Raw genomic sequence first — 72089 nt, forward strand, 5'->3', positions numbered from 1 at the left:
TTCGGTTGGATCATCTTTCTTGGGAATAGGCATAAATATGGATTTCTTCCAGTCAGTTGGCCAGGAAGCTGTCTTCCATATTTCTTGGCATAGACGAGTGAGCACCTCCAGCACTGCACAGATGCGGCAGTATATATACACATATATAAATGCAGTGATTATATATATATATACTTTTCATTGGGCAAATCTACTGCAAAAGACCTCTTTAAAGTGTTAAAAAAGCAAATGTGTCAGTTTGAAGACTAAGGTCTGCCTGACCCAAGCCATGGTATTTTCAATTGCCTCATGCACATGCAAAAACTGGACAATAAATAAGGTAGACAGAAGAAGAATCAATGCCTTTGGATTATGGTGTTGGCAAAGAATATTGAATATATATGGACTGCCAATAGAATGGACAAATCTGTCTTGGTGGAATTACAGCCAGAATGCTCCTTAGAAGTAAGGATGGGGAGACTTCACCTCATGTGTGTTGGACATGTTAGGAGAGACCAGTCCCTGGAGAAGCTTACCATGCTTGGTAAAGTAGAGGCTCAGCAAAAAAGAGGAAGATCTTCAAGGAGATGGATTGACACTGTGGGTGCAAGAATGGGCTTAAACAGCAATGACTGCAAGGATGGCATAGGACTGGGCAGCATTTCATTTTGTTGTGCACAGGGTCTGTATGTGTTGGAACCTACTCAACAGCACCTAACATATATATCTATATATACACACACACTCACATATATATGTATATATTTATGGAGCCCCAGTGATGCAGTGGTTAAGCACTTTGCTGCTAATAGAAAGGTCAGTGATTTGAACTCACCAGCTGTTCTGAGGGAGAAAGATGCGGCAGCCTGCTTCCATAAAGATTTACACCCTTGGAAACCCTCTGCGGCCATTCTACTATATCCTATAGGGTCTCTATGAGTCAGAATTGACTTGATGGCAATGGGTGTATGCATATATATATATATATATATATGCATGTCTGTTTCCTTGCCTGGACTGGTCCATGCTTTGGGGCTTTCACAAGCATGCATTCTTGTAAACTTCTATAACTATAAAAAGTTAGGTGTGGAGGATGGGCAGCCCCTTGTACACAGCAGGAGACCCCAAGAAGCCCCCTACTTGACCCAACATGGCACAAAGAAAGACACCCTCAGGACAGAGTTTATTTCCACACAGAATGGAGTTACAGATGTATTCCAGAGGCTTATGGGCTTGTGACCAAGGGAACCCTCTCACAACTCCCTTCTTAACATAAAAAGTCAATTTTCCCTTCTTTTTACAACATACGCAGGCCTGGACCTCTCAGAAAGGTGCCGAACATTCCACTCCATGTGCTTGAAAATAAATCCTCCAGCCTAATAATGAGGATAATCCCATTTTACAGGTGAAGACATTGAGATTCAGAGGAGAAGTCTGACTTGGTCACGAAAACATAGTAAGAGAGGGCAGGTCCCCGAGATGCCTCCCTCGCCTCCCCTGTGTCAGGGTCAGCTGAACATCACGGGCAGCTGAGCTCCCAGAACCCTGTGGCAAGCTACATGCCCCTGTGGAAAAGGGCCCTGAGGGGGTTCTGCTTAGGGTGCCTGTGATGAGTCAGAGAGGGGCTGGAGGAAGCCGAACAACTTGAGTGGTGAAACCAGTCCATCCCCTTCAATCTGGGGAGGAGGCCAGGCTGGAATAATATAAAGCATGCCGTGGCCCCTGCTTGGCTCAGCATTCCACTAGAAGCTTCTCACTCGGTCCTTGCCGTGAGCCTGGTAAGTATCAGTGGGCAGAACCAGGGTTGGGACTGGTGGCCTCTAGCTGGCCAGAATGTGGCTGGGGGTGAACCAGCCCAGGTGGGTATGGGAATCACTCTCTGGCTGGATTTACCTGGACTGCCTTTCCTTCCAGGAGGCCTCAGGTCCCTGTGCTGAGGGAAATATGCCCTCACGTGGAAAATGCAGAACAGAGAAAAAATCTCTCTCCTCCCATCTTTTCTTGGGATCATATTTTGGGATTTGTACGTATGAGGAGGGAGTTAAGTGCCTGGGTATTAATCAAAAGATTGGAGGATCAAGTCCACACGGGGGTACCTCAAAAGAAAGGCTTGGTGATCAGCACCTGAAATCCCTGTGTAGCAGTTCTACTCTGACCAACATGTAGCCACCAGGAGTTAGAAGTGACTTGAGCAATTTTTTTTTTTTTTTTTTTTAATGTGTGAGAGAAGTAACATGGGGAGAGTGGAATAGGAGCCACTTTCCTTTCTAAAACTGTGACTTGCAGTGAATGCGATTTTTGCCTTCTTTATGGGGGTGGGGGGCTTCAGAGAAACACTTGGATGTGCTGCAGAAAAAGGGAGTCTTTCTCTCTGGAGAAACCCAGGCACGACAGAGGAGGAAAACCCAACTTAGAAGCACAGGACTTGAAAGAGCCAGCTCCCAGCCCTCAGCAACCTTCCAGCCCCCACCCCACCCCACCCAGGCACTGGGACAGCAGCTAAAGCTCAGGAGGTCAGGAGAGAAAGAACCTCTGGAGCTGAACTAGACCAGCCTGCTAATGTTACAGGAAGGCTAAGTGACTTGCCCAGAAACGCACAGCAATTTAGTGGAAGAAGTAAGACTAGACTATGTCATGTGACTCTAGTCCAGGACTCTTACCACCAGCTCTCTGATCCTCTCCACCACAAGCTACAGATTTTCCAGGATTAGAGTCCCCCAGGAGGCTTTTCTTTTCCTAAGACCTTACCTTGTGTTGTGGAGGTTAAAGATAAGGGCAGAGGTGAGAGTCAGAAACAAAAGCAGAAGGTGAAATGGTACCGAGCGCATCCCTGTGGAACTGTTTGCAGGCAGACCTTTTGTTGGCTCTTGCTTGGGACAAGGAGGTTTCCATGAGGGCTCTTCCCTGCCTCTCCCTACTCCCACCCTGAGCTCTCTGCTGCTTCCGGGGAATAAGAGCCTGGGTAGGGTCCCCAAGAGAAGCACAAGGATGCTCAGAAATCAGACGCTGATGCAGATTTCCAGGGGTCTTTGTCTACTTCCTTTGCTTTCAGTCTACCCCTCTGACCCCTCCTGTTTTCCAGGTTGACCTAAAGCAGCCTCCAAGATGTCCCAGCAGCACACACTGCCAGTGACCCTCCCCGCTGTGCTCAGTCAGCAGCCCCTCAAGACCGTTTCTCCTCCACTTGATACCCAGCAAGAACAAGTGAAGCAGCCAACCCCACTGCCTGCCCCATGCCAGAAGGTGCCCTCTGAGCTCCCAGTGGAGGTCCCCTGGGAGCAGGGGGAGAAATATACAGCTCCTGTGAAGGAAGTGCCTGAGCAAGAGCAGGGGCAACAGCAGCACCAGGAACACCAGCAACAAGAGCCACAGGAGCAGATACAGCACCAGGTCCAGCAGCTGCAACAGCTGCAGGAGCAGGTACAGGATCAGGAACAGCAGCAGCAAGAGCCACAGCAACAGGAACAGCACCAGGAACAGCAGCAGCAGGAGCCACAGGAACAGATACAGCACCAGGTCCAGCAGCTGCAACAGCTACAGGAGCAGGTACAGGATCAAGAACAGCAGCAGCAAGAGACACAGCAACAGGAACAGCACCAGGAACAGCAGCAGCAAGAGCCACAGCAACAGGAACAGCACCAGGAACAGCAGCAGCAAGAGCCACAGGAACAGATACAGCACCAGGTACAGCAGCTGCAACAGGAACAGCACCAGGAACAGCAGCAGCAGGAGCCACAGGAACAGATACAGCACCAGGAACAGCAGCAGCAAGAGCCACAGGAGCAGATACAGCACCAGGAACACCAGCAACAAGAGCCACAGGAGCAGATACAGCACCAGGAACACCAGCAACAAGAGCCACAGGAGCAGATACAGCACCAGGTCCAGCAGCTGCAACAGCTGCAGGAGCAGGCACAAGATCAGGAACAGCAGCAGCAAGAGACACAGCAACAGGAACAGCACCAGGAACAGCAGCAGCAGGAGCCACAGGAACAGATACAGCACCAGGAACAGCAGCAGCAACAGCCACAGCACCAGGAACAGCAGCAGCAAGAGCCACAGGAGCAGATACAGCACCAGGAACACCAGCAACAAGAGCCACAGGAGCAGATACAGCACCAGGTACAGCAGCTGCAACAGCTGCAGGAGCAGGCACAAGATCAGGAACAGCAGCAGCAAGAGACACAGCAACAGGAGCAGCACCAGGAACAGCAGCAGCAGGAGCCACAGGAGCAGATACAGCACCAGGTACAGCAGCAGCAACAGCCACAGGAGCAGGTACAGGATCAGGAACAGCAGCAGCAGCAAGAGCCACAGGAGCAGGAACAGCATCAAGAACAGCAGCAGCAGCAGCCACAGGAGCCACAGGTGCAGGTACCGTATCAGGAACAGAAACAGGAACAGCAGGACCAGGAACAGCATCAGGAACATCAGGAATCAGAAAACCTAGAGCAGCAGCTTGAACTGGAGAATGCACAAAGGGAGCAGCAGCTGGAGGAGCAACTGGAACAGGAGAAGAAGCTCTTGGGCCACCAAATGGATCGAGAGCTAGAAAAGAGAGATGAGCAATTGGGAAAGAAAGAAGAGCAGCTGCTGGAGCACCTGGAGCATCAAGAGATGCAACCAGAGCTGTCAGTTCAGCAGGAGGAGCAGCCTGTGCTCATCCCAGCTCCTGACCAGGTCCAAGAGACCCAGCCAGTCCAGCTGCCTAAGGGAGAAGTCTTGTTCCCTACGGAGCACCATCAGCAGAAGCAGGAGGTTCAGTGCCCCTCCAAACACAAGTAGCTACCCCCATTGTCTCAAAGGCCCTCAGGCCATCCCACACAAGTGAAGAGAGAGCCCCCACTCCACTTACCTCAGCTTCCCAGCATGGGCAGCCTGCCTCATCTGTGAACTTGTCTGACCCTGTCACTCTGCATGCCTCCTTGTCTCTTTGATGGGGGTGAGGGGAAGGGGGAGTTATTGTCCAGCTCCCACCCCCAGTGAGCCCAATCCCAACCTCAGGTGAACAGAGCCTCTGCCTGAGGAACCGTTACTACTGTAACTCTGACTTCAGCCTAGTATTATGGCTGAATCTGTGAGTGTGTACAATGATACATAATAAATCCTGCAATTCCTGAGATCGTGTGTTCTCTTTGCTTCTTCTCCTCTGTATAAAAAGCTATGTGTGGGTTCCTGGTTGCAACTGACTCTTTTGGTCAGTTCTCAAAGGAAGAAAGATGTTCCAGCCCCTCTTTGGTTCTGCTTTCAAAACTACTCCAAACATTCAACAGCATCTGACAAAAAACAAGCCCAAAACCAAACCAAAACAAACAACTTCACTCATGCAATGCCTGCAAGCAATACCTGCCAGTCATGGAGAGAAGATACATTATTCTGGTTGGAGGCAGAGGGTTTATCCACCTCAGTTGAACACTGCCTCACACTGCACACAAATAGCCCAATCTTAGCCCACAGCCAAGCTCAGCCCTACACTCTCTATCCCCTGTCTCAATTCCTCACATGAGAAGGGCTACAGACTTGGAAGGCACCAGAGAGGTTTGAGGATTCTCATCTAAGTCCTAGGGACTTCTCCAGACCCTTCTGTCTGGATTTTCTCTGCGTAGGATGTTCTCATGGTCACCAAGAGTCTTAAGGACTATCTACTTGGCTGAGGAAGACCTTAGAAAAGCTACAGAATCAAAATGGGAAGAAAGGGGGGGGGGGAGACACTCCCTAGAACTGGCCTCTGACTGGAAAAGTGACAGAATCACTAAAGGAAGTAACGGTGTGCCAGCTGGAATTGTGGAGCCCAAGAACAGTGAATAGGCCAGAGAAATACAGATCTAAGGCCATGCAGCCATTATCCTCCTCCTTCACCTTAGCTCCCTGGGATTTCCATACCCTTTTGCCATCAATAACATCAGGACTTGGGGGCTCTCACCTTCCTGGGACAAGCCCTTCCTTTAACTCTTCAAGCTTTACCTTGAACTATTTAACCACATCATCTCAAGTAGTCTGTCTGGAGAATGCCTGAAGCAGAGGATATGTTAGGGACGTCACTACTGAGTGTCCATAGGCATGCAATCTCAGTAGATCTGAATGGCGCCCAGCATCCCTCACACCCCACCCAACCCCCTGTGACACTCACCATGTGTTTCCTCCTTAGGCATTCTCTTGGGTAATGACACCACCAAGTGTGCATTCAACTAAGCGAGAGACACCATCATCATTCCTCATTTCTCCTTCTCTTTTCCCCACCCCTCACCAATGACCAAGTCCTCCCTGTCCCTACCAACACCTCCCAAGCTCAGACTGAGATAATTTCTCACCTGAACTATTGCAATAGCTCCCAAGCTGGTCTCCCTTCCTATCTCTCTACACCCTGCAATCCACCTGCCACACAAATGACAGGATGTTCTGCTAAAAAATTCCAGTCTAACCACATCACTCCTTGGCTGAACATGTGTCAGAGGTTCTCATTACTTAGATCATGAGAAAGCAGACTCAAGTTCTCTTCGCAGTAGAGGAGTTACGCCGAGGTCTGTGTAGGACTGTGCAGGGAGATGAGAGACAAGAGGAGAAGGAATGAGAAACACCCAGAGTGTGGGCAAATGGGTCTTTAGAAAAGCTATAGAATCAACATGGGGCAAAGTGGGGGGAGGAGACACTCCTTGGGGCTGGCCTCTGACTGGAAAAGTGACAGAGTCACTAAAGGAAGTAAAGATGTCTGTTTACTATTAGTTTTTCTTAAATAACCCAGTCCAGTGCCATCGAGATAGATCTTATTTTTTAGAACAGTTTCAGATTTACAGAAAAATGGAGAAAATAGTACAGAGTTCCTATATCCTCTGAACCCAGTTTCCCTTGTTACAAACATCTTCCATTAGTACAATCATTCCTTACAATTAACAAACCAATATTTATGCGCTATTATTAACTAAAGTTCATTATTTATTCAGATTTCCTTAGTTTTTACCTAATGTCCTTTTCCACTCTCAGGATCCCATCCAGGATCCCACATTACATGCAGTCACGTCTCCTTCGGCTCCTCCTAGCTGTGACAGTTTCTCAGACTTTCCTTATTTTTGACCACCTTGACAGCTCTGAGGAATACTGGTCTATTATTTTGTAAGATGTTCTTCAGCTTGGGTTTGTCTGATGTTTCTTCTCATGATTAGATGGCAGTTGTGGTTTTTTGGGAGGAGGATCCCAGAGGTAAAGTGCCATTTCATCACATAATGTCAAGGGTACGTGCTATCAACATGATTTATCACCGTTGATGTTAACCTTGATCACCTGGCTAAGGTACTGTGTTTCAGGTTTCTCCACTCTAAAGTTACCCGCCTCATCTTCTATATGTATTTTTTGGAAGGAAGTCACTAAGCACAACAGCCCATAATTAAGGAGTGAGGAATTAATCTCCCCAGCATTGATGGTAGTGTACCTACGTTAATTATTTGGGATTCTTCCGTGCAAATTTGTCTCTTCTCCCCATTTATTTATTTGTTCAACCATTTATTTATGTCAGTGTGGGCTCATGAATATTTATGTTAATCCAATAGTAATTTATTTATTTTGTTGCTCAAATTGTTCTAGCTGTGGCCATCAGGAGCTCTTTCGGTTGTTTCCTGTGTCCTTTGACACATCCCAACAACATGGGTTTTTTTGTTTTGTGTCATTTTGTGTTCTGTTTTTATTTGTTTGCTTTGTTGCTGTTTAGTTTGGTTTGTTTTTGAACACGTTCTTATTTCTGGCTTTACGAGATACTCGAGGCTCATCTTGTGTATTTCCCGCTCCAGCTCTGTTGTCGGTAGGTAACCTGGAGTCGGTTCTAACTCTTAATGACCCTATGTACAACAAAACGAAAGCTGCCCGGCCCAGAGCCATCTTCACAATCATTGCCATGTTTAAGCCTACTGTTGCAGTCGCTATGTCAGTCCATCTCCTGGAATGTCTTCTTTTTTGCTGACCCTCTACCTTATTTTTATGGAAATAATGCTTCCCTTCTACATTGTTACCTCCCCAGTGTGGTATTTTTGTAAAAGCCTCTTGCCAATTTTTTTTTTTTTTTTTTTACATGTTTACCAAGCATGATGTCTTTCTCCAGGGACTGATCCCTCCTGATAACACGTCCAAAGCACCTAAGACATAATTTCACCATTCTCGCTTCTAAGAAGTATTTTGGCTGTACTTCTTCCAAGACAGGTTTGTTCATTCTTCTGGCAGTCCATGGTATAGTCAATACTCTTCACCAACACCACAATTCAAAGGCATCAATTCCTCTTTGGTCTTCTTATTCATTGTCCAGCTTTCACATGCACATGAGGGCATTGAAAATACTGTGGCTTGGGTCAGGCACATCTTAGTCCTTAAAATGACGTTTTTGCTTTTTTAACACTTTAAAGAGGTCATTTGTAGCAGATTTGCCTAATGCAATATGTCATCTGATTTTTTTGACTGCTGCTTTCATGGGTGTTGATTGTGGATCCCAGTAAAATGAAATCCTTGGCAACTTCAGTCTTTTCTCTGTTTATCATGATAAATGGACCCAGTCCTAGGATCAGCAATTTTTCAAGGAGCACTGGTTCCTTTTATTGGAGAATGGCATTAGAAACCAAGATCTGGGAATTAAGTATGGTGGTTGCTACTGAAATATCATTTCTTTTAGAGGTATCTCCTCAGCTGACAGAGGAAGGAAATATAAGTGTGTAACTTACATATATAGACATATCTAGAAATATTTCTATATCTAATGATCTGTAGCTATATTAAGCCAAACATGAATTCATACTCGTATCTCCAATTCTGATCTATTATCACATGGATCCTTATAGCCTCCCCTCACTTTCTTATCTGCAAATTTGTCTGTAAATTTCCACAATGTGAAACCTGACTCTCACCGTTCACCATCCATTTTCTTAATTGTTCATTCTCAGAATATATGTATAGCCATATCAGAATTGTTGAATATCCCCCATACCTTTGGGGGCCTTATCAACTAAAATACAATGCTTATGAGCAGTTCATTTGCCTTTAGTCTTATACACTCTACTCACTTCTAAAGTTACCTAGGTCAGCACCATTCCTCCTCCTCCTCCTTCAATGAGGTAGCTTCATGCGTTTGTAATACAGTTACATTCTCCTGCCACAGTCTGCATTCCTTCTGGAATCCCCCAACTTCATAATTTTTTTTAATTTGCATACAATAAGGTTCACTCTTTGTTCTTTCTGTATGGTTCCACTGGTTTTCACAAATGCATAACGTTACATATCCACCATTACGGTATCATGAAGAATCATACAATGTTACATGGTATATACAGGATCATTATAGTTATGTTGCCTTAAAAATTTCCTCTGCTTTACCTATTTAACCTTCCCCTGCTTCCCTGAACCTCCAATACCCACTGATCTTTTTACTATCTCCATAGTTTTGCCTTTCCAGAATGTTATATATTTCCAATCATACAGTATGTAGCCTTTTCAGACTGGCTTCTTTCACTTAGCAATATGCATTTAAGGTTCACTCATGTCTTTTCGAGGCTTGATAGCTGATTTCCTTTTATTGATGAATTATGTTCCACTGTATAGATGTACCACAGTTTGTTCATTCGTCTATTGAAAAACATCTTGATTGAGTCCGCATTTTTGGTGATTATGAATAAATTTGCTATAAACCTTGATCTAGGTTTTTGTGTAGATATGTTTTCAAGTGATTTGGGTAAATCCCTAGGAGTGCAATTACATTTAGCTTGTATAGAAATGAGCAAACTTTCCTCCAAAATAGCTGTAACATTTTGCATTCCCATCATAAATTGGATGGACTTGATCATTAGCATTTGACATTGTAAGCTTTTTGAACCTTAGTCATTTTGATAGGTGTGTAGTGGTATCTTGTTTTAATTTACAATTGCGTAATGACCAATAATGTCCCTGGGTGGCACAAATGGTTTGCTCTTAGCTCTAACCTAAATGCTGGTAGTTCACACCCACCCAGCAGCACTGCAGAAGAAAGGTCTGGTGATACGGTTCTGTGAAGATTGTTGTCAGCTTCTGTTGTGTCAGTTTCAACTCTTGGCAACCCCAAGTGTTACAGAATAGAACTGCTCCATAGGGTTTTCTTGGCTGTAATCTTAACAGAAGGGTTTTCTTGGCTGTAATCTTAACAGAAGCAGATTACCAGTCCTTTTCTTCTATGATACCACTGGGTGGGTTTGACTTTATCCATATTGCACATTGCTGACTTTATCCATTAGTGCCCTTAAAATATTAATTATAATTATTTTAAATTCCTTGTCTGAGTATTACAAAATTTGTGGCATATCTGAGTCTGGTTCTGATGCTTTCTTTATCTCTTCAGTCTTTGCTTTTTTTTTTTTTCCTTGCCTTTTAGCACGTCTCATAAGTTTTTGTCCAAAGACGGGCATAGTGCTTTTGGTAATAGTGGCTGAGGTAAATAGGATAAACCTTTAGTGTTAGGTTTTCTGTTAACCTGGATAGAAGGTGAGATATGTTTAATGTTTGCTGTATCTGTAGGGATCAAAGGCTTCATATTTCTCTAGTGTCCTAGTTTTTGTCTTGAGTGTCCCTAAGAACTCTTTCTTAAATAAAGTCTGTACCTTGTAGCTTTTTCAGCTGTAATTCATAGTTATTATACTGGAGTCTTATTGCATGATAGTAAGGAAGCATTCTATAATCTTATGATTTTATCTCAGTCTTTTGGTGAGCCTGTGTCCCTAGTCTGTGGTCTTCACAATGTTTCTCAGGTGTTTCCTCTCCTTAGGTGAGACAGAAGGGCCGGAGAGTGTTGGAGTTTGCTAAATGCTGTTCCCTCTCGTTGAGATTAGGCTCTGAAAAGCCTTTCCCCTGGAGAGTTGGTCTTTGTCAGGGAGAATGCTCTGGGAAAAATCCAAAATGGTAACTTTCCCCCTCCCCCTGCCAGACATATAAGTGAATTTTTCTCCTGTCTTCTCCTTGACAACCCTATTGGGACCCCATATTTAAAACTGGCAAAAGTGTGTTCCCTCCCTCACTATGACAAAGGCCCCTGCTATAACAGATTTTCTACTACAGAGAGAAATCATACTAGTCCACACCCAACCTCCATCAGGTCGTCAAGATAACCACTACAGTGTCCCTCCCAGTTTATGACTAGAGGGGCTTCTTCTCCAGGTAAGTTAATCTTGGCTGTGATTCTCTGTATTCACCTGTCACTCCAGATTTTGGGGTGGTGGTTTGCCCTGTGATCTCAACTCTCTGATGGATCTAAAAAACGTCATTGATTTTTTTATTTGTTCATATTTTTTTCTTGTTGCATGGATAGGAGTGACTACGTCCAAGCTCTTTATGTATCAGGGCTGAATTCAGAAGTCTGAAGTCTTACTTTTTATCTTTAAAAGTCTATGAAAATTTTATTCATTCAGCAAATATCTTTGAACACATGTAAATTCTCAGGGGCTGCATTCTCATGATTATTTTTATATCAAAATGATATTGTAAATTACTTACCATGAAATAAATTGACTCCCCAGGAAGATATGCCAAGCTTATCATTCTGACACATTGTCTTGGTTTATCTACTACCAGGTGGGGTGAGTTGCACATAAAAAATTCTTCCGTATTGGCCAGTAAATATATCTACCGTCTCATTCACTACATTGTACATTGTATAATAAGCATCTGTCTATTTGTCTGTCTTTACAGAGAGCCTCTGGAGGGCAGGCCATGTAGCTAACCGATTTTTCTCTCTTTTGTGCCTAACTCAAAGTCTAATAAACTATCTGTGGTCAATAAATATCTGCTGAATAAATGAATGAAGGATGACAAATTCCATTCCTCCCTCCACTGGAACTGCTTTGACAAAGTCACTGATTGTCACATCCACAAACACTAGAGATATTATTAATTCTTCTCTGCGGAATGAGAAATTGGAAGCCACTCCCTCCTTCTTGAAACCCTTTCATTAACCTCCAGGACTTCAACATGTTTTGCTTCTCATCCTACCTCTCAGAAAGATTCCCTTCAGCCTCTCCTGTCCACACCCTAAATGACAGGGTTCTCTCTAGAGTTCTGTACGAGGACATTTTATCTTCTTATATCTTATCTCCCAGGGTGATGGTTCCCAGTCCAAAATTAAATGATTGTCTGTACTCTGATGCTTTCATATGCTTCTCTTACTTGACCTCTATGAACTCCAGACCCAAGCATCTAAACTTTCGATTTACACATTTACCTGGATGTCTCACAAGTATCTTCCATCTAACAAATCCCAAACCAAATTCATCTTACCTCCTTCAGTGGATATGTGTCATGTTTTCTGTCTGTTGTATAGTATGCAAACATCATTTCTAAGTTTAGAATAGCTTTCTGTCATATGGTAGAAATCAGAAATTTGCATTTCAACCCCCCTTTATCTACAGCATAACCAAAAACCAAACCAAACCCACTGCCATTGAGTCGATGCTGACTCATAGTGACCCTATAGGACAGAGTAGCATTGCCCCATAGCATTTCCAAGGCTGTAAATCTTTATGGAAGCAGACTGCCACATCTTTTTCCCATGGAGTGCCTGGTGGGTTTGAATCACCAACCTTTTGGTTAGCAACTGATTGCTTTAATCATTGTGCCACAGGGGCCCCTATCTACAGCATAAGATCCACAAATCACTCACAATCACGGTAGGCTTTCTTTCTAACAAGTGTTATAGGATGAAGAAGTGCCACACACACACACACTCACACACACACAAATTGATCAGGATGAAGGTAAAGGAGAAAAGGAGAGATATTTACCTTTCAGAGGAAGCAACGTTAGAAGTGATAGACTTGGGTCCTGACACTTGGAGTCTGGGGTGCAAGCCTTCATGTCATTGGAATATCATTGTAGCCTTTATAATAAACCTTGATATCTGGTGAGTTAAATCCTCATAATTTGTTCTTATTTAGATGGCTCTTGGCAACATTTGACCTTTTTATTTTCCATGTAAATTTTAGAATCAACTTGTCATCTCCACTAAAAAATCCCTGTTGGAATTTTATTAGAACTTCATTAAATCTTTAGATTTCTTTGGGGGAAACTAACATCTCTAGGATATTTTGTCAAGTTCGCCTTTCCATAAACGAGGCATCTCTTCATTTATTTAGATTTATGTTTTCAATTTATAACTTTCAACATTAAGTTATTGCATATGTATTTTTACCTATCTTTATACATCGATCTTTAAATATTATGCATTAATGTGTTTACATGCCTGGATGTATTTACATATATTTATGAAGTTATCATAAATAAACAATTAAATTTAACCATTTTTTTGTGATCTTGATATAAATACATATGTTTTCTCTTTTAATCTGAATTGTAGTAAGAGTAGTGAATTGTATTAATAGATTTTCTAGTGGGGAGCTAGCCCTACATTAAAGGAATAGAACAAACTTGTTCACTGTGGCAAAGACTGCTTTCCCAATATCCACTCTCCCCTTCTTCGACAGTAAGATAAGGCTTTTTTTTTTTTTTTTTTAACTGACCACGTAGTGGTCCTGATTAAATGCTAAATTTCATAGCTTCCTCACAGCTTGGTGTGGTAATGCAAATATGTTCTGACCAAAGAACTAGTAGCAGCAGTGTTCAGCAACAGCTTTCAGAAATGTTTCTAGTAAAGAATTTAGCCCTCGGAAGACTTCCACTTCTGGCTAAGATAAAGCAACAGGTACCAGTTTTATCCCTCGGCTTGAAACAGCCTCCCAACCCCCACATAAAAAAGGAAAGCGAAGTTACAAAATATATAAAACGGTGGTTTCAACCAAGCAGTGATCCAGGAGACATGGGAAGCAAGAGAGGTGATCCCTATGATTACCCCAGCTTATTGTCTTGAGAGAGCTTCAGAGTATAGAGCAGGGAGAAGGGGTCAGAACTCTATCACCTGATCCTTGTATATCCTCATTCTAAGAGAGAGGCCATGGTGGTGCCCGGGGTTCCCTGATATTAGTGGTAGATTATGTATACAACATCCCTGTAGAGATCTGGGTATTTCCCTTTCTTCAAAGTACAGTTACTTGAGAAATAACTGGGGGAATCACTACTGTATATACTTGATGTAGTGCTATAGGTTCCTTCCTCAAGAAGACTTGGGTCTCTTTCAGTCAGTGGGTTCTGTGTCTGAGAACTGGCTCAGGACTGGATGTTGGGTAAGGAATCATGATGTAGCTTTGAGGCAGCTGACAGCAGCTATATATATGGGACAAATACAAATCTTTAAAGGCTGTCCATCCGCGTTGTCACTAAGGACATCATCTTCTACTATCCATTGTTCTAGATTCCTGTGAGTCAGGGCACCCTGGCTCCCATTCTGATGGTGCCGTTCCAATCTTGCTGCCTATCGTGGTAATCACATCTACCTTGCCTCTGATGGTTCCCTACTGCCACCTGTCCAATGCTATTCCCAAATGCTATCATCCCCATTAACACTATGGTGTCTGGTTCTACCAACATCATCTACCTCAACCCCAAGCTACAGAGGAAAGCCACGACTGGGCTTCTCAATGGTGATTGTGTCCTCCTCACCAGCACATTCCTTATAACTTAGTGAGTGGGGTGCACTCCTTTCATCCTCCTGATGTACATACTCTGCTGATGGGTTTGGGGTTTTCTAATAGATTCATTGTAGACACCCATCTCTCAGCCTTTTTATCCTTTTTTAACACTCTGCCAAGGTGGTCCTGGCATCTTCACCTCATTTAATGTGGGCCTTAACTTTTTCCAAGGTCCAAAAGGCATCCCAGCAACATATGAGGGACTGACTGTCTCTAGGCACCTGAGTCATAGGAAGTACCCCTGTATCAACAAATATCCCCCTAATCAGCCTCATATTCCATGCCCCATGACCTAACACTCTCAACATCCTCTCCCAGTAAGCTCTGATAGACATTATAGAGGTCCTGTGAATGATTCTTCCCTCCTCCAGCAGGGTTGGCACTAACTCAGTTGTCTCTGCTGAGACTTGAACCAATGGATCTTCTTAATTCAAATCGATTTTTACAAAATTAATGGCATTTATGAGGTAATTATTATGAAATAATTGGAAATGTGAACACTGAGTGTATATTTCATAAGATAAAGATATTTTGATATTTTAAGGTGTGATAATATTTAGCATAACCACTAAAGTAAAAAAAAAGAAAGAATCCTTAATTTAGAGATATCTACAGTTGAAATTACACAAGTCTGGGATTTGCTTTAAAATAACACTGAAAGGGGAAGGTCAGTAGGGATATAAATAAGATTGGCTGTATTTGATAATTATTGAACCTGGATGAGGTAGATGGGATTCATTCTACTCTTCTGTCCACTTTAGGATATGTTTAAAATGTCCCATACAAAGTAAATATATATATGCGTATATATATAATTGAAAAATACTGCTATACATACAATATGTTAGAAATTGCATTCTTTGTAACTAGTAAAAAAAATTCGATTTCAATTTAAAAGTGTGAAGAGCAAAGCACTTTTCAAAAATTTTGTGAAGGTGATTTAGCTTGGGTCCCCAAAGAAGCAGAGCCTGAGACAAGAGCATACAAAAAGTATTTTATTTTGAGAAGTGATGCCAAGTAGCAGGAGTTGGAGTCACAAGAAGAATAAAACAGGGAAAAAAAGAAAGTCAATCCAAGGCTGTGTTATTGAGCTAGGTATTACATTGGGGGAAAAAAAAAAAACCAGACCTATTACTCTGGAGTTGATTTCAACACATACTGACCCTCCAAGAATGGGCTGATGGATTCCAACTGCTGACCCTTTGGTTAGCAGCCAAGCTCTTAACCACTGTGCCACCAGGACAATTGGAGCTAAATCCCACTTGGGAGCTTCTAAGGACCACGTAGAATGTGAATCAGAATTATTCACCTGGGACATAAAAAAGGGTGTTATCTATGTATGGATAGATATCTATGTTATCTATCCTGTCTTCTAATAATCAATTGCCTTAAGAGCTCCTCCCCGCCCCCCCCTAAAAAAAAACATTGCATTCAAGTCAATTACAACTCATGGCGAACCCATGTGTGCAGAACAGAACTACTCCATTGGGTTTTCAAGGCTGTGAACTTTCAGAAGCAGACCACCAGGGCTTTCTTCTAAGATGCCTCTGGGTGGGTTTGGCCCGCCAAATTTTCCGTTTAGTAGCCGCTCGCCTAACCATTTGCACCACTCTGGGTTGTAAATTCCCTCACTCTTCTACAATTGTATTTGCACCAACACGATTGACTAGAGCTGGAGTATCCCACACCATGGCAGCCAAGGAGTCCTGGGACAGAGTGGGACAACTGGAAGAGATAGCTGGTGCAGCTGAAGTGAGGTGCTGCCGAGTTATACCTGAGCATATGTGGTTGCCATAGCTGCAGACAGAAAAAAAACAAACCTGGTGCCACTGAGTTGATTCCAATTCCAACTCATAGAGATCCTATAAGACAGAGTAGAACTGTCCCACAGGGTTTCCAAGGAGCAGCTGGTAGTTTTGAACCACTGACATTTGGGTTAGCAGCTAAGCTCTTAACCATTGTGCACCGGGGTTCCACCATAACTACAGCACAGGCAAAACTGGTGGATGGAGAATACGGGAGACAGGGCAGAAAGGAAGTCAGATTGTGAGCATCTAAAAGGTTTGACTGCAACTGATTTATTTTCCTGGTAAAATTTCTTTCTAATTTAAGTTTCAAATTTATTATAATTTTTTCCCCTTTTTGATTTCTGCTCTTAACTATAGTTATGATCCCCCCCCCCTTTTTTACTCCCAGTATTATTATTTTCTTTTTATCTTGGAAATATTATCAGTCTTGACTATTTTTTCCATCTTTTTAATGAATCATTTTAGCTTTGTTACCCCCTCTGTCATTATCTTTGTCTTCTACTCCATTAATTTCTGATTTTATATCTATTATTTTCTTACATCTACTTTCTTTGGCATTGTCTAATCTTCTTACGCTAACTTGTTAGGGTAAACTTTTACATCACTAATGTTCAGCCTTTCACATTTCTATATAAACTTTAAAGTTTTAACCCTCTTTCGTTTTGTTTTTGCCTTATACTCCTTCAGTCCCAATGTGTAGTATTTACATAACTAGTTCTTAGTATAACCACCACTGTCAAGTCCAGTAGTAAAAGTGACCGCAATGCCGCAATAGGTCCCTGGGTGGCACAAACAGTTCGTGCACGACTACTAACCTAAAGGTTGGCAGCTTGAACCCACAGAGGGGCACTGCAGAAGAAAGACCTGGTGACCTGGCTAACAAACATTACAGCCAATAAAACCCTATGGGGGCAGCTCTACTCTTTAACACATGAAGTTTTTTCTTTTTTTTTAATCATGTTTGTTAGAGTAGAGAATCAGTGAAAACGAGAGAAACCCCCAATGAAATGGATTAACACAATAGCCACAATAATGGACTCAAATACACTAAAGATCATGAAGATGGCACAGAATCTGGCGATGCTTCATTCTGTCACACATAAACGTTGCCATAAGTTGGAAAGGCTTCAATGGCAAATAACAACAAACAGCTAAAGCAAACTATGTCTGTTAGGGAGTGGAGATGCCTTCCCAAAAGGAGCACAGTGACTGTCTTTTGACTTATCTGCTTTTGGGATTATTCTAGCATAAAGGAATGAGAGTACAATTAGAGCAAGAAGCTACAATGGGTGACCCACCACTAGTAAAGCCTAGCCAGAAGGAAAGAGCATCCAAGATGGCCTGTGTGTGTCTTCCAAAATGCCTGTGGTCTCTTTCTGCCCTCTAGTGCTAAGATGCAGAACTGTGAGCCTAGAAGACAGGCTCCACCCCTAAAAGTTCCAAAACACAAAGAGGAAAAGGTGATGAATAGGGCAGCCCCTGCCCTGAAGGATTCAGAGTGAGCAGGAGTGTGAGACAAATGCACAAATGACTGTACTTAGGATAAGTGCTACCATTTATTGAGCGTTGACCCTACACCAGTCACAGTGTTAATGGCTTTACACTCATGAGCTCATCTTCCAGGCACAACAACACTGTGAGGGAGGTGTGATTATTCTCCTCACCTTAGAGACAAGGAGACTGAGGTTCAGTCATTGCCAAAGGTCACCCAGCCAGTCACTGAGATTCAAACCCAGTTATGTCTGAATCCAGAGCCCATGCGCTTAGCCTATCAGAGGAGAGGAATTACAAAATGCTTTGGGGACTCACAGATGGAAAATCTCAGAGGTTCAGTGGGCTTTCAGAGTGCTTTCCTGGAGGAGATGACATAGGAGCTGGGCTTTGAAAAATGGGTGTCAAAGGATGGATAACAAAAAGGAAGAGAGCAGAGTCCCAGAGGGAACTTCTAGAGCAAAAGCATGTATGTGAGGAGGTGTGTCTGAATAGAGTGGTTCTGTTTGGCTGGAGTATTATGGGAAGCAGAAAGAATCAAAATGGCAATTCCAGCTGCCCCTTAATACTATTATGGACTCACAGCATTCTTCTCTAAAATCCCTGAGCCCTGAGGTAGGCATGGAGGAGGGTCTGAAGAGGAAATGAGAAGTGCAAGGAAGATGGAACCCATCAGCCCTACAAGAATTAAGAAGTCTTACCTAACAGCAGGGAAACCCAAGAGAAACCAGGAGTTTTGAGGAGCTGTTGTGGGAGGAGGGGATGAAGGTCAGGATTGAAAAGTGAGGTCAGGCCAGTCTGAGGCAGGCGTTCTGCCTGGAAGAAGGGCAGGAGGGAGAGATTACTTCAAGAAGAGGCCACTTGGCTGCAGCAACCTTCTCTTCTGAATTGCATATGGGACTATGTGGCCTGACAGGGCTGCACTGCTCAGATGGACATATGACATAATTTTAAAATTGAGGCACTTTTCTAGAGAAGATGTGATGCACAATATATAGCAAGTAGACCTGCACTTGGCGTCAGTAAATGTGCCACTGCCACCTTACAAAAATGTGTTTTTTTTCGTGGTAAATTTAGAATAGAAACACGCACCTGCTCCCCTCTCTGGGTTGTGATAGGAGTCCAAGATAAGGAAGGGGACAGGACTCTCCCCCTGGTTCGGCCTGCCTTCAAACAATAGTCAGTGGCTTTTCTTGAGCAAAGTTCAGATCAAGTCACTACTTGCTCAGACCCCTTCAAGGCCCCCATACCCATGGGACTCAGTCCCTCACTGGCTTTCTGAACTCAACTTCTCATCTACTAGACTCCAGTCATACAATGTTCATCTAACATATTAAGACCAGTACTGTCCTAACGCCTTTGTATTTGCCCTTCCTCTGCCTTTATCTGTACACCTTTGTATGATTGTCTTCCCAATATTCAGGCCCCGCTTCACTATTGGCCTCAGAGAGGTCTTCCCAGCCCATGCTAGTTAAGCATCACTGGATTGTAGTTTCTTCATAGGCCTCATTACCTACCTGGAATTATGTTATATACTTGTTTCTTGGCTGTACATGTGTTTATCAGCCATCTCTCCTCACCGGGAGGTAAGCTCCAGGAGAGGAGAGACCACATGGGCCTCTCTATGCCGTGTGTCCCTGTGCCTAGAACAGTGGCCAGTGCATGGTAGACTCTCAGTAAGTATTTGTTGCTACTAGACAGATAGATTCTTTGTAAACGGAATTTTTTGTGTGTGCATGGTAGCCCCCCCCTTTCCCCACCTGATTAGGCCTCACAAGGACCCTTGGAGTTTACCCAGGTGGGGCCCCTCATCTTGCAACTCATGAGCCTAGAAATCAGTCAGTGCTTCAGGACGATTTCTGGGCACTTCCTGTTGTTGTTATTGTTAGGTGCCATGGGGTCGGTTCTGACTCAGCGACTCCGTGTACAAAAGAACAAAACACTGCCTGGTCCTATGCCCTCCTCACAGTTGTTGCTGAGCTTGAGCCCATCTTTGCAGTCACTGTGTCTATCCATCTTGTTGAGAGTCTTCCTCTTTTTCGCTGACCCTCTGCTTTTTTTTTTTAATTGCACTTTAAGAGAAAGTTTACAAATCAAGCCAGTCTCTCATACAAAAACTTATACACACCTTGCTATGTGACCCTAGCTGCTCACTCCTTAATGTGACAGCACACTCCTCCTCTCCACCCTGTATTTCCCATGTCCATTCAACCAGCTCCTGTCTCCGTCTGCCTTCTCATCTCACCTCCAGGCAGGAGCTGCCCACATAGTTTCGTGTGTCTACTTGAGCCAAGAAGCTCACTCCTCACCAGTATCATTTTATGTCTTATAGTCCAGTCCAATCCCTGCCTGAAGAGTTGGCTTTGGGAATGGTTCCTGTCTTGGGCTAACAGAGGCTCCAGGGGCCATGATGTCTGGGTTCCCTCCGCTCTCAGACCATTAAGCCTGGTCTTTTTATGAGAATTTGAAGACTGACTCTCTACTTTAATGAGCATGATGTCCTTCTCCAGACACTGGTCCCTCCTGATAACATGTCCAGAGTATGTGAGATGTAGCCTCACCCTGGCTTCTAATCAGCATTCTGGCTGTACTTCTTCTTAGACAAATCTGTTCATTCTTCTGGCATCCATGTTATATTCATTATTCTTCACCAACACCGTAATTCAAAGGTGTCAAGTCTTATTTGGCCTTCCTATTCATTATCCAGCTTTCACATACATATGAAATGACTGAAAATGCCATGGCTTGGGTCAGGTACATCTTAGTCCTTAAAGTGACATTTTTGCTTTTTAACACTTTAAAGACACCTGTGACAATGTGTTAAAAAGCAAAGATGTCACTTCACGGACATTAAAGAGGTATTTTGCAGCAGATTTGCCCAATGCAATGTGTTGTTTGATTTCTTGACTGTTGCTTCCGTGAGCGTTGTCACAGGCTAATTTTTTTTCAGAAGTAGACAGTCAGGTCCTTCTTCCTAGTCTGTCTTAGTTTAGAGGCTCCGCTGAAACCTATCTACTATGGGTGACCCTGCTGGTATTTGAAATACCAGTGGCATAGCTTCCAGCATCACAGCAACATGTAAGCCACCACAGTATGACAAACTGAGAGATGTGTGAGGCACTTCCTACAGATACCCAATTCTCAGGCTCTGCTGGGCCTTTGTTATAATGGTGGCGATTTGCCCAAGAGCCAGGTAGGGATGAAGAGAAAAGGGTGGGAAGGGAAGACTTCTCTGAGTCCGAGGAATGGGAAAAGTTATTTCCATATGTCTCATCTATTCCCAAGTCATGAAACGTCTAGGAGAAAAGGGGGTATGTCCTTGACCTCACTTCACCATCAGTGCATTGAGGAGATGACTTTGCCACCTCTAGGAAGCCTTTCTCAATATCTCCTCACTGTTTTATGTCCTCCTCTACATGCCAGCACAACCTATAGATCTACAGATTCTGAAGACTTAAGGGCAGAGACTATGTCTTATTCATCTCTGAATCCCTAGAGCATAGTCCAGTGTCTGGAACAGAGTAGGTACTCACTAAATATGGATTGAATATATTTTCTGATGTATACCTGAGAGAGTTCACTGCTTCCTTCCTCATAGTCCTGATGAGGACTTACGGGTAAACGGTGATGGATGTTGTTGGCAATCTGAGACCACACCAATGCACAGAGCCATGGGCTGTGAGAACAAGTTCTGAGGAGCCTCGCGACAAAAGGAGGAGCCCACAGAGGCAAATCCAGGACTTGAGTCATGAGGATGCCGTTCTATTTATACCTTTACTTGAAGAGAAACAGATGTATCTATAAACGCAGAAAGATCTTTACACACCTAAGCCTGTAAGTATGTGTGTGGGGGATCGGTGTGTGTATGTGTGTGTGTGTGTGTACCTCTTTGGGGATAGAGGATGAAGAAGCTATTGCCTACATGACTATCTCCCTCAGCTCAACCTTTCATGGCCTGCTTTTTGGACCATTCATTCAACAACTGTATATTATGTTTAACCCCATATTACTTTGAGCTTGCTGATAGGTAGCCTTGGAAACGTAAAGTTTGCCTGCTTTTCTCCCTATGAGTGCTATTTCATCTACCCCAAAGGAAAAGTTCCCGCATCCACTGGTCTCATTCACTGCACAGCATGACTTCAATTCTGGAACATTTGCTAAGTTTTTTCTATGTGCCTAGCTCTGTGTTAGTCTCTGGGAAGGACATTTGCGGTTCTGTTCTCCAGGGTTGAACACTATTGAGGATAACAGTCATGTACCCAAAAGTCTCAACAATCAAGTTCTACATGTCCTGGTAGAGCTGAGAAATATTATGAAAGTCCCTCAGATAGCAAGGACATATTTCTTAAGGATGAGAGAGGACTCATGAAGAATACGCCATTTGAATTTTGTATTTTAGAGCTTTTATTCCCCACCCCCTATTTTGCAGGGAACTCAAAATATCAGAAGCTACTCATTTAAACTACCATCTGTCTGGCAGTTTTTCATACTGTGGTGGCTTGTGCATTGCTATGATGCTGGAAGCAATGCTACCAGTATTTCAAATACCAACAAGGTCACCCATGGTAGACAGGTTTCAGTTGCACTTCCTGACTAAGGCAGACTAGGAAGAAAGGCCTGGTGATCTACTTAAGAAAATTAGCTAATGAAAATCTTATGGATCACAACAAAACATTGTCTGACTCTTGCTTTGAGCACATCATCAAGAAGTATCAATCCCTAGACAAGGGCATCATGTTTGGTGAAGCAGGCGACCACCCAGGGCAAGGGAGATGCTCAGTGAGATGGATTGGCACAACAGCCTCACTGACGGACTTGAACATGAGGTGATTGTGAAGATGACACAGGGCTGGGCAATGTTCCATTCTGTTGTACATAAAGTCACCACAAGTCAGAGTCGAGCTATCTATCTACTCATTTAAAATGAGGAGGAAAAAAACCATTGCCGTCGAGTCGATTCCAACTCATAGCAATCCTATAGGACAGAGTAGAACTGCCTCATAGGGCTTCCAAGGAGCAGCTGGTGGATTCGAACTGCCAACCTTCTGTTTAGCAGCTGAATGTTAATGTAGAGAGCTGACCCATTATTATTTCTCCACTCCCTTCAGCTTGGGATGTCTAAGCTTCATTTCCAAGAGCACTAACTTGTTTCTTAATTTATCTTTGCCCTCCTTACTAGACAGTACTTCCACGCTCACTTTGCCACAGCCCTTTTCCAGCCTCTAAGTTTCCTTCCATTTGTCTCCTTCCCCATCCTGGACAACAGTCTGAACTACCTCCCCCATTTCATCACTATGGCCCTATCACCCCCCAGGAGGTCCTCAGCCCCAGGTTAGTCCTACCATGTAACCCCTCTCCTCTTCTTTCTGGACTCACAATGGTGATGGGAAAAGACAGAAGAATGCTTAGGTGCACTCCTGGCCATCCCTAGTCCGTTCACCCAGACTCCCTGCAATGTTATCCTTCCCTGTTGAGCAGGTCCTTGAAGCCTTCCCCTCTACTTCCAAAACCAAAATTGTTGCCACAGAGTTGATTCTGAATCATAGCGACTGTTATGGATTGAACTGTGTCCCCCAAAAATGTGTGTCAACTTGGCTAGACCATGATTTCCAGTATTGTGTGGCTGTCCTCCATTTTGTGATTGATGTGATTATCCTATGTGCTGTAAATCCTAACTTCTATGATGTTAATGAAGCAGAATTAGAGGCAGTTATGTTAATGAGGCAGGAAACAATCTACAGGATTAGGTTGTGTATTGAATCAGTCTCTTTTCAGACATAAAAGAGAAAAGCAAGCAGAGAAGAAAGGGACCTCATTACCACCAAGCAAAAAGAGCCAGGAGTGGAAGATGTCCTTTGGACCCAGGTTCCCTGTGCTGAGAAACTCCTAGCCTAGGGGAAGATTGATGACAAAGACCTTTCCTGAGAGTGCACAGAGAGAGAAAGACTTCTCCTGGAGCTGGTGCCCTGAATTCAGACTTGTAGCCTTTTAAAATATAAGAGAATAAATTTCTATTTGTTAATGCCACTCACCTGCGGTATTTCTGTTATAACAACACTAGATTACTAAGACAATGACCCTACAGGGCAGAGTAGAACTGCCCCATAGGGTTTCCAAGGCTGTAATCTTTACATTTGAAAGTGGTTGCGGAGTACAGCAACAGGGAATGTCAGAAGTTCAAACTGGATTCAGAAGAGCACGTGAATGAGGGATATCATTGCTAATGTCAGGTAGGTTTTGACTGAGAGCAGATAATACCAGAAAGGTATTTACCTGTGTTTTAATAGCTATGCAAAAACAACAATCTGTATGGAAGCAGACTGCTACATCTTTCTCCTGCAGAGAGGCTGGTTGGTTAGAATTGCTGACCTTTCCATTAGCAGCTGAACACTTAATCACTGAACCACCAGGGTTCCTTTGTCCTCTCCTTTGATGTTGTTCTTGTTAGATGCTGCCGAGTCAGTTCCAACTCATAACAACCCTACATACAACAGAACAAAACACTGCCCAGTTCTACACCATTCTCACAATCATTGCTATGTTTGAGCCCATTGTTGCAGCCACTGTGTCAATCCATCTTTTTGAGGGTCTTCCTCTTTTTCGCTGCCCCTCTACTTTATCAAGCATGATGTCATTCTCCATGGACTGGTCCCTCCTGATAACACTTCCAAAATATGTGAGAGTCTCGCCATCCTTGCTTCTGAGGAACATTCTGGTTGTAATTTTTCTAAGACAGATTTGTTTGTTCTTCTGACAGTCCAGAGTATATTCAGTATTCTTCACCAGCACTGTAATTCAGAGGTATCAATTCTTCTTAGGTCTTCCTTACTCATTGCACAGTTTTCCCATGCATATGAAGCAACTAAAAATACCATGGCTTGTGTTAGGCACACTTTAGCCCTCAAAGTGACATCTTTGCTTTTGAACACTTTAAAGAGGTCTTTTCCAGAAGATTTGCACAATGCAATGTGGCATTTGATTTCTTGACTGCTCCTTCCATGGGCATTGATTGCAGATCCAAATAAAATGAAATCCTTGACTTCAGTCTTTTCTCCATTTACAATGATGCTGCTTGTTGGTCCAGTAGTGAAAATTTTTGTATTCTTTATGTTGACGAGTAATCCATACTGAAGGCTGTAGTCTTTTATCTTCATCAGCAAGTGCTTCCAAGTCCTCTTCACTTTCAGCAAGCAAGGTTGTTTCATCTGCAAGTTGTTAATGAGCCTCCCTCCAACCCTGTGCCCCATCCTTCTTCATACAGCCCATTTTCTCCGATTATTTGCTCAGCACACAGATTGAATAAATATGGTGAAAGGATACAACCCTTTCCTGATTTTAAAACATGCAGTATCCTCTTGTTCAGTTTGAACGACTGCCTCTTGGTCTAAGTACAGGTTCCTTACGAGCACAAATAAGTGTTTTGAAATTCCCATTCTTCACAATGTTACCCATAATTTGTTATGATTGACACAATTGAACGCCTTTGCATAGTTAATAAAACACAGATAAACATCTTTCTGGTATTCTCTGCTTTCAGTCAAGATCCATCTTACATCAGCAATGATATCCCTTGCTCCACATCCTCTTCTAAATTCTGCCTGAATTTCTGGGAGTTTCCTGTCTATGTCCTGCTGCAACAGATTTTGAATTATCTTCAGAAAAATTCTACTCATGTGTGATATTAATGATATTGTTCAATAATTTCCCCATTCTGTTGGATCGCCTTTCTTTGGAACGGGCACAAATATGGATCTCTTCCAGTCGGTTGGCCAGGTTGCTGTCTTCCAAATTTCTTGGCATGGATGAGTGCACACATCCTTTTGTTGAAACATCTCAGTTGGTATTCTCTCAATTCCTGGAGGCTTATTTTTCACCAATGCCTTTCGTGCACTTGATCATATGCTACTCTGTCAGTTTGTCATACTGTAGTGGCTTGCATGTTGCTGTGATGCTGGAAACTATGCCACCAGTATTTCAAATACCAGCAGGGTCACATATGGTGGACAGGCTTCAGTGGAGCTTCCAGACTAAGATAGACTATGAAGAAGAACCTGGAGATCTACTTCAAAAAAAAAAAAAAAAAAAATTAGCCAGTATAAACCTCATGGATCACAGCCCTCTCCTTAGAGAGCCTTACTTCTCTGACCACGACCTGATTTTCAGTAGAAACCTAGGATTCTATAATTACATAAAAAAATGAGCCCCCTCTTTATTCACATTGATTTTCTCCAGCTAGACTCTAAGCATCTTGAGGACAGGATCTTTTTGACACTTATTCCATTCTCAATGGTTCCTAAACCCTGTACTTTGATACATGGTAGGTGCTTAGCATCTGCATTTTATTTTTTTATTTCTTTCAGTGACTAGCTAGCAAAGGATAGTGCACAAAGACAGGGCTCCCCTCATAGTGGGGACAGACTGAGGGTATGGAGGCATATGTGTGTCTAACACAGAAAAGAGATATCCACCTCAAAGAACATTGATATGATTCCAAATTCCAGACAGAGGCTGATCTCTATAACCAGAAGCAAACAGTGATAACTGTTTGCTTGGGTTTCACACATCCACTTGGTAGTTGTCCCAGCTGAAGGGTGTGCATGGAAAAAGACAGAGAGGCTGAGAAAGTAACCCCTACTGACACCTTCTACTCAGCCCCAGCCTCACTGCTGAGAACAAAAGGAAGTTAGCCAGAGGTCTGGAGCCAGGAATAGTGGGGCCCGAGGCTCCTGGGACCTACATTTGGGCTTCTCTTGCTATGTTTTGTGGCATTGCCTTGTCCCATGCCCATAAGTGGTGGTAGTTCAGACTCTGGCCCTGTCATTTTGTCTGATTCTTTGTGGCCTAAAATGTAAATATATAGCAAACCGCTCATTTAATGCATTTCCCTTTAAGTTTCTTAAGAACCAAGTAGTGAGCCCATATTTTGACATTGTAAGATGCATTTTACCCAGAAAAACAGTCATGTATTTATAATTTCCGTATACCCGTAGCTGAAATATATTAGCCGAACTTTGGAACACTGCGTTGTGTTTGTAAGGTAGTATTTTTGAAACGTGCACATAATTCACAGTTTTGCAGCCTGGTTTAGGAGTGGTGTCACGTTCAGAGAAGTAGCTGAAAAAGCAATTAAATGTTTTACTTAAGATCTCTAGAAGGATATCAAGGGAAGTTTCCATTAACATTTCTAGCAAAATTTCTTAAAATCACATTCCTTACTTCCTTATCCAGAGATGAGATAGTCCCTAAAAAATCCACTTTTTGCTGTAGAATCAGTTCCAACTCATGGCAACCCCATGTGTTACAGAGTAGAACTACTCCATCAGGTTTTCTTGGCTGTAACTTTTATGAAAGCATTATCACCAGGTCTTTCTTTCATGGTGTTGTTGGGTAAGTTCAAACCACCAACCTTTACATTAGTAGCCAATTACAAATCAAGTGATAAGGCTGAGCATGTAAGAGAGGTCATATTACAGCAGAATTTGGACTTTATCCTGTAGGTAGTGGGAATAAGGGACCTTGGAGGGATTCTATGTAGGATAATTAAACCAAAATCAAACCCACTGCCTTCAAGTCGGTCCAACTCATAGCAACCCTATAGGACAGAGTAGAACTATCCCATCTCATCTTTCTCCTGCAAAGCAGCTGGTGGATTTGAACTGCCAACTTTTTGGTTAGCAGCCGGGCACTTTAACCACTGCACCACCAGGGCTCCTGTAGGATCATTACATAGACTCATTGTTGTTTTTAAAAATATGTATTTTTACTTCGGCACAATTGCAGACTTACAGAAAGTTTCAAGAATAGTAAAAAAGAATTCCTAGACACCCTTCTTCCAGATTTCCTAATGCTGACCTCTAGATAGATAGACATATAGATAGGTACACACAGAGTTAGTAGATTAGTTTTAGTTAGTTTTGTTTCTCCTGATCAATTTGAGAGTAAATTGTAGATGCAATGTCCCTTTACCCCAAAATACTTCAATATGTATTTCCTAAAACCAAGAAAGCATCTTACATTTGCCTTTTTAAAACTATCATTTTGGATTCTGTGTATTTTTGCAGTGAGAAAGACTGCAGACAGGGATATGGCTTAGAAGATCTTTTCAACAATCAAGGCAAGTGCTGATGAAGGCCAGACCAGGGTAGGGGCAGGGTGGCATGCATTAAGTATTTAGAGGATGAATCAATGGGACTTGATAAATGGTGGGATGTAATAACAGGTGGTGCCAAATTTCTGGCCAGGGCTGCTGCGTAGACGGTAACTGCTGGTGCTGTTCACTGAAATGGGGAGTGAGAGCAGGGAGAGGGATGACAAGTTCAGTTTTGGACATGTTGAAACCAATGTGCATGTGAGGCATCCAAGTGGAGATACTGAGGAGGCAACTGGTGTACCATGGTTATGAATCAAAGTACTAAGTAGAGGCTTGGAGTGGAAATAAAGAACTGGAAGCCATTAGTATAGAGATGGTAATTAGAACCACAGGAGTGAATAAGCTCACCAAAGGACAGTAGGAGGCTGAGGGCAGATCCTGGTGGAACCTCATCTGTTAGAAACCTCGTTCCACACCTTGGGGCCATGCAGAACAAAGTCAAACCCTCTTCCCTTGGGACGTCAAAGTATCCTAACCAAAAATCAAACCAAACCCATTGCCATCAAGTCGATTCTAACTCATAGAGACCCTATAGATCAGAGGAGAACTGCTCCATCATGTTTCCAAGGAGCAGTTGGTGACTTCCAACTGCCGACTTTTTGGTTAGCAGTCAAGCTCTTAACCACTTCACCACCAGGGCTTAAACCACTAGGTCTGGGCATGGAAAAGCCAGGGGACTGAGGAGCCAGCAGTAGGGGCCTTGGAGGTGAATTACTCTTTTCTCACAACTAGGGGCTTTCTCGGGATCAGAAGGGGTGGGTGGTTAGAAAGGGTTAACTCCCTCTGGTCTGAAAGGCTGAATAAAAGCAGGGGAGATTAGGTATGACTCAGTGAGGTCATAATGCAGGCCACAGCGTGTCTCCCAAAGAAAGAAGGGCAAGCCAGAGCTGTGCATTGTGTCCTGGAAAACCTGAGAGAAGTGAGGGGTGGGGTGTGGGTGCCATAACAAGCCTGGTCCTGCCATCACTGCAGAGGTCCTGATTTAATGGAGTTAGGAGGGGGCAAGATAGGAGGGGAGGGTAATTTCCTACTGAGATCTTGACATCGGCTAAAGTCCTGTTTAGATTGTTTGGTTGGTTTTTGTTTCGTTTTGCTTTGTTTTGTTCGGTTTGGTTTGGTTTGGCTTGGCTTGGCTTGGCTTGGTTTGTTTTGATTTGATATGGTTTGGTTTGATTTTTGGTCAGGTACCCAGAATTCAAGTCCTCTCTCTGACATTTAATAAAATGTGATCTTAAGTCAGTCACTCTCCTGTTCTAGTTCACTTTTTCTATATTTGTTAGTGATAAAACCTAACCATCTTAGTGATTTCCAGGCTTTTGGATTTCACGAAAACTAAAGTTATTTTGAAACAAGGTCATCAGTGAAGAGGGCCAACTTTTTATTTTACCAAGTAAGGTTTACGGCCCTTTATGATTAATAACATTTCATGAAATAAAGGTAAGTTTAATATTAATAACTGTAGAAAGAGTATAGTCTCAAAAAAAAAAAAAGTCTGAAAAAATAAGTCAGAAACTGTGTACCAACCTCTATAAAATAGTCACCTTTTCTCATTTCTCTGTCGCTTGTTGAGAATGTCATTGAGTGTTGACACAGTCCTTAGGCCAAGAACTGGAAAGGTTTTGTCTGATTACTAGGCTTCTTCCAGCTCTGGCACCTTTTAGCCTAGAGTGTTTTCTGCTCCCTTACAAAGCCCTGCTACAAGAAGAGTGGATATTTCTAGGAAGGAGGATTGAACCTTCCAGGACAAAGAGCTTTCTTTAAGCTATAATTTCTTTTATCAATTCTGTGTTTCTTTTCTAGTTTTCAGCACAAGTGTAGCACCCAGCAGGTGAGATCTTCTCTTTCTGCTCCTCCATCATGCTTTTCTGTATGGCTGCCCAATTCTTTTCCCTGGATGTCCCACTGTACAAGACACAAGTATAAACAGAAGCCTTAGTCTTTCTTTTCTTTTCTCCAAGCCCTGATTCCTATATCCCCCATTGTAGCCACTTAGAAACATAAGGGCTCTCTTGGCTTCTCTCTCCATATTCTCAGTCACCCAGTATTTTGAATTCTTAATAAAGCAACAAACTGCTGTCAAGTTGATTTAGATGCACGGTGACCCTATGTGTTGCAGAGTAGAACCATGCTCCATAGGATTTCAAGGCTATGACTTTTAGGAAGCAGATTCCCAGGTCTTTCTTCCGAGACAGCTCTGGGTGGACTCAAACTACCAACCTTTCAGTTGATGGTAGAGAGCTTAGCTGTTTGTGCCATCTAGGGACTCCTTAGAAAATCAAAGCCAAACCCATTGCCGTCCAGTTGATTTCAACTCATAGTGACCCTACAGGGCAGAATAGAACTGTCCCATAGGGTTTCCAAGAAGTGGCTGGTGGATTTGAACTACAGACCTTTTGGCTAGCAGCTGAGTTCTTAACCACTGTGCCACCAGGGCTCCAGGGACTCCTTAGTTCATGATTATCTTAAATCTGTTCCTATCTTTCCACTTCTATCATTGCCATCTTAGGTCAGGCTCTTATCATTTCTTCTTACCCAACTGGTCTTCCTTCCTCCATTTTACCTGCCCTCATACATACCCTCACCTCACCATCAAAGGAGTCTTCATCAGACCCATGGATAGATCTGCTGATGGGCAGCTACTGTGCCCTACGGCCAACTAGTCTCCTAAAACACTCTCAATTTTGTGCCTCCTTTGGCTTCCAGTTTCCTACAGGAAAATCATAGTGTTTATGCTTGGAAAGGACCTTAAGGATTAAAGTGTTTTACAGAGTAGAAAATCTGAGACCAGACAGAAGAAATCAATTGTCCAAAGGCATAGAGCTAATTATTGGCAGAGTCAGAAGTAGACCTAGACCTTCTAAATATAATTCAGTGCCTTTCCACCTCCTTATGCTAATTAATAAAACTTTTAAAGTATATGTTATAAAGGATCACCTCGGCACTGGGAAGATCCAGAGCCAGGTCTCCTTCTTATTGTCACTCCCATCATGCAATTTTAATTTTCCTGGCTAGTCTGGAGCTCAAGGTTTTCCATGGGGTTCGATCTCACTTCCACGGCCCACTTCTCATTGGCACCGACCATCCACTACAGCTGGGGGCTGTTGGTAGTTCAGTGGTAGAATTCCCACTTTCCATTAGGGTGGCCCAGGTTCGGTTCCTGGCCAATACACTTCATGAGCAGTCACCTACTGTCTGTCAATGGTGGCTTGCATGTTGCTATGATATTGAACGGGTTTAAGCAGAGCTTCCAAAGATGAACTAGGAAGAAAGACCTGGCAATCTACTTCTGAAATTCATCCGATGAAAACCCCAAGGATCACAATAGTTTGCTCCGCAAGCTATCATGGGGATAGAGCAGGACCTGGCAGGTTTTGTTTCACTGTGCATAGAGTTGCCATGAGTCAGGGGCCTACTCAAGGCAGCTAACAACAATAACAATCCACCACAGTCAGTTCAGTCTTCTCCCCTCAACCCTACCCAAACACACAGTGTCTTCCCACTTTCAAACTTTTAATCAATTTACATCTCCTACTTGGAATGAATGCCTTATTCAACTCACAAATGCTAATTTAGCTCCAGCTCTGATCCAGAGCCCTTGCCAGGCACCAGGATACAAAGAAGAAGATAGTGTTTTGTGTTTCTTTCCTTAAAGATCCCATATTTTACAGGCTTTTTTTTTTTTTGTCTTCCCTGATGCTTTGCTGCCAATCCCAGCCTCAACCCCAGCCCATGGGGAAGCCCTCTACTTTAAGTCCTGTGCAACCCTTGTTCCATACCTTCCACTCATGGTATCAGCCTCCCAGCTCCAGCAACCCTATCATGTTGGGCTGGACTTATTTTCCCAAAAAGATAATAAGCTCTTTGAGGGCTGAGTCTATGTGTCAACGGTTCCCACAGTACTCAGCATAGCGTCTGCTTCTTGTCTATTTGCGATTGACAGAACCCCTGCTAAGCTCAGTCTCTAGACCTTCAACTACACCTGGTCCTTCCCAGGCTTAATTTGCTAACAGATGCTGAGAACTCAAAATGAAGCAAGTGAGTACGTATTTTTTCCAGGTCAGAGGCATCCTAGAGGTTAAAGCTTCCCACCCACCTCCTTCCCCCAAATGCAGAGCTCCCATCACTACCATGTTCATGAATTCATACAAGTACAGTGAGGATCACATGAACACCAAGGAAAACCTGAAGGGGAAAAAATGTCCTCAAGAGCTAACATAAAGTCTTAGGATATGGGAAGACGCAAAGGAAGTGGGCAGTCATATGTCTGGTAGATTTGGACAAATGGTAAGTTGTTATTTCTGTCAAAGTGACACCAATTTGAATGGATTCTCCTCCTGGAAAGACCTGCCTTTCTTTGGTATTTCTCAGTTACCATACACAGCCCATGATTCCAGTGGGTTAGGACCATGGTTTAAGGGAGAGACTATTGGATTCCAGCCTATGTCATCTAGTGTTGCAGCATGACTTACCAAAATCTTGGGATTTTGTAATGCTTTCTGTAAAGCCATGGTACAATTCCCTGTCTGAGATTTAAAATGTGGCATCCTCAGGATTAGCTTGCCTACTTCCATATCTTTTAGCTAAGGTCTTATGAATCTGGGGGCAAGTGCCACCACTTGCCTTCAGACTTGTACAACTATCCCATACTTCTAAGAGGGTGTCTTGCCCCAGTGTCCAATTCTACAGAGCACCCAACAACTGATGAGCACTTACTTTGTGCCAGACACTACACACATACTTACATAAAAAAATATTAACCGATACTACTGACATGCAGAATGGTGTTATTTATTATTCACCATGACAGATGAGGAAACTGAGGCTCAAAGACATTGAGTGTCCAAAGTCATCCAACTGGTAGAGGGCAGAACTCCAAATCTTCACTTGGAGATTTTTGGAGATGTGCCCCATTTTTTGTGAGATATAGGAAGCAACCAAGACTGAGCCCTTCCTCTTTGTCCTACCATCTGTAACAGAGGGGTCGGAAGGAAGAATCAGGACCAGGGCTCTCAGAGCCCAGAACTCAGGACCCAGCCAAAGTGACTCGTCCATGAGCTCATGGTAATACAATGTTTCTTCCTTCCTCCACCTTAGGGTAATCATTTCCCTGGGAACCCTGGAGTCTGGGTGACTTATACATATGTAGAGAGATAGAGATAAACACTGTCTACTGTAACCACCCAGTTTCTTTTCATGGAAGCTAATGATTTTCTCAGTACCGGGTAGAACAGAGGGCTGCAGCCTCCATTCACTGCTAAAATTACAACATACAAAAAATCAGAGCCACTTGCCTTGTCTTCCCACTATTTCAAGCTCGATGTGCCTCTGAGTCTAGGTAAAGTCAAAGTCATAACTGCTGAGTTTAATGAGCTTCCAAGACAGCCATTCACCCCCTCAGCTGTTAAGTTTTCCTTAAAACAATGTTACCTCCATACTCTACTTAGCCCATCCCCTTCCCTCAGCCAATCATACTATCCCGGAACACTGCCCTCACACCCCCTACACCCAGCACTGTCCTCAATGCTCTCTTGGGACCATACCAGATGGCAGTGTCCTAAGTCAAAAGACACAAGTGGGTTTGGAAATACAAGAAAGCCAGGCTTGTAAAGTGATGGTGAGGTGGGGCGAAGGCGAGAATGAAGGCACTGTCATCCCTGAGTCCTGCCATGCCAAGAGGGAGGCCGCCAGGCATGGGGGTGAGTAAAACCTAAAATTTGAGGAAGAACAGGTGGATCCTATTGTGACTAGGGCCTAATTAGGACACCCACCTCATGGCCTCAGGCAGGGATGTGAGATGTATAAAAGGTGGGCAGGCTCAGAGCATCCCAAACTCCTTGGCATCTCCAACGCTCCTGTTGCTGGTTGCCGGTGAACTTAGGTAAGTTTGATGAAGCAGTGACTCTCATACCCTCACTCCACAGGTGTTCCAGCTCCTGACTGGAGGCTGGTACTAGAGCTCTGGGAGGTTGGTCAGAAATAAAGACCTCATTTGGGTGTCTGTCTCTCCACATCACTTGTGACCAACCTATCACGGGCTTTACAAGTCATCTGGCTGAAGGGTGAGGGAAGCTGGGCTGAGATGGGAGAGGAGTGTCTGCCAAGAGGACTAGTATATTGAGCATCCTGCTGATGTGTGTGGGTGTTGAATCTTGCCAGGTGTCAGGAGGGTATAGGCAGAAGGAAAGGGTTGCAACAGGCACGGGGAAGAGCAACTGGCAGACCTGCCCTTTAAGAGAGCGGAGAATATAGAGAGGGGGGAAGGCAGGCTACCTTGAAAGGGCAGAGATATGGAAGTCCCAGGGAGCAAAGACCAGCAGGGACAAGACAATGTGGCATAGTGGGAAAGTCTTGCTCTGGGAATCTGAAGACTACTGTTTCTGGAAATCCAAAGACCTCTGCTGAGTGACTGAGGAACAATTACTTTCCCTTCTGAGCTTTGCTTTCAACTGTAATTAACAGAGTCCAGCAAAATGATCCATGTCATCTCTAGAAATTCCTTTAGGGAGCAGTTAAGATGTCCCTTGCTGTCTTTTTAAAATTTTTATAAATTTATTTAATAAATCAAACTTTCGTATAGTGCTTACTATGTGCTAGACACTATATGTGTGTATGTGCATATATATATATATATATACATGGAGAGAGAGAGAGAACAAGAGAGGAGAGAGAGAGCCCCAGTGGCACAGTGGTTAGGCTTGTGGCTGCTAACCAAAAAGCTGGTGGTTCAAACCCACCAGCTGCTCCACAGAAGAAAGATGTGGCAACCGCTTACATAAAGATTTACAGCTTTTAGGTATATCTATAGGGCATTTTTTTTTTTTTTTATAGGGCAGTCCTACTCTGTCCTATAGGGTAGCTATGAGTCAGAATCAACTTGACGGCACACAGCAACAAATATCTGTGTGTGTATATATACACATATATATATATGCATTTATTTATTTGTATCTTCATTTAACTCTTACAAAAACCTTAAGTCACACAGCTAGTAAATGGTTTAGCCAGGATTCAGATTGCAGGCAATTCTGCTCCAGATTCCATAGATTTTGCCATAACGATATATTACTTTTTGTTTTTTTCCACTGTCCTTTCTTCTTACTCTCTTTCTCTCCCTCTTCCTTTTCCTTTTTTTATTTCTCATTTTTCCCTTTCTTCCACCCTCCCTCCCTTTATCTTTTCCTTCTGTCTTTCCCTCATTCTTTCCTTCCTCCCTCTCTATCTCCCTTCTTTCTTTCCTTCCTTCGCTGTTTCTTTGTCTCAAAAAGAGTTGAAAGGGCTTACAAACACTGAGCTAAAATTGGCACTCACATGCACATGCCCACATTCACATACATGCATTTGAAGTTTGTGAGGAAACCAGGGCAAGGTAAAAGCAGAGCAGGATGGAGATGTGGTGGAAGGGTTCAACCTAGGCCCCAGGGTCCCTCTAAGGCTCAAGCATTCCTCACCTCTGTGTCTTTCTGCTTCCAGGTGCAAGTGCTGCCCAGAATGTCTCAGCAGAAGCAGAAGCACTACGCTCCCCCACAGCAGTGCTGCCCCCCACCAAAGCAGTGTGTACCTCCTCAGCAGTGCTGCCCCCCACCAAAGCAGTGTGCTCCCCCTCAGCAGTGCGCTCCTCCACCACAGCAGTGCTGCCCCCCACCTCAGCAATGCTGCCCCCCACCTCAGCAGACCAAGCAGGTCTGCCAGCCCCCACCCAAGTGCCAACAGAAGTGCCCACCCCCTCAGCAGTGCCAGAAGTCCAAGCAGAAGTAAGCCCCAGGCACATGACCAGAGGATGAGCTCCAGGAAAAACAGAGAAAATGAAGCCCACTCCAAGTCACCATCACCATCCCATGCCCCCCTCCCTGAGACAGTCAACTGTCCAGGCTTGCTCACCCCTGCTTCTGGATGCAGCCACACTTGGGACACAGCAGCACCAGGATGAAGGCTTCCTCCATCTCTCCCTGTCATTAACTAGCAGCTGCAATTTTCATCTCAAACAAGGATCTGGTTCAAAACCGTCTAATCATCTTTGCTGACATGTGTCTATATCACCCTTTCAGCTTCTTGGAAAGTTGGGTGGCATGCCCAGACACTCCTTCCTGTCATACTTCCTCTCTGCTTCTGTTCCCCAGACAATTAAAATATAATTCACCTGGCACTAATGGCTTTGTTTGATTACTTTGTGGTTTTAAAATTCTACATTCCTGCAGATGTTTCATCTGCTCCCCAAGCCAGGGCTTTAGAAGAGATGGGTGTGTGGGGGTAGGAAGAGAAGTCTTGGGAAGATGCACTTCTCTGATGTCCGGATCAGAGTAAGGAGTCATAAGAGGGTGTTTTTTCAGCACAGAGCCACGTGCTACCTCAACAGCAAATGGGAACACAGCAAGGACCCGGGGAGACAGTGCCCATCTAGGGGACAGGGGCAAGGAATAGGTATCTTATAGGTCCAGGAAGAGTGGGGGAACCCACCAGAAAAGATCTTTATAATAGAAGAGAAGCATTCAGGCAAACAAATCCTAGTTCAAAGAATACAATCTAAAGATTTGTGGGTCAAAAGATGTGGAGAAGTCCTTGAAAATCATTTTATAAGTAAAAGATCAAAGTTTTTTCAAACTAATTGAATGTGTACCTAGGAGGCAATCTATGCAAACATCCTATACCCAATACATACATGCCCACCAGAAAATGATCACAATTACCTAACCAAAAAAAACCAAACCAGTTATCATAGAGTCAATTCCAGTTCAGGGAGATCTACAGCTCTCACTATTTCCTCAGTTAGGGAGTCTCCAGAGCTTTTATTTATTTATTTATCCCTCACATAACTCCTTACTCTCAATTGTGTAAATTTCTGGGAGATCGAAGTAACCAGAAAATTCAGACACATAGTTGATCCAAACTTCTTGCTTCTATTTCTTCAACTACCCACCCCTGTCCTTTTCCACCAAACCCCCCTCCTACAGAACAGCCCACAGCTTGAGGCATTTGAACCTCCTCTTCTACTCTTGTCTCCTCTGTCATGCCTCAGGGCTGTCAATGAGAACAAATGAAAGTACTCAAAAGGCCCCAGAGAGGAAAAGAATATAAGATAAAGGTCTTGAAGTGTATTACAGGCCCCGAAGTGTGCTAAGTTGGCCAAAGTTTTTATCAGTGCTTCTCACGCTCATTGGGCTTTCCTTTCACCATCATGTTTCCTTCCACATCCTTTCAGCAATCATCCTTCCTTTGTTTCTTCCACTCATCTATCTATCCATTCATCTATCCATCCATCCAACCATCTAACCATCCACCTACCCATTAATCATCCATTTATCAACCATCCATCTATCCCTTCAATATATTCACCATTCATCAAGGCAGTCATATTAAGCACCCTGCCCCATTTATTCGGAATGGCCTGGGTATTGTGAAGATTTAGAAAGACATCACAGGGTTCTGGGCCTGTTGGTTTAACAATCCCAATGGGAAGACAAAGCTGAGGCCTCTGAAACAACAAAGAATAATTAGACAAGACATCATCTAATTAAGGAATGACTTGAGTGGTATAGATGCTTTGCCTGTGCCTTCAGAACTCAGAGGGTAGAGAGAGAGAGTGAAAACAGTAAGCTGTTGAGGAGAGGAAAGTGAACTCGGTCATCTCTGTACTCGCAGCATCTACCACTTGGCTCTGAGAAAACATCTGTTCAGTGATGAATGCCTAGAGAAGGTAGAATCTGGAGCAAAAGTACAGTAGGATTTGGCTAGGTAAAGAAGAGAGCATTCCAGAACTGGGTACAGCATGAGTAAATGCTGTGAGTGCTGGGTCTACCCAGGAGATCCAGCTCTCCCATACCTAAGTACAGGTACTTTGCTGTTGGAGAACATGGTCTTATGTACCGAAAACCACAAAAAGTTGGGTATTTTTGGCTTCAATTTTGTGAACTGTCTCTCATAACACCTCTTCCGCAGTGGTCTGCAGTCAGCAGAAACTCAAGTCTGACCTACAAAAAGCATTTCAAAAGTTATATAACCTTTAACTAAACTTCCTGAAAATGATGTAAAGTTTTAAAAAATTTCTCCACATTCAGATATCTCGTTCAGCAAAGTCTCCACGACTTCTCTCTCTACTAGAGACCTGATTGAATGTCACGTATTTCACATACGTCAGCTTATTTAATTTCCACACTGCCCTATGGAGGTATTATTATTCCCATTACAGATAGGGGACTGAGGTTCAGAGAAGTTTCTTACTTGCTCACAGTACTAACAGCTTGTAGGTGGGAGAACTGAGATTCAAATGCAGGACTCTCTGACTCTGTGGTTGGTATTCTTTCCAACACAGCAAGTATTATTATTGTGCTAGTGGCTTCAAGTACCATAAAGCCCAGATTTTAATTTTTCCAGAATTTGTAACCCACCAATCCATTGGGGAAGGCAAAGCCAGACACGTTCACACACAGACACACGCATATTTATAAAGGGATACACATTCTACCATGTCAACATATTCACACAAATTGTACACACACATGAGGTTAATATTCAAAATAATTAACAACCAGTATAACTGCAGACTGGCACTGAGCATTCAGAACAGAAGTTGGAGCAGGTCCTAGAGGCTCCCCACTGTGACAAGCATCAGTCCCCTAATTTCTTCATGATGTGGAGAACTGAGCTGGGCAGCTGGGGTGGCAGCAGGGGACACTGGTGGGTGGGGGATTTGGTGCAGTGGCTACTTAACCACATTTTGCAGAAGTATTTTGAATATTTTAGCAATGGATTCAGCAACACCCGTGCATAGAGCTATGTATCTGCTGAACATCAGCCATATGCACACTCACTCCCACAGACTCACACATGCTTGCACACTCATGCTCATATTGCCACACACATATTCATGGACTTTCACATTAGATCATGACTCTCCATGCACTGGCACACAACCACAAACTATCAATCACACTCAAACACGTGTCCACACACTAATTCACACACACTCACATTTGTCATTCTCACTCACGTAGGTGGTCCCAAGGACCCAGTCCAGCCTCTGTTCTCACGACCCAGGGGCTTGTCCTCTAGCCCCTCTCTCAGGCCTGTGCCACATCCCTGCAGGGATGTCTGACCATCTTCCTTGAGTGATTTTCCACAGAACAGAGACCCCAGGATGGAGGGCTTGGGAGGAGGTGTGCTCTCCTCAAAGAAGAATGGAACATTCCGTGGAAGGCGATAAGGTGCAAGAAAAACAATATTCAACCATTAGAGTATGACATATCTGGGTTCAAGTCCCCTCTTCCCTACATTTCTATTGGTTTGTCTTAGTTATCTAGTGCTGTTATAACAGAAATACTGCAAGTGGATGGCTTTACCAAAAAGAACTCTATTGTCTCACAGTCTAGTAGGCTAGAAGTTGGAATTCAGAGTGTCAACTCCAGAAGAAATCTTCCTCTCTCTGTCAGCTCTGGAGGAGGGTCCTTGTCATCAACCTTCCCCTGGTCTAGGAGCTTCTCAGGCACAGGAACCCCAAGTCCAAAGGGTGCGCTCTGCTCCTGGCATTGCTTTATTGGTGGTATGACGTCCTCCTGTCCCTCTGCTGGCTTCTCTCTTTTATATCTCAAAAGAAATTGACTTAAGACACAACCTAATCTTGTAGATTGAGTCCTAACTCATTAAAATAACTGTCTTTAGTCCTGACTTGTACATCATAGAAATACAACACATAGGAAAATCACATCAGATGACAAAATGGTGGACAATCACAATACTGAGAATCATGGACTAGCCAAGTTGACTCACATTTTGTGGGGGATACAATTCAATCCATGACAGTAGCTTTGGCCAACTTACCCTTTCTAAACTTTAAAATTAGAAGAATAACTTCAAAGCCTAAATTTGACACTCAAGCAGAGTACCTGACAGGCAGTGGAAGTCTGCCCTTCCCTTTCTATCTCATCAAGGCCTCTGGGAAAAGTGGAAGTGTATCTCACCCACCCAGCTGTCTGCTATGCTCCAGGGGAACTCCCTGCTGGTAGTGGCTTTAGCAGAGAGGCTTCATCCTTAGGTTGTCAGAAATCCTTTGGAGGGAGCCCAGCCTATGGAAGTGATCCAATTTAGTTGGATACACTCTCTCCTGCATCAGTTTGTACGTGTGCCAAGGCTGCCTGGCACTCGTGGAGGAAGCACAGATGCCTGGCATCAAAGAAGCATCTGGCTTAACTCATGCCCAGGTATGTTGAAATACCTCCCAGGTCAAGTTGGTGCCATCCACCTTGGTGTGCACATGTGTAAGTGTGCTGTTGTTGTCTGGAGTTTCTGTCCATGTACAGGGAACAGTCATTTTTGACACCTGACTCCCAGCATTTTTGTCCTCTATCTTCTGGAATTTCATGCCAGCTGTCAGAATTCAAACCATCACTGCTTCCATCTCATTCTTCGATAAAATATCAAAGGAACCACTGTCTGTGTACTCAGCTCTCTGAGCAGCTCTTTTTTCTTGAGTTTTCTCTCCCCCAAGGACTGTGAGACTCAGGTTTATCTTCATTTGGCTTTAGGAGTCACTGTATATGGAGCCCTGGGTGGCATAAATGCTAGGTTAAACCCTCAACTACTAGCCAAAATGTTGGCAGTTCAAATACACCCCGAGGTGTCCTGGCAATTTACTTCTGAAAGGTCACAGCCATTGAAAACCCTATGGAACGTTTCTACTCTGAAACACATGGAGTCACTACAAGTCAGAATCAGCTTGACAGCAACTGGTTTGGTTTTTACATATAGCTCTAAATAAAGAACACTGGCAGAAAGTCAAGGATCCCTAGTGCCACAGCGGTTAAAGCGCTTGGCTGCTAACCTAAAGGTTGGTGGTTCAAACCCACCAATACTCCATGGGAAAAAAATGTGGCAGTCTGTTTCTGTAAAGATTTCCAGTCTTGGAAACCCTATAGGGCAGGTCTTCTCTGTCCTGTAGGGTTGCTATGAGTCAGAATCAACTCAACGGCAGTGAGTTTTTGAGGTGGCAGAGAGTCATGAGACTCAGTTCTGTCCCTGACTCCTGTGTGATCCTGAACAAGCCATTTCCCTTCTCTAGGCCTCAGCTTCCTCATCTGTACAAGACAATATTGGGCTTGCTGGATTATTACTCAACTTCTTTCCAGTTCTGACTCAATATAAGGTGACTCACTCTGATCTTTATTTAATATCTTCTAACCAGTCACAGTCACGGAAAATCTTAAAGGAGGCAAGAATGGAAATGGGGCCACCCAGCTACTACAGCATTAAGTACGTTCACGGAGGTAGAGAGAGAGCTTAGCTAAATTTTTTTTTTTTTATTTTTTTTTAAGAGCCCTCAGACTTAGGCCTAACTTTCTACTTCCAGGGAACTAACACAGACACACAAGCACACACATAGTCACACACACACACAGTCACACATACACACAGTCTGGGACCAGTTTCAGAATTTAAAATATACACTTTTTAAAGCATTGAATTGCTACTATAAGCAAGGCACTACACTAGATGACACTCTTATCCTATATCATATTCATTACTACCACAAAAGATGTTGTTGTTGTTAGATGCCTTCAAGTTGGTTCCTACTCACAGTGACCCTAAGTACAACAGAACGAAACACTGCCCCATCCTACTCCATCCTTACAATTGTTGTTATGCTGGAGCCCATTGTTGCAGTCACTGTGTCAATCCATCTCATTGATGGCCTTCCTCTTTTTCCCTGACCTTCTAAATATTCTTATTTTGCAAATGAGGAAAACAAGACTCAGGGAGATTATAAACTTTGCCTAAGATCATATGGCTACTAACTAAAGAATTGGGATTCAAACATGAGCCTGTCTTTCATGTACATCCATCCTCTTGACTGGGCTACCCTCCCATCCATGGTTAGGCTGGAAACTTCCCCAGGGGAGGGGCTGAGTTTTGCTTATTTACATTTTATTATAGTACTTGGTAGAGGGAGAATTCTGGGTGGTATCTAATGGTTTACTTAGACTATGATTACAGCTTCCATAGGACTCGCTGGGATCCCTCTTTCTGGCTCACAGTAGCCTTCAGGAAAATATAGAGTAAATGGTAAGGTGAGTGCATGGGGAGCTAGAGCTTCTCTGTTGGGAGAGGGTGAGAGATTAGTTGGTGGTGTTTAAGACTAATTGGCAACAATCAGCAACATTCCACCCAAATCTTCATTGAATGCCCTTATTCCATTCTCTGCATGAAACGGGGACAGGGTGATGATCTTTGCACTGAGTCTTGTGGGTAAAGCATGTGTATGTGTGTGCAGGTGAGTGTGTGTGTGAGTACATGCATGCATATGTGCTTTTCTCTTTGTGGACAGCCGGGGAAGCTCCACAGGCTACCAGAAGCATAATAGTTTCCTGATGGTCTCCCATCATGCCTTATATTATGACTGCACCCTCTGTGGACCAAATTGTAAAATCAGAATCTTGATTTTAAAGAGGTTCATTTTGATATTTCATGGAACAGTTTGAGGATAACTGTTGGAATAGTGTTGTTCTTGCTATCCCAGGGAGTTGGTGACAATGAAACAGAGGAAAAGTAGGAGAGACATGACCAGACAGGAGGTTACTGGCAACCTTGTGAAAGAGTTGTGCCGAGGCCAGGTATATACTCATGACTCATTTGCAGGTGCTGACAGAGGAGCAAGGGCAGTTATATTGGGGCTGACTACGAGTGCTCCTTGTACCACCAGATTACACCATGAAGAGCTGTCTGTCTGTCCCAGGGTGGGAAACCAAAGGCAGTCCTTTGGGGAAAGAAGAGTGGGAGCTGAGTTGGTAACTGAAGCAGCCTCTGAACAGAAATTCCTACCACCTTAAATAAATGAAAGACTACCCTTTGAAGTTGACAGTGGCCTGAGGCAGGATGTATGAACCTTGAGCCTAATTCTTTTTTTTTTTTTTTAATTGTGCTTTAGGCAAAAGTTTACAGCTCAAGTTAGTTTCTCACACAACAATTTATACACACATTGTTATGTGACCCTAGTTGCTATCCTTATAATGTGACCACGCATGCCTCCTTTCCACCCCCAATTTCCTGTGTCTATTTATTCAGCTCCTCTCTGTTTCTGCCTTCTCATCTCATCTCTGGACAGGAGCTGCCCATTTAGTTTCGTGTATCTACTTGAACTAAGAAGCACACTCTTTCAGAGTATCATTTCATGTCTTATAGTCCAGTCTATTCTTTGTCTGAGGAGTTGGCTTCCAGAATGGTTTTAGTTCTGGTTTAACAGAAAGTTAAGGTCCATGTCTTCTGGGGTTCCTCCTGTCTCAGTCAGACCATTAAGTCTGGTCTTTTTACTAGAATTTGGGTTTTGCATCCCACTTTTCTCCTGCTCCATCGGGGACTCTCTGTTGTGTTCCATGTCAAGGCTGTCATTGGTAGTAGTCAGGCACCACCTAGCTTTTCTGGTTTCAGGCTGATGGGGTCTCTGGTTTGTGTGGCCCCTTTTGTCTCTTGGGCTAATGTTTTCCTTGCGTCTTCGGTGTTTTTCATTCTCCTTTGCTCCAGGTGGGCTGGGACCAGTGGATGCATCTTAGATGGCTGCTCTCTAACTTTTAAGGTCCCAGGCTCCACTCACCCAAGTGGGATGCAAGACATTTTCTTAATAAACTTTATTGTGCCAATTGACATAGATATCCCCTGAAACCATGGTCCCCAGACCTCCTCCCCTGCTACCTTGTCCCTCGAAATGTTTGATTGTGTTCAGGAAAGTTCTTAGCTTTTGGTTTAGTTCAGTGGTACTGACTTCCCCCTCATTGTGTTGTCTTTCCCTTCAGCTAAGATAATTCTCATCTACTATCTAGTTAGTGAATTTTCTCTTTCTCCCTCCCCACTCTCATAACCATCAAAGAATGTTTTCTTCTGTGTTTAAAAAATTTCTTGAGTTCTTATAATAGTGGTGTCATACAATATTTGTCCTTCTGCAACTGACTAATTTCACTCAGCAAAACACCTTCCAGATTCATCCATGTTATGAGATGTTTCTCGGATTCACCATTTTTCTTTATCATTGAGTAGTATTCTATTGTGTGAATATACTATAATTTGTTTATCCGTTCATCTGCCGATGGTCACCTAGGTTGTTTCCATCCTTTTGCTATTGTGAACAGCGCTGCCATGAACATGAATGTGCATATATCTGTTTGTATGACAGCTCTTATTTCTCTAGGATATATTCCAAGGAGTGGGATTGCTGGATCGTATGATAGTTCTATTTCTAGCTTTTTAAGGAAATGCCAAATCGATTTCCAAAGTGGTTGTACCATTTTACATTCCCATCAGCAGTGTATAAGTGTTCCAGTCTGTCCACAACCTCTCCAACATTTATTATTTTGTGTTTTTTGGATTAATACTAGCCTTGTTGTGGTGAGATGGTATCTCATTGTAGTTTTGAATTGCATTTCTCCAATGCCTAATGATAGTGAGCATTTCATCATGTATCTGTTAGCCACCTGAATGTCTTCTTTGGTGAAGTGTCTGTTCATATCCTTTGCCCGTTTTTTTTTTGTTTGTATTTTTTTAATGAAATTTAAATGAAGGTTTACAGAATAAACTAGTTTCTCATCAGTCAGTACACACATTGTTTTATGACATTGGTTAACAATCCCACAACATATCAACACTCTCCCTTCTCAACCCTGGCTTCCCTATTACCAGCTTTCCTGTTCCCTCCTGCATTCCAGTCCCTGCCCCAGAGCTGGTGCACCCCTTTAGTTTTGTTTTGTTCCATGGGGCTGTTCAATCTTTGGTGGAAATGTGAACCTCAGGAGTGGCCTCATTACTGAGCCGAAAGGGTGTCTGGGGGCCATACTCTCAAGGTTTCTCCAGTCTCTGTCAGGCCAGCAATCTGGTATTTCTTTTTGAGTTAGAATTTTATTCTAAATTTTTCTCCAGCTCTGTCTGGGACCCTATATTGTGATCCTTATCAGAGCAGTCAGTGGTGGTAGCTGGGCACCATCTAGTTGTACTGGACTCAGTCTGGTGGAGGCTGTGGTAGATGTGGTCCATTAGTCCTTTGGACTAATCTTTCCCTTTTGTCTTTAGTTTTCTTCATTCTTCCTTGCTCCTGAAGGGGTGAAACCAGTGGAGATCCTAGATGGCTGCTCACAGGCTATTAAGACTCCAGACGCTACTCACCAAAGTAGAATGTAGAATATTTTCTTTATAAACTCTGTCATGCCAGTTGAGCTCGATGTTCCCTGAGACCATGGTCCCCACAGCCCTCACCCCAGCAATTCAGTCCCTCAGGGAGTTTGGAGGTATCTATGAAGCTACCATGGCCTTGCCTTGTACAGGTTGTGCTGGCTTCCCCAGTATTGTGTGCTGTCTTACCCTTCACCAAAATTACCACTTATCTTTTGTCTATTAAGAGTTTTTCCATCCCCACACCTCCCCTCTCTCATAACCATCAAATATAGTTTCTTTTTGTATGCAAACCTTTTCATGAATTTTTACAGTAGCAGTCTCATACAATATTTGTCCTCTTGTGATTGACTTATTTCATTCAGCATAATGTCTTCCAGATGCATCCATGTTATGAGATGCTTCACAGTTTCATCTAACATTTTCTTTGATCCTCTTACTCTCCTGTGCTGGGCTCTTTTTGTTTGTGGATTTGTTTTTGTACTTTTTGTTTTTATTGAGACTTTATTTTTTCTTCTTTATTTTGATGAATAGGTTTGTTAAATTTCCTTGTGGTTACCTTCAAATTTACCCTTATCTTCCTAGCTTTGATTCAGTCTATTGTTACTTGGTATCACCTTGCCTTCCTCTCCATTAGAAAGTTCTATATCTGTAACGTTTAATCCCTCTTTTATTGTTCTGATGTTGTTGTCATTTACAGATTAACCTCTCTGGTTCCTTGTTGCAAGTGTTTTGGTTTTGGATAGTCCTTGAGAGTTCATTTCCTAGGTTGGTTTCTGGCTGGTACAATCTTGCATCCTAGATTCAGACTGTGGTCTGATGTTGTTTGTTCTCAGATCAAAGGACTCCCTTTAATAATTCTTGTAGGTTTGGTTTGGTTTTTACATATTTTCTTAATTTCTGTTTGTCTGGAAATGTCCTAATTTCACCATCATATTTGAGTGAGAGTTTTGCAGGATATATTATTCTTGGTTGGCAATTTTTTTCTTTCAAGGTTTTATATATGTCATCCCATTGCTTTCTTGCCTGCATGGTTTCTGCCGAATAATCAAAACTTGGTCTTATTGTTTCTCCTCTGTATGTGACTTTTTGTTTTTCTCGAGCTGCTTGCAGGATTTTTTCTTTGTCTTTGGTTTTAGTGAGTATGATTATGATATGTCTTGGCATTTTTCTTTTGGGGTCTATTCTATATGGTGTTCGTTGAGCTTCTTGGATGGTCAGTTTGTCATCATTCATGATATTAGGGAAGTTTTCTGTCAGCAATTCTTCAAAGATCCCCTCTGTGTTTTCTGTTTTCTCTCCCTGTTCTGGAACTCTGGTCACCCACAAATTTTTGCTTTTGATTGTGTCCCACATAATTCTCAGGGTTTCTTCATTTTTCTTCATTCTTTTCTCTAACTTTTCCTCAGAGTTGTATCCAAGTGTTGTCTTCAGTTTCACTGGTTCTGTCTTCCATCATTTCAAACCAGCTCCTAAGCCCTTCTATGACACTGTCCATTTCTGAAATCTTGTGTTTATCTTTTGGATTTCTAATTGTTTTTGTATGATATCTAGCTGTGAATTTATTTTGGCATTTTGTTCCTGTATTACTTTCCTGAATTGTTCCATTTTTTTGCCTGTGTTTTCAATGAATTTGTCCACCTTTTCCAAAAATTTGTCAATTTTTTTCTCATTTTTGTCTGCTTTTTTGCTTCAACTCTTGGATTGCTCTGAATATTACAGATTTGAATTCTCTGTCAGGTAGCTCTAGTGCCTTTTCTTCTATTGGAAAGTCACCTGGTGTTTTATTTTAGATGCCTACTAGACCCATTCTGTCCTGTTTTTTTTAATATATATTTTGATATTGTCTGCTGTCTTCAGGACATTCAGTAGTTACTTTCTTCATTTTTTGATTGTAGATTTGTTTTTTTCATCCTGCTTTTTTGTTTTATTTGGTTATGTCTGAGCAGGCAGGCTGTGTGTTCCTTGTTTGCTTGTCTGTAGTCACGATACTTTTCACCTCCTTGTCCAGTGGGCAGGGCCAGCCATCTAGCTATGGCGCAGCAGGGCAGGTCCAACTGAAGGGGAAGGACTGGGATGGATTGTTTGTAGCACGTACTAGGCTGACACGGTGGGCCAGGAATCAGTGCTGGGAAGGTTCAAGTAGGCCATGCCTGTGCTGCTCAGGGGTGTGATGTTCAGTGCATGGTGCAGGCATGCAGGAAAGAGGGGGAAGGTTGCGATGTGTGGAGAAAATAGGGGTATGGGAAAGAGGAGAGAGAGAAGAGAAAAAGAAGAGCCAAAAACAAACAAGCAAACAAAGAAAAAGAGAAAGAAAAAAAAAAAGAGTGCCAAGGGAGCTTGCTGTTGCAGTGGAGAGATGAGAAACCAAGAAAAGGAGAAAAGTAAAACAGAAAAAAAGAAAAAGGGAAAAAGAAAGAAAAAAAATAATTAGATAAAAATTTGGAAAAAGAAAGTAAAGCCCTCAGGAGTCCTGGAGCCCCGCTGGTGGGGCTGCTAAGACCAGCAAAGTAGCTTCCCAGCTGTGCAGTATAGCCTGGCCAGAGGGGGTATAGATATCACACAGCACCAGGTGTTCAGGAGACAGGAAAAGAAGATAAGTGTAGAGAGATGAGATCTGAAAAATGAAGACAGACAGAAAAGGAAAAAGAGAGAGAAAGAAAAGAAAGAAAGAAGAAAAAAAGAGATGCCTGCAGGGATCCCACCTATGCAGCTGGCTAGAAGGGACTCCCCAGCTGTGAAAAGAAAAAGAAAACAAACAAACAAAGCAAAACAAGGGAGGGAAAAAGCCCCAGGGATCCAACCAGCATGGTGCTGAGGGCTGGGGGAGTGGTTCCCCAGTCTAGCATGGCTTCACAGCCTTTCAAGAAGCAAAGATGGCACACAGAGACATATGTTCCAGAGAAAGGAAGGGAGGTGGTAGGAGGCCCAGAAGATAACCAAAGAGACAGAAAGAACCAACACCAGCTCAGGGCCCAGCCAGTGTGGGCAGGGCAAATCCAAGCAGCCTGAGGCCAAAGCAGTTGCCTCCAGGCCAAGAGACTTTGGCTGGTGGGAAGCAAAGGAGTCTGAAGGAGGGGGAGAAGGAGAGGGGGTGGCTAGGAAATGTATGCCTCTTGTTACCAGATGCTCTGTCTCCTGCTGGGAACTTCGTGAAGCTGCTTTCCATTGCTTCCTGTCCACTGATCTCCCATGTGGGGGCGGGGCAAACCCAAGCAGCACAGATGCTGCACTTCCCGGCTGCCTGAGCTACTACAGCCAGCCAGCAAGCTCAGAGGTAGAGCAGCGGGGAGAAAATGGGGGGGGGGGGGGTGGGAAAGTGTGTATCACTGGTTACCAGGTGCTCTGTCTCCTGCTGGGAGCTCTACGAAACTGCTTCCCTGAGCTCTCTGCTGATCCCTGACTGGAGTCCAAGATGGTGGATCTGTGCTGCATCAGCTGCATTAGCTGATGGGGCCCTCTGCACATATCTCTCCTCCTTCTCCCTGCTGGTCAGTTTCTTATTCCATTCCACGCTTGGATGAGTTCTCTGTCTTTCATTTGGCACTTGAGATTCCAGGAATGATGTTTGTCTCTGTTTTACTTGGTTTTTTGGGTCTTTGCTGTGGAGGGACAGCCTGGTGCTTCTGTCTATAGCGCCATGTTGGTCAGAAGTCTGCCCGTTTTTTAATAGGGTTACTTATCTTTTCGTTGTTGAAATTTTGCAGTATCTTGTAGATTTTAGAGATTAGACACTTACCAGATATTATGTAGCCAAAGTTTTTTTCCCAGCCTGTAGGTTGTCTTTTTACTCTTTTGGTGAAGTATTTAGATGAGCCTAAGTGTTTGATTTTTAGGAGCTCCCAGTTATCTAGTTTCTCTTCTGGTGTTTGTGCATTGTTGGTTATGTTCTGTATACTGTTTATGCCATGTATAAGGGCTCCTAGCATTGTCAATATTTTTTCTTCCATGATCTTTATCATTTTAGTTTCTTTTCAAAAGATGTGTGCATTTTATTATAGTATGCAAGTCCAAATCTTGCATCAACTTTTTTTTTTGTCTCTTTACTCTTTTTTTGTTGTGCTTTTCGTGACAGTTTACAAATCAAGTCAATCTCTCATACAAAAATTTATGTACACCTTGCTATTTTCTCTCTGCCTAATGAGAAGCACACTCCTTTTCTCCACGCTGTATTCCCTGTGTCCATTTAGCCAACGTCTGTCCCCCTCTGCCTTCTTATCTCCTCAGACGGAGCTACACACGTAGTCTCATGTGTCTACTTGACCCAAGAAGCTCACTCCTCACTGGTATCATTGTCTATCTTATAAATCCAGTCCAATCCTTGTCTGAAGAGGTGGCTTTGGGAATGGTGCCTGTCTTGGGCTAACAGAAGGTCTTGGGACCATGACTTCCTGGGTTCTTCTAGTCTCAGTCAGACCATTAAGTCTGGTCTTTTTATGAGAATTTGAGGTCTGCATCCCACTGTTCTCCTGCTCCTTGAGGGATTCTCTGTTGCGTTCCCTGTCAGAGCAGTCATCTGTTGTAGCCGGGCACCATCTGTTTCTCTGGCCTCAGACTGATGTAGTCTCTGATTTATGTGGCCCTTTCTGTGACTTGGGCTCATAATTACCTTGTGTCTTTGGTGTTCTTCATTCTCCTTTGCTCCAGGTGGGTTAAGACCAATTGATGCCTCTTATATGGCTGCTTGGTAGCATTTAAGACCCCAGATGCCACTCTTCAAAGTGGGATGCAGAATGTTTTCTTAATAGATTTCTTTATGCCAGTTGACCTAGATGTCCCCTGAAACCATGGTCCCCAGATCCCCACCCCTGCTACTCTGGCCTTCAAAGTATTCAGTTTATTCAGGAAACTTCTTTGTTTTTGGTTTAGTCCAGCTGTGCTGACCTCTCCTGTATTGTGTGTTGTCTTTCCCTTCACCTAAATTAGTCCTTGTCTACTATCTAATTAGTGAATACTCCTCTCCCTCCCTCCCTTTCTGCCCTCGTAACCATCAAAGAATATGTTCTTCTCTGTTTAAACTATTTCTCGAGTTCTTATAATGGTGGTCTTATACAATATTTGTCCTTTTGCAACTGACTAATTTCACTCAGCATAATGCCTTCCAGATTCCTCCAGGTTATGAAATTTTTCATGGATTCATCACTGTTCTTTATCAATGTGTAGTATTCCATTGTGTGAATATACCATAACTATTTATCCATTCATCCATTAATGGGGACCTTGGTTGCTTCCATCTTTTTGCTATTGTAAACAGTGCTGCAATGAACGTGGGTGTGGATATATCTGTTTGTGTAAAGGCTCTTATTTCTGTAGGATATATTCCAAGGAGTGAGATTGCTGGATTGTACAGTCGTCCTATTTCTAGCTTTTTAAGAAAATGCCTAATCAATTTCCAAAAGTGGTTGTACCATTTTATATTCCCACCAGCAGTGTATTAAGTGTTCCACTCTCTCCACAACCTCTGCAATATTTATTATTAGGTGTTTTTGGATTAATTCCAGCCTTGTTGGAGTGAGATGGTATCTCATTGCAGTTTTGATTTGCATTTCTGTAATGGCTAATGATCCTGAGCATTTCTTCATGTATCTGTTAGCTGCCTGAATGTCTTCTTTGGTGAAGTGCCTGTTCATATCCTTTGCCCATTTTTTAATTGGGTTGTCATTTTGTTGTTGTTTCACAGTATCACGTAGATTTTAGAGATCAGATGCTGATCGGAAATGTCATAGCTAAGAACTTTCTCCCAGTTTGTAGGTAATCTTTTTACTGTTTTGGTGAAGTCTTTGGATGGACATAGGTGTTTGATTTTTAGGAGCTCCCAGTTATCCAGTTGCTCTCCTGGTGTTTGTGCATTGTTAGTAATGTTTATATACTGTTTATGCCATGTATTAGGACACCTAGCATTGTCCCTATTTTTTCTTCCATGGTCCTTTATCATTTTAGGTTTTATATTTAGGTCTTTGATCCATTTTGAGTTAGTTTTTGTGCATGGTGTGAGGCATGGGTCTTGTTTCTTTTTCTTTTTTTTGCAGATGGATATCCAGTTATGCCAACACCACTTGTTGAAGAGACTGTCTTTTCCCCGTTTAACAGACTTTGGAACTTTATCAAATATCAGCTGCTCATATGTGGATGAATTTATGTCTGGATTCTCAATTCTGTTCCATTGGTCTACGTATCTGTTGTTGTACCAGTACCAGGCTGTTTTGACTACCATGGCAGTATAATAGGTTCTAAAATCAGGTACAGTGAGGCCTCCCACTTAGTTCTTCCTTTTCAATTTTTTTTACTTATCTGGGGCCTCTTTCCCTTCCATATGAAGTGGTGATTTGTTTCTCCAGCTCATTAAAAAAATGTTGTTGGAATTTGGATGGGAACATCATTGTATACATAGATCGCTTTCAGTAGAATAGACATTTTTTTTTTACAATGTTGAGTCTTCCTATCCATGAGCAAGGTATGTTTTTCCACTTAGGTAGGTCTCTTCTGGTTTCTTGTGGTAGTGTCTTGTACTTTTCTATGTATAGGTCTTCTATGTGCCTGGTTAGATTTATTCCTAAGTATTTTATCTTCTTGGGGGCAACTGTAAATGGTATTGATTTGGTGATTTCCTCTTCAATGTTCTTTTTGTTGGTATAGAGGAATCCAACTGATTTTTATATGTTTATCTTGTATCCTGATCCTCTGCTGAACTCTTCTATTAGTTTCAGTAGTTTTCTTGAAGATTCTTCAGGGTTTTCTGTGTATACGATCATGTCATCTGCAAATAGACATACTTTTACTTTTTCCTTACCAGTCTGGATGCCCTTTATTTCTTTATCTAGCCTAATTGCTCTGGCTAGGACCTCCAGAGTGGTGATAAAGGCCGTCCTCATCTGGTTCCCATTTTCAAGGGGAATGCTTTCAGACTCTCTCCACGTAGGGTGATGTTGGCTGTTGGCTTTGTATAAATGCCCTTTATTGTGTTGAGGAATTTCCCTTCTATTCCCATTTTGCTCAGAATTTTTATCATGAATGGGCATTGGACTTTGTCAAGTACGTTTTCTGCATCAATGGATAAGATTATGTGGCTCTTGTCTTTTATTTATATGATGGATTACATTAATTGTTTTTCTAATGTTGAACCATCCCTTCATACCTGGTATGAATCCCACATGGTCATGGTGAATTATTATTATTTTTTTTTTTTGATATGTTGTTGAATTCTATTGGCTAGAATTTTGTTGAGGATTTTTGCATCTAAGTTCATGAGGTAAAAAGGGCTGTAATTTTCTTTTTCTTTGTTTTGTGGCATCTTTACCTGGCTTTGGTGTCAGGGTTATGCTGGCTTCACAGAATGAGTTTGGGGGTATTCCATCTTTTTCTATGCTCTGAAATACCTTTAGTAGTAGTGGTGTTAACTCTTCTCTGAAAGTTTGGTAGAACTCCCCAGTGAAGCTGTCAGGGTCAGGGCATTTTTGTTGTTGTTGTTGTTGGGAGTTTTTTAATTACCTTTTTAATCTCTTCTTTTGTTATAGGTTTATTTAGATGTTTTACCTCTGTTTGTGTTAGTTTAGGTAGAGAGTGTGTTTCTAGGAATTCATCCACTTCTTCTAGGTTTTCAAATTTGTTAGAGTACAATTTTTCATAGTAATCTGATATGATTCTTTTAATTTCAGTTGGGTCTGTTCTAATATCACCCATCTCATTTGTTATTTGGGTTATTTGCTTCCTTACCTGGTTTATCAATTTTATTAATTTTTTCAAAGAACCAGCTTTGGTCTTTTAAGCTCTTTCAATTATTTTTCTGTTCACTATTTCATTTACTTCTCTAATTTTTGTTATTTGCTTTCTTCTGGTGCCTGAGAGTTTCTTTTGTTGCTCTCTTTCTATTTGTTCAAGTTGTAGGGATAATTCTTTGATTTTGGCACTTTCTTCTTTTTGTATCTGTGCATTTATTGATATAAATTGACCTCTGTGCACTGCTTTCTCTGTGTCCCAAAGGTTCTGATAGGAAGTGTTTTGATTCTCATTGGATTCTATGAATTTCTTTATTCCATCCTTAATTTCTTCTAGAACCCAGTCATTTTTGAGCAGGGTAGTGTTCAGTTTCCAAGTGTTTGATTTCTTTTCCCTGCTTTTTCTGTTTTTGTTTCTACTTTTATGGCATTATGGTCAGAGACGATGCTCTGTAATATTCTGATGTCTTGGATTCTGTTAAGGCTTGCTTTATGACCTAACACATGGTCTATTCCAGAGAATATTCCATGTGTGCTGGAAAAAGAAGTATACTTGTCTCTTGTTGGGTGGAGTGTTCTGTATATGTCTATGAGGTCAAGTTGGTTGATTGTGGCATTTAGCTCTTTCATGTCTTTATTGAGCTTCTTTCTGGATGTCCTGTCCTTTACCGAAGGTGGCGTGTTGAAGTTTCCTATTATTATTGTGGAGCTGTCTGTCTCACTTTTCAACACTGTTAGAGCTTGTTTTATGTACTGAAGCCCTGTCACTGGGTTTGTAAATACTTAATATGGTTACATCCTCCTTGTATATTGTGGCTTTACTCATTATATAGTGTCCTTCCTTATCCTTTGTGGTGGATTTAAATTTAAAGTCTTTATTGTCGGAAATTAATATTACCACTCTTGCTTTTTTTTGATTGTTGTTTGCTTGATATATTTATTTTTCCATCCTTTCATTTTTAGATTGTTTGTGTCTCTAAGTCTAAGGTGTGTTTCTTATAGGAAGCCTATAGATGGATTGTGTTTTTTTAAATCTATTCTGTCACTCTCTGTCTCTTTATTGCTGCATTTAGTCCATTTACATTCAGTGTAATTATAGATAGGTATGAGTTTTTTTTTTATGAGTTTAGTGCTATCATTTTGATGTCTTTTTTTGTGTTGTTGACAGTTTCTTTTTTCCACTTAATTTTTTGTGCTGAGTAGTTTATGTTTATATATTGTCCTTTCTTTTTATTTGTTGTTGTTTCATTTTTGCTGAGTCTTTGTTTTGTTTTATTTTTTTGCATTTCATTTTGATTTGTAGGATTGTTAGTCTCCTTTGTAGTTACCTTAATATTTACCCCTAATTTTCTAAGTTTAAAACAAACTTTTATTTCTTTACATCCCCTTGTCTTCCTCTCCATATGAGAGATCTATGACTACATTTTAATTCCTCTTTGTTGTTTTAATGTTGTCATCTTTTACATGATAATATTGCCGGTTCCCTGTTTGGAGTGTTTTTTTATCTTGATTTCTGGATTGATATCTAGTTATTTTGTCCTGAGTTCTAGTCTTAGGTTGATATCTAATGCCATTGATTTTCTACCCAGAGAACTCCCTTTAGTATTTCTTGTAATTTTGGTTTGATTTTTACAAATTCCCTAAACTTTCCAAAATGTCCTAATTTCACCTTCATATTTGAGAGACAGTTTTTCTGGATATATGATTCTCGGCTGGCAATTTTTTTTTTTCCTTCAGTGCTTCATATACGTCTTCCCATTGCCTTCTTGCCTGCATGGTTTCTGCCGAGTAGTCCGAGCTTATTCTTATTGACTCTCCTTTGTAGGTGACTTTTCATTTATCCCTAGCCACTCTTAAAATTTCTCTTTATCTGGCAAGTATGAGTATAATATGCCTTGGTGACTTTCTTTTGAGATCTACCTTACGCGGAGTTCAATGAGCATCTTGGATAGATATCATCTCGTCTTTCACGATATCAGGGAAGTTGTCTGCTAACAAATCTCTTCAACAATTCTCTCTGTATTTTCTGTTATCCTTACCTGTTCTGGTACTCCAAATACTTGTAGTTTATTTCTCTTGATAAGAGTCCCACATGATTCTTAGGGTTTCTTCTTTTTTTTTTTTTTTAATTCTTTTATCTGATTTTTCTCTGAATATATTGGTGCCAAGTGTTTTATCTTCCATCTCACTACTTCTGCCTTCCATTTCCTCAGTTCTGCTCCTCTGACTTTCTGTTGAGTTGTCCAATTCTGTAATTTTATTGTTAATCTTCTGAATTTCTGATTGTTGCCTCTCTATGGGCTCTTGAAATCTATTAAATTTTTCATTATGTTCTTGAATAAACTTTTTAATTTCTTCAGCTGCTTTATCTGTGTGTTCCTTGGTTTTTTCTGCATTTTGCCTGATCTTTCCGATCTCTTGATGAGTTCTGTGTATTAATCTTTTGTATCCTACATCTGGGAATTCCAGAAATACATCTTCATCTGGAAGATTTCTTGATTCTTTGTTTTGAGAGCTTGTTGAAGTGATTGTGGTCTGCTTCCTTATGTGATTTGATATTGTCTGTTGTCCCTGAGCCATCTGTAAGTTATTGTATTAATTTATTTTATGTTTGCTTGCTGTATCCTAGCTTCTTGCTTTGTGTTGTTTTGATATGACCAAATAGGCTCCTTGAGTGAGCTAGCTGGATTTTTTTATGCCTTTGAAGCTCTAACATCCTGTCATCAGATGGCTAGAGCTGTTACCAGGTATATGAGCCTAGGAATACATTTAATTTTCTTGTATGGATTCAGCTGAGGTATCCAGGCAGTTGGTCATCAAGTGTGTGGTACAGGGTCTGTCCTGCAGTCTTAGAGAGGCAGGGTGATTGGTATAGGCACAGGTATCTGGTTGCAGCAGGGGGTCCCACTCTGAACAAGGCAGGTGGCTGACAACCATTCCTGGAGTATCTGTGAGGAAAGCACATCCCTGTTCCCTAGAGCGCACAAGTGGGTAAGTTCTGCAGCTAGACCATGAGCATCCAATGCTTTTTGTTGAAAGGACTGGGAGGCACCACTTATCCTTGGACCCCTGTAGCAGGTGGCTAGTTGACATGGGTTGAACCACCAGCTCTCAGGCACCTGATGTGGGTAGGTGAGGACCCTGTTTAATAGGCAGAGCAGTGTCAAACATCAAAAACCCACATCTCCACCACACACCTGAAACAGTTGAAGTCAGATCTCAAGCACATACAGTGTTACAATCTCCTAACAAGGGCCTAATCTCCTGAAATGGGCCCACCCAGGTCCATGCAGTGGTGAAAGGCAGTCAAAGTCTGTGGCCCATTTGTGCATGGAGGGGACCTGCTTCTGTTCTGAGTTCCCAGCTTCGTTGAGCTGGCAGGTTATCTTTTCCCCAAAATGTTAATTTATTCCTTCTCCAATGCTGGGAAAATGGCTCAGGACTCGCAACTGGACCTATTACAGGCCCAGGAAAATTGACAGCCACTGAAGCTGACTTGGGGGCTAGGGTGCGGTAAAATACACACAAGTACTTTAGCTTGTGCTGAGAGTGCTGTTATTCTCTGGTTCCAGACGCGTGGGTAGACTCTGTGGCTCACTGTCGCTCCCTGAGGAAACCGTGTCCTGAATGCTACCACCAGCCCCGCCGTTGTCACTCCAGTGGATCATGCCTGATGGGCGCCAGTTCTGGCCAAATCAGGTCTGGCAACTCATTGCCACTTCTGAACCATCTCTCCCTCCCCCGACGCAGAGTCCGAATTCCTAACTTTGCCTTTGATGTTCAGAGCTCCTAGCTTGTCATATATATAATCATTTCACTTGTTTTTTTGGGTCTTCGTTACCAGAAGCATCTGACTTCTCTGCCATCTTGGCCCCACCTCCGAGTTTTATATTTAGGTCTTAGATCCATTTTGAGTTAGCTTTTGTGCATGGTGTGAGGTATGTGTCTTTCATTTTTTGCAGATGGATATCCACTTATGCCAGCACCGTTTGTTAAAGAAACTGTCTTTTCCCCATTTAACGGACTTTAGGCCTTTGTCAAATATCAGCTGCTTATATGTGGATGAATTTACATCTGGATTCTCAATTCTGTTCCATTGGTCTATGTGTCTGTTGTTGTACCAGTACCAGGCTGTTTTTACTATCGTGATGGTATAAAAAGTTTTAAAATCAGGTAGTACGAGGCCTCCCACTTTGTTCTTCTTCTCCAGTAATGCTTTACTTATCTAGTGCCTCCTCCCTTTCCATATGCAGTTGGTGATTTGTTTGTCCATCTCATTAAAAAATGTCATTGGGATTTGCATCGGAATTGCATTGTATCTGTAGATTGCTTTGGGTAGAATTGACATTTTGAGCAAGGTATGTTTTTCCACTTATGTAGGTCTCTTTTGGTTTCTTGCAGCAGTGTCTTGTAGTTTTCTTTGTACAGGTCTTTTATGTCTTGAGCCTAATTCTTGCTCCTCAAGATACACCTTCCATTTGAAAATCTCTTGCTGATTGTGGCTTCCCCCCCACACCAGCTTGAAGGAGGGAAGGTGCTGCTCCCTTTCTGACCCTTGCTGACTGAACCCTGCCTGTTCATACCCCCCCCACCCTGGCTGGATGCCGTCAAGAAGCATGGAGTGTGTATGGCTTAAGGAGGGAGCCAGTGTGATACAGTGTAAAGAGTTCAGTATTTCAGCTACATTGACATGGGTTAGAATCCTGGCCCAGCCGTTTATCAGCTACATGTCTTTGGGTAAGTTGCTTTACCTCTCTGGGCTTCAGTTCCCTCATTTACAAAGTGGGCTAGTGCTTCTCTACCTACAAGGATTGGGGGCAAGAATGTAAAGAGCCTTATATTTTATATAGTGCCTGTTCAATAAATGGAAGGCATTGCAGTGATAGCTTCTCCCCCTCTAATCAGGTCAATTTTCCTGTACTCTGCTGGGGTCCTTCCCCATTTCCCACCCCATGCTGCTTGACTCAAGCTCCCTGAGCCATGAAAAATTTGCTCTTAGCTACTAACCAAAAGGCTGGAAGTTCAAGTCCACCCAGACACATCTTGGAAGAAAGGTCATGGAGATCTCCTTCAGAAAAATCAGCCATCAAAAACCCCTATGGAGTAATTCCATTCTGATACACAAGGGGGCACCATGAGTCAGAGTCAACTTAGCAGCATTTTTTTTTTTTTCACTTGGTGCTGACTCAAACCAGTCTGTCAATGTTGAGCCCCGCTGTCATCTATACCTAGCAAGAGGACCTTGGAAAGGCACTGGCTCCAGTAAGGAAATAGCTAACCCCTCCTTCTGTGGTCCAGCTTGAGAAGCCATCTGCAGTGAGAAAAGTCCTGGTTGAGGACTGTCTGGTCCTTAGCTTCTCTGCCTATAAAGTGAGATGAAGGGTCATCAGGCTGTCTGCTGGGTCCAATGGCCTCCAGTCCCTGGGTCTCCACCAGCCTTTTGAGGGAGGAGCTCTGAGCCCTGTTGAAATTGGAAGCAGTTACACTGGCTTATCAGGCTCAGTACATGGCATTCTGCCCTAACTGCCTAGGGGGTGGACTTGTGATGTGGTTTCTCACAAGGTCTTGTGGCCAGAGTGAGGAAAAATGTGGTTTATTTAGCTTTCCAACCACAGACAGAAAGACATTTGTAGGAAAATATCAGTTCCCCACAAGCAGATGTCCTTGTCATACACTGTGTAAACCCAGCCTGCCTCCTCCATTTCCCTTCCCTTTCCCCCTTCTCCTACATCCCCGACCTCTGTTTGCACAGTCACATACACATATGCACACACATGCATGTAAGCACACATACACACCTGAGCCACTGTCATGGCTGTCACTTAGTATACACTGGTCTTAAACATTTATTTTTCCTTTGACCAGGGTCAACCATAAGTAGGAAGGGAATCTTCTTAGGAAAAGTCAATCCTTGCATATCCCAGTATGGGAGTCAGGATAAGCTAGGTTATGCTTCAGTAACCAATGAGCCCCAAATCTCAATGGCTTATTTCTCACTCATTCTACATGTCCACTGAGGATCAGCTGCCGCCCTGCTATACAACAGTTTGACTTTGGGATCCAGACGAACACAGCAGCCTTTGTGTGGAATATTGCCAGTCTTCATGGAAGAGAGCAAAGAGGGTCTAGCAAACCATGGCTCTTAAAGTTTACATTTTTATTTGCAAAGCAAGTCATACGGCCAGGCTGCCATTATCAACAGGGCAGGGGAGTGTACTTCTCCGGGAGAGAGTGGCAGGCAACAAAACAACAAAATATTTATTAACAATAGAACAATCTACATCACCCAGGTAAAGAGATTTTTGGATTATGTACCCTTTGGAATTACTGATCTCAATGTTGCCTTCTTTTGAACTGTGAATATCATACTAGTCAACCCAACCAACCTTTATCAAGTGTCTCCTATGTGCAAAGAATTGCTAAGGTACTGAGTAGGAGGAAGAATCAAGAATGAGAAAAATAGACCCCTACATTTTCAAAGGTCCACTATCTGGTAAGGAAGAAAAGCACATATTGAAGATAAAGTTCATTGAAGGCATGTTTGGCAGGGGTCAGCATGGACGGACAAAATGCACCAGGAAGTAAGAGCCCCAATGATGTATAAGAACTAGCTCTGCTGAGAATCCGAAAGGATGGGAGTGCTCTATCACAGCCACATATCAAGAGAGTCCACATTGTTTATAGACTTTATGGACTGATCACATTTTTTTTTTTTTAAACAAACATTCATTGTATATCTATTATGGGCCAGGCACAATACAGCAGCTCCATGGGAGAAGGACCTAGCAATCTGCTCCTGTAAAGATTGCAGCCAAGAAAACCCTATGGGGCAGTTCTACTCTTTCATATGGGGTTACTATGAGTCAAAATAGACTCTATGGTACTTAATAACAACAACAGCAACAAATATACTATACCGGAATGTCCCTGCCTTCAAAAACATGTCCTTGCCTCACAGTTTGACAGGGGGCAAACCAGTTGATACTCTATTCCAACCTGTAGCATCAGTGCTAGGACAGAAGCCTCCTGGGCAAGGATGGGCATCTAATGCTGCCTGGGTTACACACAATGGGGGGTGGGGAGGGGCGTGCAGGGAAGAAATGAACTAGTTTCTGAAGAGACTACTCAGGCACAAACTAGGTTCAGGCATGCCAGGCAGAGGGCGTGGCATGTGGTAGGAAGAGAAGAAAAAGAGAAAACATTATTAAAAAAAAAAAAACCTGTAAATAGTTCGTTATGGCTTACGGCAGGACCTACAGAGTATTTGTGCAGAGAGAAGGGGAAGGGTGGGGAGATTGAGTGGAGAGGAGATTAGAAGCGTTTTCAGAGAGAGGACTCAACAAAGAAAGGTCTTTGAAACAATGTCAAAAACTGTAGACTTTATCTCGAGGGCTGTGAGGAATCACTGAAGGGTTTAGGTATGGAGGTAGCCTGGTTTCCAGGCATTTGAAGTATTATCCTGCCTCTTGCCTTCTCATCCAGCTCAGATGTGGATATGGTAGACTGGTGTATTTGTATATGGGTCAACTATTTGCAAGGCCAGTCCCCAACACAGGGTGGCAGTTTCCCCAAGCTCTGTGATATCTCAGTCATCACTGGGCATGTCTGAGGCTGCTTCCAGCAGCCCTGCTTGCTGCCTTCTGCAGCCACTCCCCCCAAGGAACGTCTCTGTGGTCAGACAGCAGGGCATTGACTGGACAGACTGGTCTACCTTGCAGTGTCTGCTAATTTGTCTGGTTTGTTTCCCTATCTCAGTCACCATCACAGAGGCTGCTTTCTCTGACCTGAGGGTCCCCATCCCCAGTGTTCAAGGTCCAGGGAACCATCAGACTCCCTGGTGTACAGGGCCAAATTAAGGCATGTGTGGCCCCTAAACACTGATAATTTGTGATGCCCCCTCCTCTGCTTACTATGCATTCAAATTGGATATGTACATTTAAATATATGTGTGTATGTATCTTGGCTATCCATTTAAAAATTCTTTTTAAATATGACTATAATATTAGCAATTGATTGAATGAGATGGAACCCTATGGAATGAGATGAACTGGATTATAAAATTCTTAGTGGATGTGGGGTACTGAGATTTTTACTATATACCACACTTTCTACAAAAAGAATATTCCACATATTCTACAACAAAGAAAATGAGTTAGTGAACTTAGTTCTTTCAACAATCAATGTAAAATTCTGTTGCTCTCCCACAATGAAAAATTAACTTTCACCAACTTTGCTTTAAATGCCTCATAATTCAGTTTTGATGCTTATTTTGTAATAAATGCTATAACTATAAATGAACAATGAAAGTATGTCATAAAAGAAAATTTAATGATCAGAAAACAAATATTACAACAAATTACTATATTTTATTTGTAGGTAGGTCTTTCATCTCTAACATGTTATAATTTAAAAATGTTTCTACTCTTTGCTCTTAACAAATTCTTCAATGATTTTGTCACAATTAAGCTTCCAAACAACATCTACCTCTATACATAAGAAGGATAATGAATCAAGTCTTTCTTGAGTCATTGTTGTAAGCTCAGTTTTCTTTGTGTCTTGTCTGCTTGGCATCTGTGGATCTTTACTTCAGACAATTAGCACCCCTGTTTTGTTGATGCCCTAAGCATGTGCTTATCTTGCTTATTAGGTAACCTGTCCCTGCCAGTGGGCAGAGGCATCATTGGAAATGTCCTTACGCGCCTACAATATTTACCCAAGAAGAGAGCTAGTTTTCTACCACAGCTGCCTTTAGTTTGTGTTCAGACGAAGTACATTCACTGAGCTCGCTTGACCAGGAATGGAAACCACAAGGAACTCCTAAAACAGAAAACTAAATTAAGAAATGGTTGTCCAGCTCATAGGATACACTTCTCAGGGGCTCCAATACAGAACACTCTGCCTTGTTTTATATCCTTAGTCCCATGTCCCCAAGGTTTTTGTTTGTTTTTTGTTTTTTTCCCATGCTATACCAGGATCTGTTTTTCAAAATTAGCCATCAGCCAGCCAGCCAACCAGATGGTCAACCACTCAGCCAGTCAGTTAGTCAGTTGTTCAGTGATCTAGCCAGTTAATCAGCTAGTTTGCCAGCTCATTTATTTATGCACTCACTCATTCCATCCTTCATTCACTCACTGACTCACTTAACAGCATCCTTTCGTAATGATAAAGGATGGGCCACCCCTCACCCCCTCACCAACTAGCTACTCTATCAGTGGCCAAGCACCCTAACTAGGGTGTAAGTTCTCTCCTGAACACCCTTCCTACCCTTAGGGTGTTTGCACTTAGGCTGTGGATAAAGGAAATCTCTCCATATATGAAATATCCAAGTACCTAGGCCTCTCTCTTACAAGTAACAGATGATTTCAGCGTAGATCTTCAAGGTTGAGGAATATAAGGACAATGTGTGTGATTGGGATAAACAGGGATGGTAGCTTGGAAAGAGCGAGAAACAACCTGAATTTGAAAAGATGGCTTAGTCCAAAAAGCATCTTGAAAAGATGGCTTAGTCCAAAAAGCATCTTAGTCCAAAAACTTCATGACTTCTGACTGTAAAACTAAAATGTCTAACTGTAGGCTTACCATTCATTCAATTCATTCATTTAGTAAATCATTCACTCATTCATTCATGCACCCATTTTTTTATATTTATGGAGTGGATATAATATACCAGGCATTGTGTTTAGCTAGTATTACTGTGTATGTGTGTGTGGGGGGTGTTAGATCTAAAGAGATGGATATATTGTATATATATATGCACATACGCAGACATACATACAGCTATATATATATATATATATAAAAGCACTTGGTGGGGTAGTAGTTAAGAGCTTGACTGCTAACCAAAAGGTTGGCAGTTCAAATCTACCAGGTTCTCCTTGGAAACCCCATGGGGCAGTTCTACTCTGCCCTATAGGTTTGCTATGATTTGGAACCAACTTGACGGCACCTAACAACAACAACAAATGTGTGTGTATATATATATAGTCTCAAAACATTATGTGAAAATTGCTGTTCCAAATAGGTATAAATACAAATCTCTGAATGTTGAGCAAGAGAGGAAAGCATATCTCTTAGGAAAGATTAGGGAAAGGGCTCATGGAGTAGGTAATATTTAAGATGGTTCCTGAAGATTATCTTGGATTTCACCGGGAATTTGGGAGCAGGGTGCCATCACATATAGTATCGTTTGAGCCAAGAGAGTATGGGGCAAGTTTTGGAAAATGTAACATATCTGTCTGAGGTTGTGTTAAGAAGTGTGTCTTAGTCATCTAGTGGTGCTATAACAGAAATACCACAAGTGGATGGCATTTAACAAAGAGAAGTTTATTTTCTCATAGTAAACTAGGCTAAAAGTCCAAATTTAGGGCATCAGCTCCAGGGGAAGGCTTTCTCTCTCTGTTGGCTCTGGAGGAAGGTCCTTGTCCTCAATCATCCCATGGTTGAGGAGCTTCTCAAACACAGGGATCCCAGGTCCAAAGGACTCACTCTGCTCCTGGTGCTGCATTCTTGGTGGTATGAAGTCCCCCACTCTCTGCTTGCTTCCCTTTCCTTTTTTCTCTTGTAAGATAAAAGGTGGTACAGGCCCCACCCTAGGGAAATTCCCTTTACATTGGATCCAGGGAGGTGACCTGATTAAGGGTGGTGTTACAATCTTACCCTAATCCTCTTTAGCATAAAATTACAATCACAATATGGAGGACAACTACACAATACTGGGATCATGGCAACCAAGTTGATATATACATTTTTGAGGGGACATAATTCAATCCATGACAGAGTGGTAGGAGCTAAGGTAGAAAATGGTGTTAGTTTGTGCAGGACCTTGAAAGAGTAATTTGTGTCCTTGCTTCTTCAAATGCTTGAAGTATTCTCACTCATAGGTCCTAGAAAACTGCTCCCTACTGTAGGCTAACCCAGGGATGGTGACTCTCTGCAACATAAGGCTACTTATTCCCCTCATAGCAGGCATCCTTAATCAATTAAGACATTCTTTCTGGTGAGACTGAACTCAATCTCAGTATGGAAACCCTGGTGGCATAGTGGTTATGATCTATGGCTACTAACAAAAAGATCGGCAGTTTGGATCTGCCAGGCACTCCTTGGAAACCCTGTGGGGCAGTTCTACTATGTCCTGTAGGGTTGCTCTAAGTTGGAATCAACACAATGGCAGCAGGTGTGGTTTTTTGTTTTATCCTCAATTCACTACTAATCTCATTATGATGAAACACAGTTACCCTCCCTGACCTAATCATTCAGTTCTAGAACATTAGGGCTTGATGAGACCTTAGAGGTTATTTTGGTCAATCTCCTCATATTCCCCCCCCCCGCCAAAAAACCAAACCCAGTGCCGTCGAGTCGATTCCGACTCACAGCGACCCTATAGGACAGAGTAGAACTGCCCCATAGTTTCCAAAGAGCACCTGGCAGATTTGAACTGCCGACCTTTTGGTTAGCAGCCATAGCACTTAACCACTATGCCACCAGGGTTTCCCTCCCCATATTAGAGAGCAGGAAAATTGAGGTTTATAAAAATTAAGGGAAGTGCCAAGATCTCATAGCCAATAAGGAATGAGCAATACGAGAGCTGTTTTCCTATTCTCTTATCTCTTTCTCTGTGTCTCTAACTACAGTTTTGTTATGTCCAAGGAAAGATTGAATAGTGTTTCAACTCCACACTGGCAGTCTTCCCAGAGATGGATGCTTTGTCCCCAGCCTCCTCCTTCCCTTCCACTGACTGTGTCAAACTTGCACAGTTAACAGTCTGTGGATATACTGTTGGAACTAGCTTCTCACTAGGTCCACAACTTTGTTTGTTCTCCCATTTGTAAAATTCTTAGGATAGCCGAAGGTCTTCCATAAGCATAACATAGTGGGAAGAGGGCTGGAGAGAGGAGATAAATTAATCACCTATTTCCGGACACTCGTCTTCTCACTCCTCTCCCTCCATGGACTGTGTGTAATCTTATTATACAGAACACCTAGCAATAGTATCTTATTTGCCAAACAGGTAAATTAGAGGGTGAAATGATTCATTCATGTTGCAAAAGGATTTCCCACATTTAAAAAAAAAAAAAGGTCACGAGATATCTTTAAGTAGCAACTTCTAAAGTGTTTGTTGACAGATCATTAAGTAATTAATGGAGGGAGAAACTCGAAACCAGAATGTTCTAAGCCAAGACTGCTCATTAAGTATCAACCAGAAATTAAGATAAAGCAAGTATGGTATGATTTATGATTTCAAAAATGAAATTTCCCCTGCTCACTTTTAAATTTTCGTTTTACTGGAGAGGAGGCTAAAATATAGGAACCCTGGCAGCCCCAAACTTCAACTGTCCTCTCCACCAAGTACAGTCCTTCTCTCCTAAATCTCCCTTGATTAACCCAGATCTCTTTTTTTGTTGTTGTTTCGTTCTTAGAAATAGTATCACAATGACATTCCATCTCCAGAAGGAGCCATTCACAGCCCTTCTTTTTCCCCAAAGCCCAGAGACAAAAGTGCCCAGGTAGAGATGTGTCTAGGTGAAGAGTTAAAGTATTAGCATTGTCTTTGGGAGGGTCCCTTCCCAGGGATTAGGTCCCTGCTGCCCAGTCACCCCATTGTTTGCCTGCAGGGTGGGACTGGGGTTTCTCAAGCCTTGACTCACCTTCCAAAATCAGGCCTGCCTGTGCCCTCCCCTCCCTGAACTTCTCACAGGCACACACCTGCTCTCAGGTGCCTGCTCCCTGGATACAGATCCTGGCTTCCTGATCTCAATAGAACATGTTCCTTTGAGGATGACGGAAACAATGTGGGACTCAAGACTGGCCAAGCAACAGTCCTATGGCTTGGCTGGGGTGGTGAGGGGAGGGAGGGGAGTTACAGAGTTGTCATTCCACATAGCTTCTGAGGGCTTGACTTACCTGGAGGGGTGGTTTACATGCAGTGATTTAGGGGTGTCAGGAAGCCTCCCTTCCTCCTTTGAAAGAATAATCCACTGCCCCAGCCAGTCAGGGTGTCTGGAAATGAGCCACTAGAGATTTAAGAGACTTGGGGCCAGCTCTCCTTCTGAATTCAAGATCCAGTCACCATCGAAGCCACAGTTTTCTCATCTATAAAATATATAATACAGTAGCCTTTCTTCATAGAGTATTGTGAAACCTGTATATGGAGGTGCTTTATAAGGTATAATGACTAATAAAAATGTACCTGTGCCTGGCAGGGTGGGGGAGAGGGATCAGTTAGAGTCTCTCAGGGGGGAGAGGGAGAACAGGCTGTGTGGGTATGGAGCACATGAGTGCCAGGGAGGAAAGAAGGAGGAAGGCTGGTGCAAGAAGAGGTGGAGACCGCCAGAACCAACATTCTAATTTTGTCATGATTGTAAGCCTTTGTGAAGAAGCCACTCAGTGGCTCAATCACTCAGGCTAAATGAGAATAGCCATGAAATCACAAGACCTGTGATCCAACCCTGGCTTAATTCGTTATAGTTTCCCCACCCAATGACAGTCACTTGTCCCTGTGGAGATGCTGGTCACTAAAAATTTTTTTTTTTTTTTTATAATGTAGTAGAAAGCAGCTCTGAGCCAGGGACCCCATCCAGCTGTACCCTCACTAGCCGCAAGTTGCTGAGAAGGTCATTGAGCTTCTTTGGGCCTATTTTATAAACTGTAAATAAAACGTACACAACCTGGCAGAACTGTCATGACGATTAAATGAGACGAGAGGCTTGAAAAGCACTTCGGAAAGTACTTTGTACACAGGAAAACACCATACGTGAGTGAGGCACTCATATCGTTTCGCACAGACAATGACAGAAATGAGCACATAGGTGGCCTTCAGTAAGGCAGGATTCTGAGGTTTGGAGCAATGGCTCAAATGTGAATCAATTTCCCAAAGTGGGCAAACCTCTCTCCCAAGGGCTGGAAGACCAAGTGGAGGAGCAATGCTCTTTCCTTCACCAGAACATGTCCCAAGTAGGGTTGCCAGATTTAGTTAGCAAATAAAAACAAAATGTGCCCAGTTAAATTTGAATTTCAGATTTTTTTTTTAGTATAAATATGTCTCATGCAATATTTGGGATATGCTTATTCTAAATTTGTTGCTGCTGTTGTTTATCTGAAATTTCAAATTTAACTGGGAGTATTTTATTTGGCAAGCCTAACTCAGAGGCCAAATTCTATGCCTCCCTCTTCACCCATCACTAATGCCCAACAGCTGCCCAATTTCTAGTGGGCGGATGGGGCACAGCATTGCCATGTTGTTTAGGCTTGGGGTACCATTTACATTACCTGCTATTTGTGCTCAGGGGAAGCCTCATAGAATATCATGTGAAGGGTTCCCACTGGATTAAAAAAAAAACATTGGTACTGTGTAGGAAAGCAGGGTGTCTGTGGCTAGACTTTTGACTTCTACCTATAATGTTTAAGGGTCTGGGTCTTTTGAATTATTCAAATTTGAGCTCAAATCCCATCTCTGCTTTTACTATCTCAGCATTTACTACCTATGTGATCTTTCTCAGTCAGCTCATCTTTCTCATCTGCAAAATGGTAACGACATCTGCCTTGTAAGAGCTCTGTGAAGATAAAATGAAATAATGTACATCAAGTGTGATCTCGGGGCCAGGCTCAAAAATGACAGGGGTTAGCAGCAATAGTGATGTTTAGATTTTTGTCACAAGTGTCCCAAGCCCCACACTCTTCCTCTTCCTCATCCTTCCTCATCTTTCTTTTAATTCGGTCTGCAAAGAGCTCCTCAGGTTTGTTCTACTTTAAAAAGACGTTGAGTTTGAGCAAACACCTCAGGTGGGTTAAGTCAGCTCAGGTAGGCAGGGACCCAGAATGCCGGAGATACCTGCTGGGTGTTTTCCATCAAAATAGGCCAGTAAAGCGGGTCCCTGGACAAAGTGCAGGTGGCAGAAGTGGGTGAGGAATTCCCTGGAAGGTGGTAATCAGGGCCACACCAGGCACCTGGGGCAGGCTGGGGACCCTTATAAAGGCCTCCAGCAGTGGATGCCCTGGACCTGTGCCCAGCCTTCTCTCCTAGTGTCCAGCACACCATCCCTGGTAAGTGGAAACACATCTGTTCTCCTGGTTATCTACTAAGCTCTTTCCTTCTTGAACAGCCTTGAGCCGCTAGGCCAAGCTCCTCTCTTCTTGAGCAATCAGGGAAGTTACATAAGCCTCCTCACAATTAAGGAAACATCACACTAATTGTTATTAGGGAATTCAATCTCCATTCTGCACTATTGCTAGGTATGACTAATTTCCTGATTCCGGGTTTGACCCCTTGGCAAGAGGATTTTTCTCATCATAGGGAGATGTTTAGAGCTGTAGCATTTTGTAGCAATTCTGAGCCTCCTCTAAAGCTTTCTCATACCCTATTCTACCTTCTTGACCCTGCCAGGCAATCTTTGTCAAACTTCGCTTTTTGGTTTACTGACACAGATATATTAGATATTATATTTTATACTATGAAGCTTCCATATCTCATTATTCTAATGGCCATTCCCCACCCCACCCCCCCACCCCACTTTCTGGCTCCTTCACTGTTGTTGTTAGTTGCCATTGAGTCAATTCTGACCCATGGAGCCCCATGTGTTGCAGTGTAAGACTTTGTTCCAAAGGGTTTTCAAGGCTGTGAAATTTCAGAAGCAGATCACCAGGCCTATCTTCTGAGTGCCTCTGGGTGGGTTCTAACCACTAAACTTTTGACTAATAGTCAAGAGTTTAACCATTTGCAGCATCCAAGGACTCCTACCTGGGACCTATACTTCCTATTTATAATCACTAATTTAGAAGATGAAGAATGCTGTCTACAAAAAAAAAAAAAAGGTAGGGAGACACATGTCAGAGCTGGGAAGGTCTCCGAGACATTCTAGATCAGCGTCCTCCAAATAAGGGCAAGGAGATCCAGAGAAGATTGCCCAGAGGTGTGTTTGGCCAGATGGTAGCAGATTTGGATCTAGAACCAGTGGCTGTGCCTCCTTGTTCAGTGCTCTCTCTGATCCACATTTCCTCTTTGCTTCCAGGGATACCTTTGGCTCTCAAATCCCCCAGTGCTCCTAGAAGGCTTGGAACCATTGTCATGAGTCAGGGTGGAGCAGGGATTAGAAGTCAGGCCTCAGATTTCCCGGTACAGGCTTTCTCCGTTCCCATCACAAAACACCATGGCACTTCCTTCTAGGACAAAGAGTGCCCCTTTCCTCTTCTTCATGCCCATCCATTCTTATCCACACTCATTGTCTGATTGTTCAAGGTAGCCAGTTGGCCTTGCGTAGATCTATCAGCTAAGATTTAATGCCTTGACCTTGTAAAATGTCTGGGCTATTTTTAAATCCTCAACTCAGTACCCCATCTTATTTTCCTGGTAAAACTGAGAAATAAATTATGTATTAGTAAGTCAGGAGCCCATGTGAAGATGAAGAAAGACACAAAATCAGGACAGCATAGAAGAAGGAAGAAAGGGAGAAAGGAAGATAGCAATGGGTGCATGCAGAACAATCCATTAGCCAACTGAGGCTGTTAATCACTTATCATGTCCTTGGATGTTGGAGAAAAATGATCTTCTAGAAGTTAGTAGAGAGGGAGAGATGGCAGGAGCCCTTCTCATGGTATCCATGGTTCTCTTCCAGGTTCACATATTCCTGGAGCAATGTCTTCCCAGCAGCAGCAGCAATGTCCACCCCAGAAGCCCTAGCAGCAGCAGGTGAAGCAGCCCTGTCAGCCACTCCCTGTCAAATGTCAAACCAAGGATCCATGTACTTCCCAGGCCAAGAAACAATGCTCACCCAAGGGCAAAGCCACTCCAGCCCAGCAGAAGTGTCCACCAGCCCAGCAAGCCCCTAACAGTAAACAGAAGTAAGGATTGACTGGGGATTACCATCTACTCACCAACCAAGCTACCAGATGGAGCCTTCTCTTCTTCAGGATTTGCCTTTCTCTCCCTCTTCCTTCTACCTGGGGTCCAATGGAGTATTATAAGGGTTTCCTGCCAATACACCCCTCAGCATATACACCTCTGTGCTCTAAGGCTGTGCCAAACACCACTCTTACATGCTCCCAGGTAGACATGAGAAGAGGATCATCCTCTCTAACCTCCAGTTGGCCACAGCTGTGGCCCACCCATGTCCCAAAGCAAGGAACATACCTGGGCTCCTTCTGGGGATCCATTTTGAGTAGTAGGGACACCAGAGGCTAATGCATAACATCTGACCCATTCACTTCTTCTACTTCCCCCTCCATGGGCTTCTCTCCTGTTTCCTCCCCTAATAAATTGGTGTTCCATGTAACTGTCTGCTTCATAGTCTGATTGTGCCTCCTGACTCCTAGCCCCATTCTGTAATCCACTCATTGGTTCAAAGGGAATATTCTGGGGAAGTGAGTGTGTGAGTGCATATGTGCCCAGGAGTGGACCCACATGGGCTTAGTTACTTTCTGTTTACTAATGATGGAGGAAGGTCAGATCCTGTCCCATCTCAGGTTAAGCAGAGGAAAGAACAAGCTGATACTAGTTGGCAAGAGTCTGGGATATGCTTGCTAATTATTCCCCTCTAGGGAAAGGGCATGGGAAGGAGATGTTTAGTTCCTACCATTAGAAGCCCGCAGTCTACCTGATGAATGTGGTCTTTGCCTCTTGAAGTTGCCATTCTGAAAAGACAAAACACACACAAATGACTTAAGAATACCCCAAAGCCTTTCCACAAATGCACGAAAATACATTTTTTATTTTTTCATTTATTGTCCATCCATATACTCATTAACTCACCCATTCACTCACTTATTCACTCACTTATTTAATATTTAGCAAGTTTTAGTATGAGCAGTTCTACTCTGTCACATGAGTTTTCTATGAGTTGAAAATTGACTAGACAGCACTCAACAACAATGGTATGAGCTTAGTTTTCCACTTTGACACACTGGTTTTATGGAGAGATTCTGAGACAATCTGTCCTGAGACTCAGGCTAGTCTTTAGAAATTAAAATCATTTTCTTATACAAGGAAAAGTTGTTCCAGGGATAGCCATGTAGACAGAGTTTGTGAAGTATACAGGTCTTGGTTTACTATGGAGCCAGTTACCATGGAGCCAATTCTGACTCACGGTGACCCCATGTGTGTCAGAGTAGAACTGTACTCCATAGGACTTTCAATGGATGATTTTTCGGAACTAGATCACCAAGCCTTTCTTCTCAGGTGCCTCTGGGTGGACTCAAACCTCCAATATTTCAGTTAGCACATTAACTTTTTGCACCACCCAGACATTCCTTTGTCTGTTAGTCCAACATTGTATGGCTTATAAGAGAAGTCCTGTCTTTACAGCTTGCTACTTCCTGACCCTGGTATGAGATCGGCTGCCTGTATTAGAAAGATGCAATAAATCTCCCAGATGTAGAAAATAGGTAAGTCTTTAAAGGAAAAGTCCTGTATTGGAAGGAGTAGCTAAACACACAGCTAGACTCTCTCCCCTTGAGCTTTATTTTTTTTTCCTTGGTATTTGCTCACTGAATTCTAGTCATTGACACAGACAATGGCAAGAATTAATTGCTACTTTAACAGACTGGCCTAAAAAAGAATAACCTTCTTCCCCATTTCCCTTAAAATAGCCAACTTTAGCTGATATTTCCAAGTAACAACTACTTAAAACTCTGTGGGTAGAGGCATTAACCAGGGAAGTCGAAGTTTCATAAACACAATCAAGAACAAGAAGTGAATGCTTCTAACCCTAAGAATTCCTCACCAACTCTCCTGAGCCCCAACCCCTGCATCCTGAAATAACTCCATTCTGTCAAGCAAGAAGGCTGGTATATTTTATCAGCCACCTTGCCCGTCTTCCTTCTATCTATACTCCAGCCAGTTTTTTTAGTCTCATGTTTGTTATATGCCATTTCTGTGTCTCTCAGGAAGCCCCTCACAGTCCTCCACAGATTTTGGGGTGTAAGGGCTGACAGATTTGCATAGTCTTCAGCTAATTGACAGGACAGAGTGATTGGAGGAATGAGTGCTTGCCCAGTAATTTGTGTCTCAGGCTATTAGTTCACTGGGGAGGGAGAGACACCCATGCCTTTTACAGCAATAAAAAAAAAAAAAAAATAGATAAGAACAAAGTCCCATCTGTATGAATATGTGAGACCCCATTCCCCTCATAGAGAATGTTTTTATGTAATTCAACCCATCAGAGGTTCACAAAATAACAATACCTTATGTCAATGTGGGGATGTTATGCATTACTCGGTTTGAATTATTCGAGGAACAAAGAGAAAA

General features: G+C 42.7%; 2 protein-coding genes across 2 annotated transcripts; both read left to right on the forward strand.

Annotated features, from left to right (window-relative positions):
- Positions 1-3084: 3084 nt before the first annotated feature.
- On the forward strand, positions 3085-35756 carry IVL (involucrin). Its single transcript, XM_049875646.1, has 6 exons — positions 3085-3369; positions 3406-3495; positions 3532-4760; positions 6961-7089; positions 29802-29829; positions 35472-35756. The coding sequence occupies exons 1-6, from the start codon at positions 3085-3087 to the stop codon at positions 35754-35756; spliced, it is 2046 nt and encodes a 681-aa protein (XP_049731603.1).
- A 33726-nt stretch (positions 35757-69482) lies between these two features.
- SPRR4 (small proline rich protein 4) lies at positions 69483-69692 on the forward strand. Its single transcript, XM_049880534.1, is given in 1 exon segment — positions 69483-69692. A coding segment is annotated over 1 exon segment (210 nt).
- The last annotated feature ends 2397 nt before the right edge of the window (positions 69693-72089 follow it).

This window comes from Elephas maximus, chromosome 3, assembly GCF_024166365.1.
Source record: "Elephas maximus indicus isolate mEleMax1 chromosome 3, mEleMax1 primary haplotype, whole genome shotgun sequence".
Taxonomy (NCBI): Eukaryota; Metazoa; Chordata; class Mammalia; order Proboscidea; family Elephantidae; genus Elephas; species Elephas maximus.

What these genes read in the sequence shown, in the direction of transcription:
- IVL (XM_049875646.1), top strand. Translation starts at nt 3,085, where the DNA reads ATGTCCCAGCAGCACACACTGCCAGTGACCCTCCCCGCTGTGCTCAGT. An exon ending in AGGAGCAGATACAGCACCAG is followed by an intron (nt 3,370 to 3,405) that starts GTCCAGCAGCTG and finishes GAGCAGGTACAG; the next exon opens with GATCAGGAACAGCAGCAGCA. An exon ending in GAATACTGGTCTATTATTTT is followed by an intron (nt 7,090 to 29,801) that starts GTAAGATGTTCT and finishes TTTCTTTTCTAG; the next exon opens with TTTTCAGCACAAGTGTAGCA.